General features: G+C 39.1%; 1 protein-coding gene across 2 annotated transcripts; it reads right to left on the reverse strand.

Moving 5' to 3' along the window:
• Positions 1–15303: 15303 nt before the first annotated feature.
• Positions 15304–60632, reverse strand: atad1b (ATPase family AAA domain containing 1b). Of its 2 annotated transcripts, none has more exons than XM_043712394.1 (10): positions 60540–60632; positions 58182–58369; positions 50181–50279; positions 45750–45870; positions 42256–42456; positions 30521–30627; positions 28846–28935; positions 25051–25101; positions 22173–22306; positions 15304–18472 (listed from the first exon to the last, which is right to left on the reverse strand). In XM_043712394.1, the coding sequence occupies exons 2-10, from the start codon at positions 58353–58355 to the stop codon at positions 18352–18354; spliced, it is 1098 nt and encodes a 365-aa protein (XP_043568329.1). In that variant the 5' UTR covers positions 58356–58369; positions 60540–60632; the 3' UTR covers positions 15304–18351. The 2 variants fall into 2 exon arrangements, with proteins under 2 accessions (XP_043568329.1, XP_043568328.1); XM_043712393.1 differs by lacking the exon at positions 60540–60632 and adding an exon at positions 60065–60153.
• Between the last annotated feature and the right edge of the window lie 1611 nt (positions 60633–62243).

Consider the following 62243-nt stretch of genomic DNA (forward strand, 5'->3'; position numbering starts at 1 on the left):
TCACACCACACAAGGAAGCACAGTGCTAACACTGGTGGCACAACCCTCATGTTGTCCTTCAGGACCCATCAGACACTTTGACAAATAGTTTATAAATGAATTCACCCAGGTATCTCATAGTACTAGAATAGTCAAACCACTACTGACACAAGTTGGTACCAATGCATCTGCCACACATTATTAAGGAACAATTGACAGTATGACATTGGTACAAGCAATACTATTCCTAATCTTGCCCAATACCCTTAGTCATTACAATACTTCCCAGAGTCTGCAGTAGCTTTAGCTGGGTTCGCGGAGTTGCTCTGTTTCTCTCCCACTCTGGACGGTCAGGCGGTCTTGCCTTTGCCATATCAATTGCTTCTTCTTTGTCTCCAGAAGGTACAAGAGATCAACCTGCAGTGAGCCTGATTTTGATATCTTTTTGGATGGTTTTCTGGAATTTTCTATAGTCTGGCCTTAATAATTTGAAACACTGTCAATCATTTGGATGGCTCGCTAATGTTTGTTTCTTTGTGTAGCAGGGCCTGGGTATCTTTCTGTCTCGTTTTTGATTGAAAATATGCATTCCTCCTTTGTTTGGTTGAACTGTTGACGAAACATGTCCTGTTATGCTATGCTAATGTTATTAACACCTGGCTGCTGTGTTTACACTATGTGTAGTTTCTGGGTCTGCAATGTGCAGAACTTTACTTGGCCAATGTGTCCCATACCCAGCATGCCTTGCTATTTGGCCAAGTTGGCAATCTAATTGTGTTTTAACAGCCATGAGGCTGCTACACTCATGAATCTTGTGTTTATCTGGGCACAAATGCTATGGTTGAGAAAGAAATACATTAACAAGTTTTCCGCACACAGTAACGGTGAGGAGTGAGGAGTCCAAATTGATTTCCAAGTGAATTGCTGGTACGGGGGATTGTGTAACTGTTTATCACAGAGAAAAGCTGCCACATGAAGCTTCAGCTCTCAAATGAGTCCATGCAGGCTGTGGCCACAGCAGTGCAAACTTTAGGTGCAGAACTCGCTGCAACCTTAAATAAGGTGTCAAATACCTTTCAGATTTCTCATTTCCAACTTCCACCTTATTTTGCTTTGATGTGCAAATGCATCTGTCACCTCACAGGGTAAACCTTCACCATCTGGGCTGCAGCAGATTGTAACATGGCACTGGCCCAGTAGAAAGTTGATATGAAAGGGAACATGGAGGTTGGAAGACTTGGAGGCAACTCAAAATGTTTCAAGTTTGCAACAATTGCCACCACCCCACCCCCACCCCATGTAATGCCCAACATTGTACCTTGTTTCCGATGTTTGAGTCTACTATAGCATACAACATGCACGCTCACAGACACAGACACACATACACACACATGCATATGCACAGCAAAGATGTGCACAACATATACACAACACAGATACTTACAATATACGCACACACCAACTGGAAAGAATTTTTAAAATTTGTTTGCAGAATGTGGGTGTCATATGCTGGCCAGCATTTATTGATCATCCCTACTTGCCCTTGAGAATGTGGGGGTGAGCTGCTTTCTTGAATTGCTGCAGTCCATTTGCTGCAGGTAGACCCACAATGCCCTGAGGGAGGGAGTTCCAGGATTTTGACCCAGCAACAGTGAACACTGTGTGATACATTTCCAGGTCAGGATGATGAGTGGTTGGAGGGGAGCTTAAAAGTGCTGGTGTTCCCATGTATCTGTTGTACTTGTCCTTCTGGATGAAAGTGGTCATGGATTTGGAAGGTCCTGGCTAAGAAATAATTAAGAGCAGGAATATGCCATTTAGCTTTTTTGAGCCTGCTCCAATAGGATACAACAAAATGAGGTTGATCTGATTGCGCTCTCAACACCACTTTCCCACCAACCCCAAATACCTGACTCCATTGTTTGCCTCTGGCTTAAAACTATTTAATGAGCCTGCTCAAAGGAAAAAGAGTTCCAAAACTCTGAGAGAGAAAGGTCACCTCGTATCCACTTATGTATTTTCAAACTGTTCCTGTTGAAACACCCTTTCAACATTCACTTGATTAAATCCCCACAAGATCTTGTATGTTTCCATTAGATCACCTTGCATTCTTCCAAACTTCAATTAATTGAGATCTAGCTTGTGCAACTTTTTCTCAGGAGATAACTTCCCCAACCCAAGTGCCAACCAATTGTACCTTCTCTGAACAGCCTCTAACGTATCTACATCCCTTTTCTTAAGTGAGACCAATTGTACACAATACTTTAGCTATGACTCACCAACACCCTGTATACTGTAACAAAATATCCCTGCATTTACATTCCATTCTGTAGTGTGTAGCTCCTTCCTGCATATGCACCTGCCATTGTGTAACTTCTTCATGAATAAGTATTCCTGTTTCCTGCCTTCCTGTAATATCTTTCCTGCTTACGTACATCTTGCTGTGAAGTTCACTCAGGTATATCTCCCTCCTGTGTAAGTGCTGATCTCACCACAGTCATCATTACTACCAATGAATGGTCATGACCTTCATCATCTGATGCATTGTCAATCACATTCAAAACAATTACCATCCGGATCTTGTCAAAGTTTTGGAAAAGCTATATCTGCACAAGAAGTCTCTGCCCAGTATCTGGCATAGAGAGCTGAGGCAGCAGCTGCAACAAGTGAGGTTTTAGTCAGATGGAATAGAGATGTTTAAACATCTGCTTAAACTGCTGCTCAAACTCGCTGGCCTTTCCTGGTCAGTTTCGGCTGCCCTGGGAAATCCCTGCTGCTCAAGTTAAATTTATAGTGAAGCAATAAACAATTTAAATAATGCTCAGTAACTACTCCCAAGGATATTAATTGCACCAATAATTATCTGCTTTCATTCAATTATCGAATTTCTGACATTGCCAGCTTGGTTTCTTACTGACATCCAACTGAGCCTCTGTTAAACGCAGGACGGGGTGCGCATTGGAGGAATAATCCAAAAATCACTTATTTTCAACTCCAACTATTCCCAACCTTCCACTCCACCATTAATCCTTGAAGTTTTAATTCCATTCCAGTTCTGTCACACTAATGGAATCCAGTAGGAATGCCATTAGTTGGAGATACAGTGCAATGCTTCTAATGAATCAAGTCTCAAGCTAGTCCAAATATCTGGCTTCAAATAACTTTTCTGTAACCTCCCAATATATTTGAAGAGGTTGGCGTCTGTCACTGATCTCACCTGAGTAACCGAGCAGGAAAGGATAAACCAATGCAATAGCTCCCATAAGGACAATAAAACATTGACTGATTTAGAACATCATTAAAGAAAATTATTTTTGCCCTTTTTATATTGGCAGGGAACATTTTGCAAAAAAATGTGTACTCACCTAACTAACTTCCCCTTTAATTAAACCACAAGGGAGTGTTAAGATGATAGCTTAAGAGGATTTGTGTGTTGTTTAATCTTGCTGAGAGGGAAGCAACTCCTTTCCACACATAACTTTACTTCCAGCCAGCTTCACACACCTCTCTTGGTGCCTTTCCAAAAATTTACCAACTCGCCTTTTCTCATTTCTGTGCCAATATTCACAGATGATGGCTGTTCTCCAATGCTGCTCACTACCTCTGTGTTTCCCTTTGTAGCTCAGTTAGTTGAATAACCACTTCAGACATAAAATGTAATAATGGTTTTAAAGATTAAATTCGCAGTCCCTTAAATCAGGGAGGATGCTTGCCATAGATAGAGAGACAAAAAAGGAGAGAGGATGTATGAGACAGGAGGCAAGTCAGCACAAGGTTAAAGAGGTAGAAAGGGAAGGAAATAGACAAAAGGAGAAACAGCTTTGAGAGAGGAAAAGAAGCTCAGTTATGCATCCGTCTATTGAATTGTTTGTAGTCAGTGAAGGGTTGCGTGCTTTCTTGAGCTTTCTTCTTGCTCTTGGGTCTTTGTCCTTTATCATCCACCCTGCTTCAAAGACACCTCCATCTCGCTCCATGAGGGCACTTTCTTCTTAGCTGCTAAGGTCAAAATCGATCTTCTTCAGATGATGTGTGGATTTTTCCCACGAGATATTCAGCCAGTCAGAAGTTGGAGTGTGAACTTTGGAAGCAAAGTATTCAGCATTCTGTGCAGCCCAGTTGCTGCATAGTAAGACAAGGGTACTCCAGCCAAAACTGGGCTTCGCATCCAATATCCTCAGCATCATGGCTACAAGTCAGCCATAGGAGGCAGTTGGTCACTTCTGTCATCCAGGTAGACACATGTACAAGCCAACAATGATAGAAGTAGATAAGGTCCTATGCATGAGCTTCTCAGCTGTGAAGATAGAGTTTTTAGGGCAAAAGGGATTAAAGAGTATGGGGAGACAGCAGGAACTTGTTACTGAGTTAGATGATCAGCGATCATATTGAATGGTGCAACAGGCTCAAATGGCTGAATAGCCTACTCCTGCTCCTACTTTGTGTTTCTATGAAGCTGCTCAGGTGAGTTTTCATTATGCATTAATTGGGGACAAACATAGAAGTCACAGTGTATACAGCCAGGTGTCCTACTGCCACCCCTCTATGGTGTGAAACCTGATTGGTGTATCATTGCCATCTGAGAAAGCACAAGATACACTAGCAGTGCTACCTAAGGTAGATACTATACAACACTTGGATAGATTGCTGCACAACAGACATCAAAACAGATGATGGTGTCCTAGGCAAAGAAAAAAGTATAACAATCAGCTACAAAAATTGATCAAAAGGCAAATTGAACATTAGCCTGTATAACAGGAGGGCTAGAAAATAAATGAGATGAAGTCTAATGGAATTATACAAAGTCCCAGTTAAACCACACATGGAGTATCATGTTTAATTGTAGGCACCTCAGTTCAGAAAAAAAATATAATATCTTTCAAAGGGGCATAGATTCTCCAGAATGCGACCAGGGTTAGATAATAATGAGTTGAGATTACATAAATTAGACTTGTGATTCCTGAAATAAAGAAGGGTAAGAGGTGATTTGATTGCAGATTATTAGAATTTTGAAAGGAAATTAATAGTACTGCTAGTACAGTATTCTGCTGGTGGGGAGTCTAAGGGAAGAGGAAACAAATCTTCATGCAAAAAGCGGTAAAGGTGTGGACTGTTTCCCACTAAAACCAGTAATTGCTAGCTCAATTGATCATTTTAAAGCTAAGACTGATAGATTTTCGTTAACCAAGTGTAGAAATGGATATGGAATGAAGGTGAGGGGGCGATGAGATTATGGTACAGGTCAGGTATGATCTCATTGAATGGCAGAACTGACTTCCTCCTGTTCCTACATTCGTTAGTGCATCAATATTTGAAATTTATGCTTTACCACCCATGGATGTGTAAAGTACCAAAAATTATCCCTTAGATGGTAGCCAAGGACAATTTTTACCCTCAATTCAGTTTGTTCCATGGCATGAATCCAGCATTACACCACAGATATAGTTTGGCAGGAAGCCAGTCAGTCTGGAACATTCCCTCATTTCTTTTCAATTCTAAGTTTATCCAGTTCTGCAACGGATACTGTTTAATGTTGCTTCACAATTTACCTTTCATGTTGATGTGTTAGGCTTGCCATTTTTTTTGTATATTTATGGGGCTATATTTAGTTAACTAATTTGTATAAGAAACTTGACATGTTGTCTACATCTTGTAATAAATATTATCAAATCTTGAATGCATTACAACCTGAAAAATATGTAGATCCAGTGCCAATTGAACATAGTTAAAATATAGCCCTGGCTGCATTTTCCTATTAATTTGACATATTTACCAAAGAGCAATTAGGGATGGGAACAAATGCTGGCATTGCCAGTGACGCCTACAGCCCTTTTAGAATAAATAAAAGCAGCAAATTCAAAGAGAACACAATTAAGAATAACTTAATTGCTGCAATCTCTAACATAAAGAGCATCAATGTCTTTTTTTTTTAACCCTCATAGAATCATTTAGGATAGAAGGTCATCATTTGGCTCTTTGTGTCCATGTCAGACACAATTAACAGACTGATCAATTAGTTAATCGTGCTCCTTTGGTCATTTTGCCTCTTCTTTTCAAATTAGTTTCAATGGGCTTGAAGGTAGGCATTCATTGTTTCATCTTGCCCATGCATGGCTGGTGCTTTTTTTTGTGTCTGGAAAATTGCTGAAAACGTGAGCTGGAAATGTCACTGACAGACCCGAATGGACAGGGCAAAGAAGGGTGTATCTCCTTAACTAATCAAATTGAAGGAATGTGAAATGAACAGTGAGGCAAGTATAAACTAGGGTGTGGAAATTCAATGTTAAATCAGGTATAGAAAGTGAAAGTAAAGAGGGAAATAAAAACTGGATTAGGAAGAAAAAAGGCGACACAGTTTCATTTTTAAAAAAAATTTCACATTTGACACCATTAAAATGAAGACCTGAAGGAAAGAAACCTATGCTTGTAATAGTAAATTTTCAATGGCACAGAGGTTATTTAGTGGTAGTTAACTGATCACATTGTTAAAGGTGTATCTCAGCACCATGATTGGTAATGACTTTGTATGATCTGGGCAAGTTGTATATTCTAGAAAGCATTGGTGTAATCCAAGTATTTGTAGATTTCATTTCTAACTTACATTGTTTGCGCGGTGTACAGTTCTGGTCATTCGCTACCTGCTTGCTTGGTGTTTTTTAATTCTCTTTTTCTTTGGAAAAAAAAAGATCTGTGTTGAAATGGTAAGACAGTTAGTTGTTGGTTGAGGTCATTTACAGTTGACTTCCATGCGTTAGTTGTGTTGGAGATGGTGTTACATGAAATTTTAGTAATTCAACGCAAAAATCTTGCTGAGTTGCTTGATAGTTGTAACTATTGATTTGCTAGTACACACCATATGTCTGGTAGACTGTTTGAGCGTAGACAGTGCACCAATGGTGTGCTATGGATCATTGTGTTGCTGGAAAAGCGCAGGTCAGGCAGCATCCAAGGAGCAGGAGAATCGACGTTTCAGGCATAAGCCCTTCTTCCTGAAGAAGGGCTTATGTGCGAAACGTCGATTCTCCTGCTCCTTGGATGCTGCCTGATCTGCTGCGCTTTTCCAGCAACACATTTTTCAGCTCTGATCTCCAGCATCTGCAGTCCTCACTTTCTCCCTGCTATGGATCATTCCCCACTTAGTACACATCTCTTGAAATGGTTTACCAGTGTACTGTGGTCCATTATCTTTGAACTGGGATACCAAATAAAGTTGAAAAGCACTCACTATGTCAACAACCATCATAGACGTTGTATTGCTAAGTCATTGAATAATGAGAAGTAGAGAAGTAATCCATCACAAGGATGTAGTCTTCCTAGTGCATTGTAAACAGATTTGTTGCTATTTTCATTTAAGGAGTGGTGGAACATTTGTGTAGAAAGACCACATATAGAGACCCACCTCCACTGCTAGGCTTGGTATGTTTGGCATACCTCAATATGTTCATGAGTTATTGAATATCCTGTTATATCTCTGGCCAGTATATAGATTAACAGCCTTCTTGTCTGTTCAGTGCCCATGTGTCCCTGTTATAAGAGGGACAGTAATACTTTTGACATTAGAACTTGTTTGCCTTTGAAGTAATTTGTCATGATTTAGCCTCTGTATTGCCAAAATGAACAAATCTGCTCAGGTACGTCTTTAACACTGCCAGCCCATCCCTCGATAAAGATCATTTTAAACTGTTGCAGCTGACTGCAGCTGTTCATACTGGCTTTAGCCAAAGTGTAACAGATCAACCTTAAGAATATCTTCAATTTCATATTGAACAGTATCAAAATGTGCAAGAGAAGCATCTTGGTCTCTGTGTGGTTTAGGTAATCTGCTCAGCGTGTCAGGTGTAATCATTCTAGTTACCTGGCTCATATCTCCCTTCAAAGTCATACACCCTTTGACCTTAACAAGTAAATGTTACAAATGTGGCAATGCACTCTTAGTGGTTTGCAGTAGATCACTTCTAATGTCTTATAATCTGTCACACTGGTAATTTTCTTACCAAATAAGTACGTGTGAAGCCACTGATACCAAATACCGGAACTGATGTCTCACACTGTACCTTAGAATAGTTGGTTTGTGCAGATAAGTGTATTCAAATCAAAAGCAATTGATTTTTTTCTTGCGAAAGACAAGTGCCTAGGCCAGATTATGATGCATCCATTTAGAGAATTGTGAATTTCTTGGAGTCATAGAGTTGCAGTAAACAAATCTGTGCTGAAAGAAACCAGTAATCAGAATTGAATAGGTAAAAGACGTTGTACTGTCACATGTAAAGGGTATCCTTCTTGAGAAACACTCTGTGGAAATACTTATGCACGAAATTGGGAATATATGACAAGAAATTGAAAAGTCAAGGCAACATCACATATCCTCAATTGTTTAATATAATATTAAAGAACACCATCTTCCTCCAGTACAAACATCATCACAGTCCGATTAGCATTGTAAGTGGTTAAAGTAGTACGGACAGCATAACTCCTGCTTACCTCGATTTTGACCGAAGAATACGCTACTGGCTTCGAGTTGCAATTGGTTAGGCCACTGTTGGAATATTGCGTGCAATTCTGGTCTCCTTCCTATCGGAAAGATGTTGTGAAACTTGAAAGGGTTCAGAAAAGATTAACAAGGATGTTGCCAAGGTTGGAGGATTTGAGCTGTAGGGAGAGGCTGAACAGGCTGAGGCTGTTTTCCCTGGAGCGTCGGAGGCTGAGGGGTGACCTTATAGAGGTTTACAAAATTATGAGGGGCATGGATAAGGTAAATAGGCAAAGTCTTTTCCCTGGGGTTGGGGAGTCCAGAACTAGAGGGCATATGGTTAGGGTGAGAGGGGAAAGATATAAGAGAGGCCTAAGGGGCAACCTTTTCACACAGAGGGTGATACATGTATGGAATGAGCTGCCAAAGTGGTGGAGGCTGGTACAATTGCAACATTTAAGAGGCATTTGGATGGGTATATGAATAGGAAGGGTTTGGAGGGATATGGGCCGGGTGCTGGCAGGTGGGGCTAGATTGGGCTGGGGTATCTGGTCGGCATGGACGGGCTGGACCAAAGGGTCTGTTTCCATGCTGTACATCTCTATGACTATATGACTTGTCCAACTTGTCTATGCTGACCAGATAACCTTAACTAATCTAGTCCCATTTTCAAGCATTTGGCTGATATCCCTCTAAACCCTTCTGATGCCTTTTGAATGCTGTAATTGTACCAGCCTCCACCACTTCTGGCAGCTCATTCTATACACATGCCACCCTCTACATGAAGAATTTACCCCTCAGACTCCTTTTAAATCTTTTCCTTCTCACACTAAACCTATGCTTTCTGGTTTTGGATTCTCCTATCTTGGGAAAAAAAAAACCTTGTCTATGCACCCTATCCATGCCCCTCATCTTTTTATAAACCTCTACAAGGTCACCCCTCAGCCTCCAATGCTCCAGGAAAAAATGTCCCAATCTATTCAGCCTCTCCCTATAGCTCAACCCTGGCAACATCCTTGCAAATCTTTTCTAAAACAAAATGCTTCTGCAAAAATGCTCCCAGTGTTAATATAATGGGAGCGTTAAACTTCAAGCAATACAATCTGGTAGAACATAGAGTGAATTACATTTCCAGAGTAATTGGAATACTGGAACAAACACAAAGTGCGTTGTGTGTCCCAGAAGTTAAAATGTTCAAGTCAGAGACTCTCATCATATCTCAGGAATCAGTGCCAGTTGATTTATGCTGATGAACAGCCTCCTTAGACTGAGGACTCTTCTACAAAGGGAACACACAAATCAGGAGTACAAGTTGGACATTCAATCTCTTAAATCTGCTCTGCTATTTAATAAAGGTCATGGCTGATCTGATTGTAATGCCAAATCTACATTCCCACCAAACCCTGCTAAACTCTGTTTGAACTGGGCGACCCCTAGTTGTAGATTCTCCTATAAGGAAACATGCTCTTCATATCTACACTGTAAAGGCCTCTCAGAAGTTTATATATTTTAATCAAGAATCCAGATTCAAGCCCAACCTTTCCTCAAAGCAATCCATCCTTTCCAGGTATTAATCTAGTAAACATTTCAACTGCCTTCAATGCATTTACATCCTTCCTTAAAAAAGGTAACTGTGCACAGTACTCCAATATCCAGTATAATTAAACCACAACTTCCCTACTTTTGACTTCAATTGTCCCTTGTGATAAAAGATAAAATTCTATTAGCTTTCCTGCTAGCTGTATCTACATACTAACCTCTAGCAATTCACATAGGAGGACACCCAAATCTCTCTATACATCTCAGAAACTCTACAATATCTTGTTTAGATAATATGCTTCCTTTTTATTCTTCCTTTCAAAATGGACAATTTCACATTTTCCCACATTGTGCTCCATTTGCCATGTATCTATTGATGTTTCCAGTGGTCTCACTTGTCTACCTTTTATCCCTATAACCATACCTAGCCACCATTTTGATTATTGAACTTCTGCTCTTGATCCAAATTGTTTATCAGTGACCAAACAGCTGATTCTGAGTATCGTCTGCCATACCCATTTTTCAAATATCTCTTTTTACTACGTCCTTGTGTCCTCTTCACAATTTATTTTCCAACTATCCTTCTATCATCAGCGAATTTGGCAACCATACCTTCTATTCCTTCATTTAGGTCATTAATAGAAACTGTAAATGATTGAGGTCCCAGCACCAATCACAGTGGCATACTACTCACTACATCTTGCCAACCTGAAAAAGACCCATTTATTCCTCTCTCCGCTTCCTATTAGCCAGTCAACCTTCTATCCTTTAAAACGTTAGCTACCACACCATGAGCTTTAATTTTCTGTAATAGCCTTTGATGGGGACACCTAACAAATGCCTGCAGAAAATCTAAGTACGGCACATGCATCAGCTCCTCTTTATCCATAGCATACCAGGTCCTCAGTTCTCTGAATGATCGACAAGCAACAACTACATCATTGAAACCTTTTGATAGTCAGACAGCAATCGTGGATCACGCAACTGAAAGAGTGTGAGAACATGCATTTCAAGCAACTATTTGTTATTGCAATACCCATGTGCAATTGCAGTGTGATTCGGGTAAATTTCATAACATCTTTTACTCTAAAGCATCTGACCTGGGGCAAGGTTGCTTTACATGCATAATACTGTCATCATTGTGTGATTGATCGGGTATTTGTCAAGGAAGTGGGGGGGGGGAGAGAACAGAGAAGCAGCAGAACTTCTTCAGCTACTGAAACTTCTTACAGGCTGATTAAACACTCAAACTCTTGCTAACAACTCATAGTAATGCTAACTGTTTAGAGTTAAAAATCACAACACCAGGTTAAAGTCCAATAGATTTATGTGGAAGCACTAGCTTTCAAAGCGCTGCTTCTTCATTGGGTGATTGTGAAGCAGGACCATAAGACACAGAATTTATAGCAAAAGATTACAGCGTAATGCAGCTGAAATATACTAAACAAACTTAAATTAAGTCTTTCATCTTTTAGAATGGGTTTACTAGTTTCGGTTTGTTAATATGCAAATCCCAGAACTCCTTTTAAGTCACATTCTCAAGATAACTTCAGGCTTTCTAACAAAAGATGTCATCTCAGCTCAAACAATGCATTAAAGGTATGAAGTTTAAGTCAGTCTTTGTCCCAACCTTGAGTCAGACTGGTTCTTTGTCTGAGCTGAGATGACACCTTTTGTTAGAAAACCTTATCTTGAGAATGTAACTGAAAAGGAATTCTGGGATTTACATATTAATGAACCAAAACTAGCAAACCCATTCTAAAAGATGAAAGACTTAATCGAAGTTTAATATATCTCAGCCACATGGCAGTGTAAACCTTTGCTATAAATTCTGTCTCTTACGGTCCTGTTCCACAATCACTTGAAGAAGAAGCAGTGCTTTGAAAGCTAGTGCTTCCAAATAAACCTGTTGGACTATGATTTAGAGATGCCGGTGTTGGACTGGGGTGTACAAAGTTAAAAATCAAACACCAGGTTATAGTCCAGCAGGTTTAATTGGAAGCACTAGCTTTTGGAGCGACCCCTGATGAAGGAGCGCTCTGAAAGCTTGTGCTTCCAAGTAATCCTGTTGGACTATAACCTGCCGTTCAGTGAATTTTAACTTTGTGCACCCCAGTCCAACACCGGCTCCTCCAAATCATAACTATTTAGATGTATTGCCAAACCTACAATTCTTTTTAAATATGGGTATAGCAGAGGATGCTCAGAATCAGCTATTTGGACACAAATAAACAGTTTGGATCAAGAGTAGAAGTTCAAGAATCAAAAAGGTGGTTAAGTATGGTTACAGGGAAAAAAGGTAGACTAGTGAGGCCATTGGAAACATCCCAGCAACAACTGAAGGAGAAATGAAAGGTAAAAACAGAAGAAATATCAGATAAGCGTATAATGATTGAGATTTTGATGAGGGAGCTCAAAAAAAAGTGAGAAAGGACGCAATATGATGCCAACAATCACATTAAGGCTACTGTGACAATAAACTAATAAATTATTATTAGTGACCAGGTACAGACAAGCTTTCAAAAAGGTCAGTCACCATCGGAAATCTGAAACCTACAGCTGTGACAGTGAGATATTTTCTTTCCTAAGCTGTTGTCTGCAATGCAATGTAATTGGAAGGCAACCTCAAAAGCTGCATTATCCAGCTGACGCAGTGTTAACATGTACTACTTAATTGACATAGCATTGACCAACAATTATGGAATTTTCTGGCTATTTTCATTGGCCCTCCATTGAAAACTAAGTAATGAAGGTTTCCCATCCAAACAATTTAATATGCAACTGTCATGAAATATTTTACTTAAGGAAATTCAAATATATGTATTTGATCAGTTTCAAGGCCACACCAATAACTCTGGGCATCAGCTAGTTATTTTTAATAGCCCAAATTAGACAATTAAAAAAAAAGGGCCCCAAAGACACTCAAATTGCAGAGAATGTTGGAGAAACAGGTCTAGCATCTGTGGAGAGAGAAACAGAGTTAATGTTTTCTGCCCACTATGATTTATTCAGAATCGAATACACAGGCCAGCCTGCAGGACAATGGATCAGGAAAGCTAAAACAAATTCACTTGTGGGTTTTTTAAAAAAAATGTTCTCCAGAAGTTAAGAGATCAAATCCCCACCTCAATTACAGCAATGTAGACATTGCACAAGTTTCAATCGGTGTTCAGCTTCAATTTCATTACCTGAAATTCCTTTGAAATGTTCCAAAAAAAGGTTTTATTTATTGTCCAGGACCCACATGCCTGTAAATTTTTATAATTCAAAGCAATCATCTTCAAATGTGGTCATTCAAATGAATTTTGATCCTCACTGAAAACTAGCCAACTTCAAACACCTTCTGCCCACATAAAATAACCATAGCCATTTTTGATCACTGCAGAGTATCATCCCTTCACCAATTCTCATCACCTTATCCATAACCTTAAACCACTGTCATCATTTCGTCCACTCCCTTATAACCTCAGCTGCATCATCACACTCACCTCCTGCCATCAACTTGCCTAATGCCAAAGCTTCATCACTTCTTGGATTACAAAACTGAAGGAAGGATTCACCTTCCAAAATGCTACAGAAATCCAGATCCTATTAGCCACCACACACCCGAGAGTTTTGAACCTTAGTACTGCAACTGTATCCAGTACACATGGAATATTGTTGGACCCCAAATGCCCTTCAACATTGTCCTTTTAGAGTGGTGCAAGCCCAGTTCATTTTTCTCCCATGATCGCAATGCTCTCAAAGCCCTCCCCCCAATGCTTCTAAACCGTAAACCTTGGATCACCCAAAGATATTGTTTCCCATTGTTGCCTGGCAGTGGCAATCTCTTGGTATCCACATACTACCTATTCCATGTTCACTCATGGGTTGCCAGAGTCACAGGCTGGGCCAGCATTTATCATTGCACATCCCTAGGTGCCCTTGGAGGTGGTTGTGCATTGCTTCTTGAACAGTTGCAGTCTGTGTAGTGTGTAGACCCACAATGTCACTACGGAGAGAATTCCTGGATTTTGACCCAGCGCGCTGAAGAAACATTAACATATTCCCAAGTTAGGTTGGTGAGTGATTTGGTGGGGAACTTGATGATAGTGTTGTTTCCATACACCCCCTGTCTTCGTTCTTCTAAATGGTAATAGTCTTATGTTTGGAAGATGCCATTATTAGAGTCTTGAAGTTTTGGAGTGCATCTTGTAGGTTGCTGCTACTGAGCATCAATGATGGAGGGAGTGGATACTCAAGCTTCTTGAGTGTTCTTGGAGCTGCACTCAATGGAGGAAGTGTGAAATATTCCATTATACTCGTCTATTGTACCTTATAGATGATGGACAATCGTTGAAGCGAGGAGAGGAGTTATTAGCTACAATCACCCCACGCTTGGTCTTACCTTTGCAGCTATTGTACTCATATGGCTAGTCTAGCTCATCTTCTGGTCAGTAGTAACCTTAAGATGTTGATAGTGGGGGGAAGCAGTGATGGCAACATTAATGAATGTCAAGAGGCAGTGGTCAGATCTTCTCTTACAGAGATGGTCATTACCTGGCATGTTTGCAGAAAATGTTATTTGGCACTTTTCAACCGAGATCTGGATATTATCCAAGTCTTCCTGTTTTTGTACATGGACTGCTTCAGTATCTGAGCAGTCGCAAATGGTGCTGAATATTGAAAATTGCACGATAAATGTACCCCCTTCTAATGGGAGAAAGATCACTAATGAGGCAGCTGAAGTCTGTTCAGCCTAGGAGTCTACCCTGAGGAACAAGGGCTCCTGTAATGTAGTGGCAGTGTGATCCAAAAGGCCCAGATTCCAGTTCCACCAGCACCAGAGGTATGTCATAATCCGTCTGCACAGGTTGGTTGATCAACTCCTGCAGAGATATCGGACCACCAATAATCTTCATGTACCAGGTGCAACTGCAACCAGCAGAACGTGTGCTCTGATTCTTGTTGTCTCCAGTTTTGTTACTTGCCTGGATGGCACTCTTGGTCAAATGAGGTCTTAACGTGTTCAAATCCACAATTTTGTTTTGAACTTGGATGATTTCATCAAGCAGAATGTATGCCTGGTTCCTCACTGGTTTTGTTGAATCTTGCCTGGTATCCTACAGTTTAAAAAGGCAAGATATAAAATATGGAATTTGTGAGTTAATGAACCTATAAGCAGCATAAGATATTGAAATATACATAGAAACAAAACTGATAGTGAATGCGTTGTATCAGTGGGAGAACCACAGGCAAATAAATGGACAAAATGAAAGAAGTGAAAGGCATATTACAAAAGCAGACAGAATGAGTTAGAGTAGCAAATAAGGAGACAATTGCAATAGGCAACTTGTTTTATTTTTCTCAAAGAATAGCAGCAGATAAATTGTGTAATACACAAGGTTACACAACATTCTTATCGTGCGCACTCTTGCACTGTGAAAAATGCCACGATTATCTGCTAGTAGGTGGAACACTTTAAAGCAATTTCTATTATAGGAGCAAATGCATAAAATGATCACAAAATCAAGGTATATTTTCAATTTCTGCAGTGCAGTATTTATATATTCAGGAATTTCAAAAGGAAACAGGATAATTTCCAATTGTATAGTTTTCCTTTCAGTACAATATAACCTATTCTTCCCCAAATAGCTGGTCAGTTTCATTCTTTTGATGATTTAAATAGAAGCTCCCATTTAATAATTTTCTATCAGTGAACATTCCTAAACATTAATAACTGGTATGTTTAGCAATGCTAAGGATTGTTAGTTTGCAGGAGTAATTTATAAACATGCACTGACTGCAATTTGTAGTCAATTTGTAGCAATTTACAATACCTCATCCTTTTACTTTTTCCATATATTTTTGTTTTTGTTAACAGCCCAGTAACAGTTTCAATAAGCAGATTAAGCCTCCCATAAACTACAAACCGTATCTTTATTTTCCTCTTTATATGAATCAGTGTAACTCAGGTTCAACAATTGTCCAGAATTGTGATAAAATGATGTGGAATATTGATCATATTCACCTGTCACCTCACTGCAAGTAGTACTACAATACTATACTACTGTATACAGATTAAGACTCCATTCCAGATGCATTTACAGATAGCATACTGTTGGAACCAGCAAGATATCAGACAGTATAATCCAATTTTTGGTTACTGAATTTACAATCCAAAGACAGCAACTACAGTTTTAACAACTTCTGCTAGCACGTTATTCGAAATACAGCCTATAATGGATGAATGTATTTTAAAATTGAGTCCCTTTTGGAGATAAAGAAAATAAAACAAACAGCTAGGAAGACTCTGGATTATAATAACATTTCCTATAAAGAACAAAGCTTTCACTTTACCTTAAAATTGCAAGAAAAAAGATTAACAGTTTAGGTACATGAGACAATCAATGGAATACAGTTTTTTGAAAAGCTATTTGAGGGAAGTAACACAATGAATTTGCATAATCTTACAAAGAGTTACAGGAGGGAAAAGAATATGGGCTGTGTTTTGAGCACCTACGCAGAGGTATGAATCACCTCCAAAAATATATGTACAGGATATCAACATTTTACAAGATAATGTAGGCCAGGTCACTACAGCTGGCCACCTGCATTCACAGATTAACCAGCACAAAGAACATTTCATACAGATTTACTGGATATATAGTTCACTGCTGCCACTTTTAATTAGGATTTATCCTATCTATTAAAATCAGAAGACAGAAATTTCTACTTTTAGGTCAAACACTGGTTGAGGTGCATCTCAGCACTAATTGAAACTTATACCCAGCTACATCTATTCTACATATTTTCAATCTGTATATACACAAACTCATTATTCCTTCTAGAGACTGGACAGAAACCTATAATAAGCCACATTTGAAATGACTAGCAATTTAATAATGATAATAAATTACAGAATAGAAAAAAAACTTAATTTTAAACCAAAAAATATAACCAATGTCTTTGCCTTCAAGATTGAAACTTGAAAATGTTGAGGTCATTGAAACTGAAGATGAATCAAGGCGAGAATGTGTGAAACTATGCAACCATTTACCATTACTGGGAACTAGTCTCAAATAATAGTACAGCAACTGTTTTGTTTTTTTAAAACATTTGTGGTAAAAATACCCCACCAAATAAAATTTGAATTAAACACATTCTATTGAATTTGGCCAATTTACAGTGGACTAAAGCAACAGAGAATGATTTGGGGCAAGCTCTTCAAAAAGACACTACCATAAATATTTTTGCCAGATCTTCTGCTATATGCAATTGGATTCTTCTCAAACATTTATTAATAACATTATCTGTCCCTACAGTCATTTATGGCAATGGAGTCTCGGTTCTAATGACCAGAGGTAGTGACTAATATGAAAAAGATTTGACAAACATCTCTAATTATTCTGTTAATTGTAACTATGTACTCCCTTTGTTATTAATCAGTCAAATGGCAAACTTAATCCTTCATTTTGTTTTGAAAAGATCCATCAGATATTCCTTACTTATTTCTCTTGCAATGAAAAAAATTGCAACTTTGAATATCTTTTCATAAATACATATAACAATATTGTCTATTTGTGCTCCTGTAGAGATATTTCAGTTTTGATGTGCAAGGGCACATATTATTATATACAAAGTTTTTAAAGAAAAGTTGTTATCAACAAAGCTAGTCAGGTATCTTATTATTTCAGAAGCAACTCTATTACATCAAATAATAATGAACAGAAAGCATACAAAATGTGACAGGCATTAGACATTTATTTACACTGAACCCATAAAATAAAAAAAATTTATTTAAAAAGCATAACCACCCTAGTTTATAATTAAATTTAAAAAAACATGGCTATGGCTCAACCAAAATGTCAGAAACTACTTTGAGTAGTTCCTTTATATTACTTATTCAGTTTTTAGAGCTCTTAAGTGCTTTTAGATTCATTATTAAATGATGCAGATTGCAGTGCAGTCAGTCAGCATAGTACTTTTGTTTTGTCTTACAAAGCCATATGAGCTTTTGCTGAAGTATTCATATCATTGAAGTAGTTTACTTCCAATATTAAATCTTAAACAATGATACTAATGCATTCACAATTTGAAACCAATATACAGAAATTTCTAATATATGTATCTGCACAAGCCTCAGTCAAATTACACAAATATTTCAGTACAAATTTTTTTCTGTGAATATGGACCCAAAAGAACTACACTTGATGGGTGATACTAAATTCACAGAATTACAATTAGAAAAACCCTTCCCCACATCCACCAACCCTCTTATCTATCCCCCAAATTTAGCATAGAAATTTGCCATCATTCAGCCAAGTCATCCAGTAAAAATGCAGCTTAATTTGTCCTTCTTGGTAACTAGGCAGGCAAGTATATCCTCAATCTGTACTGACATCGTCTTGAAACTCGCTCAAATCATTGACTCCTTTAGATTTTCGCATCTTCAGTATTGCTCTTTTGAGGTCCTGCTGTTTGATGGGTCGAAGCCTGTCCCTATTACTATTAAATCAGACACAAGTTGAGAATTAACAGTTGTGACAAAGTTATTAAATAAAGAAATATTTGCATGTACACAGAAATTAACCAGAATACATTATGAGCAAGACTTTTATAAGAAATGGGATGACATCTACATTACTGAAACGTGTGTTTACTGGGCCAAAATTCTGTGTGTTCCTTATTGGCCTTTTATTTCAGGAAGGAGGTCTTCCTGCAAAACTAACTTGATGTGATATTTGTTGCTGAAAATTTCTACTAGTGGATCAAGAATGTTCTCAAACTGGATGCAAACCAGACAATTCTAGCCACCTGAGGTGGGCAATAGGACTGGGGGCCCATCCTATTCTGAGTTTCAACAGGCAAAATGAAAAGAGAAATAGTACTTCCACTCTGAGGGTAATATTGCACCCGTTGCAGTTTATTTAAGATGTACTCATAAATCTAGTGGAGGAGCCAATGATATTTCTCTACTTAAGTATTTCTTTAAGTCTTCAGAACAACTTTCAAATTACAGATTTACATCCTACACATTATGTCTGGCAGAATACAGTAATGCTAAATTAAAGCATACAACAATAAGACAAAAATTGGTAACAAAACTTTTACTGAGAAATAAAGTGGGGGGGTGGGGGAAGAGAGAGAGAGAGAGAGGTGAAGAAAGAGAACACACATTTGAGACATAGCCCTCAGCGAGTGAAATTGTGCACTCTCTCTTTTTCTATGGAAAAGAAATAAAACAGAGACATTCAAACAAGACCAGGTCCAACTGATGGGCCACTTAATTGGGGATTGCTGCAGTTCTCAAAAGCGAACATGACAACATTGCCAAAAACAAAAAGTCTTCTCTCTTTGACTGAACTTTGATCCACAGACTTTGTACCTTTTTTTAAAACCCAATGTATTCCTAAAAAGAAGTTTGTCTCATCCATCTGTCAATGCTGTGTATGAAGAAATGTGTGTGCCTGGATTTAAAGGGGATATGGTCGAAGTTTGTATCATAATTAATAATCTGTTTTGCCACATGTTAGGGAATAAGTTTGCAAAATAAGCTAGTTTTGAATTTCAATGTTCATTGATGTCACCTGTTTTGAGTTCCTTTTACCTTAGGTAGTGGTCATAATCAAGTATTAATAGCCTAAGAAAGTAAACTAGTCATATCTCATAATTGTGATAACTTTTGGAATAGTGAAGCTCAATCTCCCATGACAGAGGAGGAAAGGTAGTAAGAGAGAGAAAAACAGTAAAAGTAATAAGAAAAACTGAAAAGAAAAGGAAATAAAATAGAAAGGAAGATAATTACGAAAGGTTGCAAAACTTCAATGTTACTCAAGTGCTGAAGGTGTTCATTCTTAATGTCACCCTTTTTAGAAATTCTTTCAGGATGAGCACAGTACTAAGCCAGGATTTACTGCCCATTGCAGTTGCTCTCAAAAAGATGGTGGTGAGCGACCTTCTTGAAATGAACCCTTTAAGTGCTTTTAGGGAGGGATGGGATGCAAGATGTAAGTCTTTAATTTGTAATTGATGATAAGGCATAATGAGATAGAGAAATTCTGATAAGAAGGAAGTTCCAGGATTTTGACCCAGTCACAGTGAAGGAACAATAATCATAGAGTAGAATCACAGAATTCCTAAAGTGTGGAAACAGGCCCATCAGCCCAACAAGCCCACACCAACCCTACGGAGTAACCCATCCAGACCCATTCCCTGAACCTATCACCCTACATTTACTCTTGACTAATACACCTAACCTACACATCCCTGAACACTATGGGCAATTTAGTATGGCCAATTCACCTAACCTGCTCATCTTGGATTGGAGGAGGAAACCCACGCAGACACAGGGATACTGTGCAAACTCCACACAGAGTCACCACAGGCTGGAATCAAACCCGGATCCCTGGCACTGAGATGCAGCAATGCTAACCACTGAGCCACCATGCCAATTAAATATAATTCAGGATGACGTGTAATTTGAAGGGAATTTTTCAAGTGGTGTTTCTGTTGATTTGCTTATTGTGCTTCTCGGTGGTGCATGCTTTGCGTTTGGAAGATGCTATCGAAGTAGTATGATACATGGCACACACTGTTGCCAATGTGATTGGTGGTAAAGGAACTGACATTCAATTGGGTTCATTTGCTCTGGATGGTGTCATACTCTTAACAGATCGGCGCTCACACAGGTAAATGTAGAATATTCCATCATACTGTGACTTCTGTATTGAAGATAGCAGAAAAGTTGCGGGGAGTCAGGTGATGATTACTTGCCACAGAACACACCAACTCTGACGTGGTTCTTGTACTTGCTGTATTTATTTGGCTGATCCAGTTTAGTTTCTGGTCAATGGCAACCTCCAGGTTGTTGATCATGATGGATTCAGCAGTGACAATGCCATTGAGTGTCACTGGAGATAATCAGGTTCTCTCTTGTTAGAAATTGCTATTACCTTGCAATTGCGATATGCAAATATACTTGATACCTGACATTCTTGATTGCTGTTAAAATATTGCTGCACATGGACATGGACTGCTTCAGTTGGAGGAATTGCAAATGCTGCTGAACTTGGTAGGATTCTTTGTGGAGACTGCAGATCTGATTTTATGATGCAGGGAAAAATCACTGATAAAGAAGCTGAAGATTGGGCAAAGGGTGTACGCACGCACGCTTAGGACACTATCTTAAGCAACTTCCCAACTTCTGCAGTGATGGTGGGCCTCCAACAACCACCATCAGCTTCTTTTGTGCTAGGTATGACTCCAACCAATGTAAAGTTATCACCCTCTATCCCACTTACTACTGTTTTGCTGGGATTGCTTGATGTCACATTCTGCTAAACATATTGGGTAACAATTGGCTTTGCACATTTTGTGTGCAGGACATACATGGGCCATTTTCTACATTGTCGGCTAGATGCCAGTTTTGTAGCAACACTGGAAGAGACGGATTGTGGGGGCAGCGAGTTCTAGACCACACAGTTCTCACCATCTCCTCCAGATGCAAATCTAAATCCTATGACCCTTAAGACTCAGCCAGCTTTTATAGTAGTATTTCTCCCAAGCCCTTCAAGTGTTAAACAGTGATAGATTCTGTACCCTTGCCACCATCAGGGCTTCTTCCTAGTAGTATACAACATGAATCAGCATCATTGCATCAGCCTTGGGGACATAGATTTACAATAGAGGGTAATCAGCAGGTTGAAAATCATTTTTACAAGGTGACTAATTACAACTTCTTAAACAAAAGGAGCCAACAAAAAAAAAAACCTGCCGTTGAAAGAACCTAGGACTCAATGTCAATTTTAAATTTTGGTAAAAACTATTAACAATTTACTGAAATTGCCAGTACAAGAGCTTCAAAGCACATTAGCTCCTCAAAAGTTTAAATGTTAATTAAAAATATTTTAAAACAATAAACAGTGTAAAGATTCACAGCCTGAAGAACTAGTTTTATTATTTTGTACAATCTGCCGATTGTATCATGGTTACACTCATAGCCCTGGTGCTGAAGGCACGTCTGACAGGATTTGTACATTAGGTTACTCGCAATTATTTTGGAACTAATTTTTCATCACCTTACGTACACTATTCGACATTTATCATACAGCTGGCGAATTAAATCCTTCAGCTGTCGGACTGTAAATAAAATCCATTACTACGCTAAAATAAAACTACACGTTTAAAAGATCTAATTTACACAAACCTTTCCTCATCGGAGCCATGTACATAATCCCGGACACAAAACATGGCAGCATCTCGACAGAGTTCTTTCAGGTCACTCCCTGAAAAGCCTTCAGTTTCCCTGGCAACTTCATTCAAGTCCAAATTTCGGTCCACCTGTATCCAAACAGCAAACGTTTACTGTAGATTGGGTCGAAATTTCATTTCTGAAATTACTGGCTTAGGATAATAATTGATGCATTTTTAAATGAAAGATTGGGCCAGTGTAGTTGCAGACACAATTAAATATTGCAGTGTTATGCAGGGACTGAATGCCTCTGTGAGGCATCATTTCAAAGCAATCCTTCAACCAAACAGAACATGTTAAGAAGACTCCAGATAGACACATGCTGCATTTTCAGAGAGAAAAATAAGAATTAAACTTGCACAACTGCCACAAAGGGATAAATAGTCAATTGACAAGATACGAAAAAAAATTCAGGAGTGCGAGCATGAATATGATCTAAACCTTGAAAATAAAGTGAAACACCCTACTGCGTGCCAAAATAATAGCAAAAACAGGTTTGTGGTAAATAGAACCATCGCTGAATAAAGTTAAACAGCATGCAAACACAAACTGAATGAGATGGCCTTAAGCCACTAGGAATCCACAAAAGGACCCAGAGGACTGCAAGGTCTGAGAGGCGATTCAAAGCTGAAGCAAACCAAATGATTTGTGGATTTCATGATAAGCATTAGAATTTAAAAGTGAATGCATTAAGGAGGCAGGGAATCAACACAGACTGAAGAGGCTAGAAATGAACTGCATGCTGCTTTTACTGTACAATGGGAATATGGTCATGGAGAGACTGAGACTAATGGATGGAAATGGAAAACCATCAAGAAGGATTTTTGAGAATTATGAAATGGTAGTCATAGAATATTAGAGTATAGAAAGAGGCCCGTTGTGAATAATAAGTAACTTACGTGGAATGATGATTAAGTGGTCAAGTAATTCATTAAATGCAATGTAGATGTGTTAGAGAAAATACATCAAACCACAGCAATACTGGCTTCTCAACTTTAACTAAGACAAATAATATGCTGCATTTGAACCAAGTTTAGAAATCCTACAGCCTATACTAGAGCAAGCAACCTAGGACACAAATGACAGATAATGAGCACCATCCAACACAAGCAGTGCGATTATTGATTCCACAAACTTTTGTAGGTCATTTGAGGAATATACAAAATTTGTCAGTTCAGAAATCTGCTATTCAATCAAACTACTTGTCTGGAAACTTTGACAGCAGATTTGGGCAACTCTTTGCATCATTATTTGGAACAATATTTGGAAAAATAAAACAATTTTTCTCACTGCAATAGGCCACAATTAAGTATTTTGGCTAAGGTCTTTTGCAGTTCACACACTGAGGTAAAGGTGTGCTGAAGTTATTCCATTTTTCCAAAAGCAAAATCCAAAGATGCTTGCTCCCAAGCATTCCGGATAGGTGAGGTTTTAGCATATCAGCAATGTGCACCCATGTTACTGAAGTCAAACTATCCAGTGGCTTACATTTCCATCAGATGCTGGTCATAAGAATTTCAATTTGCTGTCTTTTATTGTTGATATGCAGTGTGGCATCATTGGAATTTACTGTCCTTTTCCCATTACTCAAGAAGATGGTTTTGAATCAAATGCAGTGTAGGTATTCCAATAATGTTGTTAAGTGGAGAGTTCCATGATTTTCATGCAATTACAATGAAATAAGAGCAATATATTTTCAAGTTGGGAAAGGGTATGACTTGGAGAGCAGCGGGTGCTATTCTCAAGTGCCTGAAACCCTTGAAATTCTAGGTGCTATAGACAATGTTGATTAAAATTTGAGCTGCTGCAGTGAATATTGTAGATGGTACACATAAGTATGAATGGTTAGTGGTGGAAGAGCAGCCATTTAAGAAGACGGTTCCAGGCAAATATGCTCAGGTTCTAAAAACCCCTTGATACCTGTCCTCCTCCAATTCTTATCTCTTGAACCTACCAGGTCTGAATTGCTCTATTACTAATAGCCATACTTTCATCTGCCTCAGTCCTAGTCACTGGCACCCCCTTCCTAAATCTTCACTCCACTCCCTGTATTGCTTTCCTCCTTTAAGATACTGCTTAAAATGCATTTATGTCATATAGCATCTGGTGATCTGCCTTAATAGCCTTCTACGATTTGGGGATCCATTTTCTTTTATAATACATCGAATAGATACCCGAGGAAATTTCATTGCATTCAAGCCACTACATAAGTCTTGTTGAGGAATGTGAATGCAGACTTCTGCTTGAGCAGTTTCCCAATTTTAGATCAAGTTCCCAGATGGTCGCAAGGACTGTGCAGGATCAACTGGTCTTAGTGTGGAAAATCCTGCACCCAAATCAATGCCAAATGGCCTGATCATTTTAAAAATAGATAACAGCTTATTTTGGTTATATGATACAATTGTGCCATTTCCTAAGAGGGCTTTAAGAGTTATCCACATTGCTGTGAATTTAGAGTCACTTATAGGCTGGAATAGGTAATGACAGATATCCTAAGCTAAAGGAAATTAAAAACTAGATCGGTTTTGCTATAATCCAGTATTTTAGGATTCAAACTACCACCTTTAGATCATTAGTCCAAGCCACAAGTTTACTTGTTCAGCAGCACTGACGTAATGCTTCTATGGTTTATTTTCTAAAAAAAATGGCTGAAGATGATAATAAGGAAACAATACATTTCTAAACCAATGTCAGGAGTAGCCTTCGAAGGAGATATTGATCAACGAGATACATACATGATCAAGAGATTAACACAACCCAAGTCTGGAAATTGTTTGTCAATCGAATTGAAACATCAAGTCAACTTTATTTCCTTCTACTATAAGCTACATACCTCTTCATTTCGTAGAATTAAATTTAGGATTGATTTCCGTTGACTGGTATTCTATAAAACAAAAACAAAAACAAAAACAAAATTTGGTGTTTCCTCAATATTGGAAAACAGCACAGTAACATTAAAAAAAAATTCTTGTCGACTGTTACCCAAGGACAGAGAAAGGCAATTTTGTTAAACATAGCTTAGATAATCTTGTTCGTTGGTTATATTCCTTTCAATTACCTTGCTTTTATACTTTATGATGAATTAAAAAATATAATCTGCTATTTTCATGGCCTTGTCTACTTACGTGACACCTTTGATGATTGATGCTTTTGCACGACAAGGTCCCTTGCTTATTTGGTAATATTGTTACTACTTACAGCATTCTGTAGTTACCATCAAAATGTATTCCTTTACAGTTTTCTGCATTGACCAATTATCAACTCGTCCTGCATGCCTACTCTCGCATCTCATCACAAACTATCAAAAGCCCCCATCTTATTCCACCCCGTATTTGGTGTCAAAAGCAAATTCTACTGCTAATTATCATAAGTGAGAATGCTTTTGGAAATAGCCTTCCCTGACAGTGGAGGGATACAGAGGGATGGCTGAATTTAAACACAGATGAGTATACTTTCGTTTAATCAAAATCCTGAAGCTCTGAAGCAAAAGTCCTCTTTTTAAAAATTGTTCCTGCAAACCTTTACTTTGGAAATACATCTATCTGTAACTGAACACCCCAAAAACGATCTGAAATATAATTCACAGTCATAGCTTCAATATTTCTTTTCGATTATATCTTTCAATAAAATGGGCATGATGAAAGTGGATTAGCAAAGCAGTGTTTCAGAGTAAGTGGTTCATTTACTAGGAAGTATCAATGAAATCCAAACATCAGAAACATTCAGATTGGACAAGGCATCATGGCTTAACACAATAGTCATGAGTTCATTATTTCTCAAAGCATAACCCATAATAATCGTATAGCAGCTATGCTGCATGTTGATAAATCCCTAACTTGGTCAAGCACCAAGACTCTTTCTAACTACAAGTTGCCACTTTCTCTTACGCTTTCATTTCTAACTAACTCCAACTGCTTCAAAATGACAAGGGTAATTTTCTCTCCAATACTCAAAGTAAAAGCTGTGAACACAATGTTGCACACGTACCCATATTTCCTGTACTTTAAAATTAGGTGGTAGTTCGAGGGATACAGAATTTCCTGCCTTGTCCCCCATATACCAAAGGGAAAGTTTCAACATAAAGTATCTAAGTGCCCATCTGTCCCACAGGAATGATAACAATCATTAAGAACTCAACACCCCTTCTCAATGTCTCCATGTTAAGGTTCTGTTTGCACATTGGACCTAAATTCCACAATTGTTTTCAATTTATACCATTTTTCTGCTATACAACATCCAGACTCTCAATTATTTACTCAACAAGTCATTTTGACCATTATCAATACATATTGTCTCCAATATACCAACATTCACTATGTCATAGAGTCATAGAGATGTACAGCATGGAAACATACCCTTTGGTCCTACCCGTCCATGTCAACCAGATATCCCAACCCAATCTAGTCCAACCTGCCAGCATCTAGTCCATATCCCTCCAAACCCTTCCTATTCACATACCCATCCAAATGCCTCTTAAATGTTGCAATTGTACCAGCCTCCACCACTTCCTCTGGCAGCTCATTCCATACATGTATCACCCTCTGTATGAAAAGGTTGCCCTTTAGGTCTCTTTTATATCTTTCCCCTCTCACCCTAAACCTATGCCCTCTAGTTCTGGACTCCCCCACCCCAGGGAAAAGACTTTGCCTATTTACCCTATCCATGCCCTCATAATTTTGTAAACTTCTCTAAGGTCACCCATCAGCCTCCAATACTCCAGGGAAAACAGCCCCAGCCTGTTCAGCCTCTCCTAATAGCTCAAATCCTTGAACCCTGGCAACATCCTTGTAAATCTTGTCAGAACCCTTTCAAATTTCACATCTTTCTGATAGGAAGGAGACCAGAATTGCACGCAATATTCCAACAGTGGCCTAACCAATGTCAAGTACAGCCACAACATGACCTCCCAACTCCTGTACTCAATACTCTGACCAATAAAGGAAAGCATAGCAAATGCCTTCTTCACTATCCTATCTACCTGTGACTCCACTTTCAAGGAGCTATGAACCTGCACTCCAAGGTCTCTTTGTTCAGCAACACTCCCTAGGATCTTACCATTGAGTGTATAAGTCCTGCTAAGATTTGCTTTCCCAAAATGCAGCACCTCGCAGTTATCTGAATTAAACTCCATCTGCCACTTCTCAGCCCATTGGCCCATCTGGTCCAGGTCCTGTTGTAATCTGAGGTAACCCTATTCGCTGTCCACTACACCTCCAATTTTGGTGTCATCAGAAAACTTACTAATTGTACCTCTTATGCTCGCATCCAAATCATTTATGTAAATAACAAAAAGTAGAGGGCCCAGCACCGATCCTTGTGGCACCTGAGAGAATTTGATTCATGACATCCATAGCCAGTTTTACAAATGTGGGTTTTTAATCTATGACAAACTGGACTGAAAACATCTACATACAAAACATCCCACCAAGCAAAACATGCTGACCCTTTTGGAAATATCTAAAGTTTAAGGAAGTGTGACCATGCAATCTAAGTTTATGCCATGGTAAACCAGATCAGCCTCAAGACTGGTTCTCACATCAATGGTAGTTCAATTTAATTATAAACCAGCTGTGACCAAGAAAAACAAAAGCATAATCTATCTGGACTGTATTTAGAAACTGTCTTCCAATAGTACCATTCGTCTCCCCAGATACATGTATTCCTTTATTAAGAACAAGGTTCTCAGCAAAAGTTCATAGGACTTTTCATTTATTGAACACAAAGAACAGAAAGCTGTGAAAAATTATTTTTAGCATCCTCAAGTTCTAACATAGTGTTTAATCTTCTGTTAACTCCCAGTTTACCTACACACCAGCCAAGGCCAGGGAGCAAATATCCCCCAAATCCATTCAAGGGTTCCTGTGATTTTGGAGTTTTTTCTCTCATTTTCATTAACCCATTTATTAGGCAATGCAGCTTGAGCAGTAACAATATTTTAGTTGTGTTAACATATGGGTATTTGGAATCTAACAGTGAGCAGAATTAGAAAAAAAATCATTAATACCATCAATATTTATCAACTATCCATTAAGGGTACAACACACAAGGAAAATTTTAATTTCTTAGACAGCACACATAAGATAAAGGGCATAAGTTAGCAACAATTTTTTTTTCCCCCACATAACTGACACATTTCTATACACCACCCCAAACTCAAGTACCACAGATTGGCGAGGTCACAGCTAATGCAATTCTTTCACATATACATAAAGGCGAATGATTTTAATCAGCTAATTACTACCCATTTTTAATTGTATCTCAGACTAAAATACAACAATTGACACTGTGTCCATTACGACAGCATCCACTAATTTTTATGCCCATATAGTGGCACCTGAACTGAAAACCTGTTGCCCCCTTGCAGCCTCCTTCTCCCCAGTATCCCCTAGCCTCTCATGCAGCCTCTTTCTCACCTGCTGGACCTGGAAATGTCTTCCTTCCAACGCAGTAAAACGCTTCCCTGGGCCTGGTAGAAAGCCATCCAAACAACAACCCTCGTCACCTCAGCCTTGGCAAAAGGCTATTCTTTTAAGTTTGTGCAAACACTTCTGAAATGTGAATTTACCTTGTGGCCATAATGAAATATGAAACATTAATTCAACAACATTAAATCTATATCTGTACTCACAGGCTGTCCTATGTGAAACCTTGTTGGCATCCTTCGCATAATGGCAGAGTCAAGATCTTGTGGTCTGTTAGTGGCACCCATCACGATTACCTAATAAAATAGGTGTTAGGCGCAGATACAACATGGATTTTTAAATAAAAACAGCATAGGTCTAATGGTTACTAAATATAGCATTCACTATTTATTTCTCTAAACTACTAGACTACAATAGAAATACAGCTCCAGCAGGTAAATTATTCAGTTTGTTAGGATGGTGTCAGCTTACTAAGCATCTAAAATAATCATTTTATTGTTGTTGAGAATAACAACAAAGAAGGGAAATTTATTTAGACACACATTATTACTCTTAAAATAATTGCAAGTGTATTGTTTTTCTGTGAATTCAAGAGCAGAAGTATGCTGCATTAGTGACTAGTTTAAATAACTGTAGTTGGAATATCAAGCATTTATTTTGAAAATTCATCCAGTCATCATATCTATATCAGTCAAATGATACGAAAATCCAATGAGTGTGTCCCTCATGGCTTAGCAAGTTAACCCAATAAGTAGTTCAGTCAAACAACCTAGAAAATCCATGTACTCTGGGTACTCGCAAACATCATACAATTGTGGCGGCGAGGTGAAGTCAGGATAAAGCTTCTCCATGACCATTTAAATGAGCCAGTCATGTCCTTGGTAGTGGTGAGCCAATGCTTCAGGTGAAAAGAGATTTTTTCAATGTCAAAAAAAAAAATTTTTCAAACTCTCACACCAAATAATGAGGAGTAAAATGTGGAAATTAGAATGCTTATACAATAAAAGCTACTTTCAAAATGGTAGCTAACAATGGAGCATCAATAAAAAGCACTGATCGCTAGTAAATTATTGATCAGCAGATAACAGAAGCATTTGGGCAATTATACACATGTATTAAATAAAAAGGAAACATTTTCATTCATTATGTTAAGTTTACAATCCATGATATCGCATAGGATGTGGCAACAGTTTGTTTTATTGTCAAATAATGCCAAACCATAATATTAATGGAAATCTATTTCCAATAAGAAAGCTTTAACAAATTACATCTATCATTATGCTCCAGGATATAAAATATCACTATGGTACATGGATTATTACTATAATACGCTGTACACATGAGATTGCTAAGTCACTTCAGGAAATGGAAAATGTTACTCAAAAGAGGAGGAAAGGGAGATAGCCAAAAACATTATTAGACATATGTTTAGAATAAACAAGAATCAGTAAACATCTTGGTAGTATAGTTGGAAAAGATGTAGCAGAGCAATAGGAGGATTTGTAAACAAGGAATCTTCAGTTCAATGCATTGAAGAATGGGGAACCAGTGAAAGGAGGTAAGGACAGGAGTTTTGACAGTAAGACTTGATGCAAAGAGAGTTGCCAATTAGGAATGGGCATACAGAAAGGAGTACAGGAAACAGGCAAGTAAGCGGAGTGTGTGGTGCTGGAAAAGCAGAGGTCAGCCAGCATCCAAAGAGCAGGAGAATTGACATTTCGGGCAAGAGCCCTTCATCGGGAATCATTCCTGCCTGACCTGCTGTGCTTTTCCAGCACCACACTCTCTTCTGATCTCCAGTCCTCAAGTCCTACAAATCAAGCATGTAGATGACAAAAATATGCAAATTACTAAAACATCAAACTAAAATACTGCAGTCACCTGACAGTTAAAGTCTGTATCAAGGCCATCCCAGAGGCTCATAAATTGAGCTTTCATCATTGCTGTAGCTTCATGATCAGAGCTGGACCGATTTCGTAGAAAAGAATCTAAGGGAGAAATACAAAATGTTCTCATCAATAAATATTTACTCAAAATTTAATGCCATCCCTAGAGCAGATGAATGCAGGGCTAAGGAGCTGGATTCATATTTTTGGATCATCGGAAGCTGTTTTGGGGTAGAAGTGACCTGTATAAGGACAAATTGCACCTAAATTGGAAGGGGACTAATATACTGGCAAGGAGATTTGCTAGAGTTGCTCAGAAGGATTTAAACTAGTAAGGTGGGGGGTGGGACCCAGGGAGATAGTGAGGAAAGATTTCAATCTGAGACTGGTACAGTTGAGAACAAAGGAGAGTCAAACACTCCGGACAGGCAGGCACAAAGCAGAGAACAAGGTAGGACTGATAAATTAAACTGCATTTATTTCAATGCAAGAGGCCTAACAGGAAAGGCAGATGAACTCAGGGCATGGGTAGGAACATGGGACTGGGATATCATAGCAATTACAGAAATGTGGCTCAGGGATGGACATGACTGGCAGCTTAATGTTCCAGGATACAAATGCTATAGGAAGGATAGAAAGGGAGGTAAGAGAGGAGGGGGAGTGGCATTTTGATACAGGATAGCATTACAGCTGCACTGAGGTAGGATATTCCCAGAAATACATCCAGGGACGTTATTTGGGTCAAACTGAGAAATAAGAAAGGGATGATCACCTTATTGGGATTGTATTATGACCCCCAATAGTCAGACGGAAATTGAGAAACAAATTTGTAAGGAGACCTCAATTATCTGTAAGAATAATAGGGTGGTTATGATTAGATTAGATTACTTACAGTGTGGAAACAGGCCCTTCGGCCCAACAAGTGCTAATCACTGTGCCATCATGCCACCCATTTTAGGGGATTTTAACTTTCCAAACATACGATGGGACTGCCACAGTGTTAAGGGTTTAGATGGAGTTTGTTAAGCGTGCACAAGAACATTTTCTGATTCAGTATGGGGATATACCTACTAGAGAAGGTGCAAAACATGACCTACTCTTGGGAAATAAGACAGGACAGATGGCTGAGGTGTCAGTGGGGAACACTTTGGGGCCAGCGACCATAATTCTATTAGTTTTTAAATAGTGATGGAAAAGGACAGACCAGATCTAAATTGGAGAAAGGCCAATTTGACAGTATTAGGCAAGAACTTTCAAAAACTGATTGGGCGCAGATGTTCACAGGTACAGGGACGGCTGTAAAATGAGAAGCCTTCAGAAATGAGATAACATGAGTCTAGAGAAAGTATATTCCTGTTAGAGTAAAAGGAAGAGCTGGTAGGTACAGTGAATGCGGGATGACGAAAGAAATTGAGGGTTTGGTTAAGAAAAAGAAGGAATCATATGTCAGGTATAGATAGGATAGATCGAGTGAATCCTCAGAAGACTATAATGTCAGAAAGAGTATACTTAAGAGGGAAATCAGGAGGGCAAAAAATGGGACATGAGATAGCTTTGGCAAATAAAGTGAAGGAGAATCCAAAGGGTTTTAACAAATACATTAAGGACAAAAGGGTAACTAGGGAGAGAATAGGGCCCCTCAAAGATCAGCAAGGCAGCCTTTGCATGGAGCCACAGGAGATGGGGGAAGATACTAAACAAGTACTTTGCATTAGCATTTACTGTGAAAAAGGACATGGAAGATATAGAATGTAGGGAAATAGATGGTGACACCTTGAAAAATGTCCATATTACAGAGGAGGAAACGCATAAAAGTGGATAAATTCCCAGGACCTGATCAGGTCCACTCTAGAACTCTGTGGGAAGCTAGGGAAGTGATCGCTGGGCCTCTTACGGAGATATTTATATCATCAATAGTCACAGGTGAGGTGCCTGGAGACTGGCTAACATGGTGCCACTGTTTAAGAAAGGTGGTAAGGACAAGCCAGGGAACTATAGACCGGTGAGCATGATGTCGGTGGTGGGCAAGTTATTGGAGGGAATCCTGAGGGACAGGATTTACATGTATTTGGAAAGGCAAGGACTGATTAGGGATAGTCAACACGGCTTTATGAGTGGGAAGTCATGTCTCACAAACTTGATTGAGTTTTTTGAAGTAACAAAGAGGATTGATGAGGGCAGAGTGGTTGACATGATCTCTACGGACTTCAGTAAGGCATTTCACAAGGTTCCCCATGGGAGACTGGTTAGCAAGGTTAGATCTCATGGAATACAGGGAGTACTAGCCATTTGGATATAGAACTGGCTCAAAGGTAGAAGACAGAGGGTGGTGGTAGAGGGTTGTTTTTCAGACTGGAGGCCTGTGACCAGTGGAGTGCAACAAGGATCGGTGCTGGGTCCACTACTTTTCATCATTTATATAAATGATTTGTATGTGAGCATAAAAGGTATGATTAGTAAGTTTGCAGATGACACCAAAATTGGAGGTGTAGTGGACAGCGAATAGGGTTACCTCAGATTAAAACAGGATCTGGACCAGATGGGCCAATGGCCTGAGAAGTGGCAGATGGAGTTTAATTCAGATAAATGCGAGGTGCTGCATTTTGGGAAAGCAAATCTTAGCAGGACTTATACATGTAATGGTTAGGTCCTAGGGGGTGTTGCTGAACAAAGAGACCTTGGAGTGCAGGTTCATAGCTCCTTGAAAGTGGAGACGCAGGTAGATAGGATAATGAAGGCGGCGTTTGGTATGTATTACTTTATTGGTCAAAGTATTGAGTACAGGAGTTGGGAGGTCATGTTGCGGCTGTACAAGTCATTGGTTAGGCCACTGCTGGAATACTGCATGCAATTCTGGTCTCCTTCCTAATGGAAAGGTGTTGTGAAACTTGAAAGGGTCCAGAATAGATTAACAAGGATCTTGCCAGGGTTGGAGGATTTGAGCTATAGGGAGAGGTTGAAGAGGCTAGGGCTGTTTTCCCTGGAGTGTCAGAGGCTGATGGGTGACCTTATAGAGATTTATAAAATCATGAGGGGCATGATTAGGATAAATAGACAAAGTTTTTTCCCTGGGGTGGGGGAGGCCAGAACTAGGGGGCATTGGTTTAGGGTGAGAGGGGAAAGATGTAAAAGAGACCTAAGAGGCAACTTTTTTTTATGCACAGGGTATTATGTGTAGGGAATGAGTTGCCAGAGGAAGTGGTGGAGGCTAGTACAATTGCAACATTTAAAAGGCATCTGGATGGGTATATGAATAGGAAGGGATTGGAGGGATATGGGCCGGGTGCTGGCAGGTGGGACTAGATTGGGTTGGGATATCTGGTCAGCATGGACAAGTTGGATCGAAGAATCGGTTTCTGTGCTGTACATGTCTGTGACTCTATACCTTTGTCCACTTTTTAAACATTGAAGATTGGACGAGAACAGCATAACCAATTTCTCATATGGGAGCATCAATTCTTCATCAAGGTGAGAAGAAATGACCAAAACTAAAGGAACATATAAGCATAAGAATGCTTAAAGCAAGCACATCATGCTCATGCCAGCTTTCTGCAAAAGCAACACAGCTTATCCCACATTCATGTCTTTTCCCACACAGTACTAATTTCTTAATGCATCAGATAACAAATCAGCAGATTGGACATTCAACTCCTACCTCACTTAAGTGCATGCGAGGGCTCTTATTGTGCTGTGATGTCATCCCTGCCTTTCCCACCTGCCCAAGATGTGTCAAAACATGTCTGACAGGCTAATTAACAAAATCTCTCTCTGCAGAAAATCATCTAATTTTCTTTGAACCTGCCTTCACAACATTTTCATTTTGGATTCTTGCCAGTTGTTACCAAAAGCGGTGCTTCTACATTCCCCACAATTGCATCAATCATTTTACATACCTTGCTATGGTCTTTCAGATGTCTTGCATTTAACCTATAACTAAAATCAATCAGCTGCAAACAGGAAACAAAGAGCAGATAGAGACTATCTGGCCAATTATTCCTGCTCTGCTATTCAGTATGATCATAACTGATCCTCAATCTCAACACCATATTCCCATTCTCTGTGAACCCTGATAACCATAGTCTCTAGTAATTTTTTCTTAAATATATTTAACGACTTGGCCTCAACACTATTCTGTAGTAGAGAATTCCACAGGTTTACAATCTTCAGAGAAGAAATTTCACTTCATCTCAGTTTGAAATGGCCTATCATATTTTCTCAGACCTTGAACATTTGTATTGGACCTCCCAACCAAAGTGATTAGTACCTTGTTATCCAGTCTGGCCAGCTGTGTCAGATTTTTAGATGCTTCATTAATACATGTTCTCGTTTTTCCAAACTCTAGTTATTATAGACCCAGGATTAGAGTGGTGCTGAAAAAGCTCAGCAGGTCAGGCAGCAACCGAAGATCAGGAAAATCGACATTTCAGGCAAAAGCCCTTCATCAGGCCTTTGCCTGAAACGTCAATTTTCCTGCTCTTTTGATGCTCCCTGACATGCTGTGCTTTTCCAGCACCACTCTAATCTTGACTCTGATCTCCAGCATCGGCAGTAGTCACTTTCGCCTTATTATAGACCCAGTCAATTCAATTTTTCTGCATTTAACAAATCTTCGCTGCACTCCTATGACTAGTATGTCTTATCATATAAGGAGACCAAAACTGCACTGTAGTCTCACTCATGCTCTGTACAGCTGCAGTCAGATTTCCTTGCTTCCTTCTAAAACCCTCTTACAATAAAAGCCAACATAGTACAGGGAAACCTAGATTATCCAAAATTTGGATTATCTGAACAAAGTCTCATGGTCTCAATGCTTAGGTAAACTGTATTATCCGAACATTCAGTCATCCAAACAAAATACTCCCTGCTCGTGTCACTTGGATAATCGAGGATGTCCTGTATTTGCTTTCCTAACAGCTTGTGGTAGTTTTAGTAACTGGTGCACAAGGATACTCAGATTCCTTTATATATTAATATTTCCAAATCTATCACCATTTAAATGATTCTCTTCCATGCTATTTTTCTATCAACATGTAAACAACTTCACATTTCTCCACAGTACGCCACATCCGCCATGTAATTTTCTACTCAATCAACTTAGCTAAATCATCCTGGAATGTCTTGACATCTTTCTCATCAGATATAATCCTACATAATTGTGTCATCAGCAAACTTAAAGATATTACATTTAATTCCTTTACCCAAATCATTGATACATATGGTGAATAGCTGGGGACCAAGCACTGATACCTGTTATCTAACTTGTCTATTTGCTATCTGTTAATCACCTATCAATTCATGCCAGTATATTATTCCAAATCCACATACTTTGATTTCACAATAACCTTTTAATGGAGCTTTTTCAAAAATTCAAATACACCACATCCACCAATTATCCTCTATCTAATCAAATAATGACATCAGCAAAAAAAACTTCACTAGGCTTATCAAACAGAATGCCTTTTTGATAAATCCATGCTGACTTTGTCTAATCCTGTTGGCATTTAAGTGACCTGGTAACACATCCTTTATAACCAACTCCAGCAATTTTTCTGCTAGTGATGTTAGGCTAACTTGTCTGCAATTCTCAGTTATTTCCCTCCTTCCTTTTTTTAAAGTAGTGAGGTTATACTTGCCATATCTCAATCTGCCAGAACTCTTTGGGACCTACATAATTTTGGAGTACATCAACCAACCCATCCAGATTTTTCCACAGTCACCTCCTTTAGTACCTTGCAATTAGATAACCAGGTCTTGGAGATTTATCAGCTTTCAGTACCATTACTTTTTCAACAGTTTTTCACTAGTCTTATTCAATTTCTTCTTCCCAACAGACCCTTGCTTCCCTAACATTTGTGAGAAGTTATTTGTGTCTTCTTCTGTGAAGGTAGAACTAAAGTATTTGTTTGATTATTTTGTCATTTCATTGCTCATCAATATTAATTCTTTTGTTTCAGACAACAAGGAAGCTGCATTTATTTGGACTAATATGTTTTAATTTACATACTTGTAGCAGCTCTTACTGTTATCTTTTATGTTCCCTGCAAGTTTACTTTCATACCTCTTAAATCAACCTCTGGGATCTCCTTTACTGAATTCTAAACTGCTCCCAGCCCAAGTTTGCTTTTTTTTATATAGCAACTTTAAATAACTTCTCTTTGATGTAGTATGATCCCAACTTAATTTCTTTGTTATGACTGGCCCAGTTTTTCTGCAAGTCTACTTTCACCCAAAAAGGAATGTGTAACTGTTACAATGCAGGCACTTACTCTTTAAATTTTACCAGTTTTATGGACCAGGTCCAGCCACTCAAAACATTTTTAAACGGGTAGCCCAGACCGTAACTTTGCTATTTGTATCAGGTAAGTATATAATGGATATTCCCAGAGTGAATTAGCTGGTTAGACTGCCAAGTTTTAAACAAACAATTTATTTACAAAATTACAGAACGAAACACCACAAACCGAAACCTGAATACCCGAATAACCTGAACCCAACAGGCTATCCTAATTTATTGATGCTGTTCCAAAATACTTGCAACAATCCCAATTAACAAACCCCTTAGCACAAAGACTTACAGGTTACGAAGTCAGAAAGGCACAGGAAAGGGGAGAGCGTCCAGTTCCAACTGTGACCCTGACTCAACTAACCCCGAACTGAACGGACCTGGATAGCTAGAGAGCTAGCTCCACCCCCTTGATTATACCAGTTTTTTTTTAAAAAAGGCTTGAAAGCTTTCAGCCTGAAGCATTATCTGTTAGGTAGAAACAAAAGGGCCCCAATGAACCTTTCAAACTATGTTGGAACCATGGGTCGTTCAGAACCTCTCTGGAAAAAATCAAGGACAATATAACCTTGTAAAAGCTTTGTGACACAGTTGCCTGTCTACCATCATGCCTTTTAATGGAGTTATTCAGTCCATCACACCCAACTCATCCCCTATGTTTTTGCAGTTTCTTTCCACTCTATTCTACAGCCTAGTTTCAGACTGTGCTACTTCAACTTTGATTCTAAGCCTTACCACTGCTGTTAGGACATCTGTAGACAATTCACATTTTCCACCATTTCTTGATTCTTAGCGCCATCCAAACTCATTGCACACAGTGATATTCTGTGCCAATTGCCTTCCTCCTCCGTGGATTTCAACTTACACAAATAATGCCAAGCCACATTCTTTTTCTTTCTCGTCTGTTCTCCTGAAATATTGAATGCCCTTGGATGTTGACTCTTGGTTAACCTGCAGGCATATCTCTGTAATTGTTTTCACATCACATACCTTTTTGCACTGTTAATCAGCAAATTAATAGTGAATGCCCTGTACATGTAGTGTTTCCAGATTTTTTGACATTATTGCTCAATTCTTTGGACTGAAGCAGTGTTTGTTTCTTGTACTCACTTCTCTGCCTTTCACTTTAGCTTTCTACTCTACTTTTTTATTTCCATCTTCCTCTCGCTTATTCTTACTCTCTGACTTAGGTTCCTGTCTTGCCACTCTAGTTTTAGCCTGCATATAATCGTCTGATAAGCATCAGGCATACTTTTCAGTGAGTAATGCATCTTGAATCACCTTATTTGTGAAACCCAAATTCAAAAACAAATGTAAGAATATGGACTTCAGTTCAGAAAATACTCATTCTGCTTCCACAAATTGTTTGGGAAGGAGCTCAAACTGAAGTAATAACATTATGTTAAACTGTTGTCACCTACATGGATGATGCAAGATTGACAAGCTAAATATAACTAGTCTTGAACATGAAGCAGGGCTCAAACATCACGATCTTCTGCAGTGCACTTTTCTGCAGCAATCACAGAATAATGGGAGTGTGTGTCATGCAATTATTTTTGCCTTACTGAGACCCTTCATTTGAGACCCACTGAAGAACAAATCTGTTACATAAAAAGGAAAAAGAACTAAATGTCACCTGCCTGCAAACAATATCTATGCCTCAATGATCACAAGATGACATTTGATTCAAATTACCAAATGATCACACACCAAATTCTAGTCGGCTCGATGGATTTGAGCCAAACTATCTAGTGATCATTATCTTGTTCTGTCAGTACAAGTGTTGGGTGAGACAAAGTTGTTGCATTATTCATTCCAGGATTAATTCATAACTCCTTGTGTAAGTTGCCAAAAACAATGTTAAGTTGCAAGGATAGCACTGAACATCTGGTGTTCGAAAAAAGTACTTATAATTTCTAAAACAGATGGCATAAATAAGTAGTGAGACATTGAAATATGTACTAAACAGCAATATCTAGAAAATACAGGCACAGATTATCAATACTAACAAAACAAACCTGACCAGTGGGTAGCAATCCTCAAACTGAAATTGTTATTGCTAATTCTATTACATCAGCAACAAAAAATCAAACTATTATAAGTCACAGCAATGAAGCATTCATTTACCAATATACCAAATGCAATATGCAAAACCCATTCAGTAGCCTGATAATGCATATAAAAAATAAACTTTAAAAAGGTAGGAACCAGCAATTTGGCTCCTCCCACCTGCTCCACCTTTCAATAAGGTCATGGCTCAAAAGAAGGTGCACCATCAGTGTAAAAGAGACTTCATCAAAGTGGGACAAAAACTGAGTTAGTGAACTGGGAATTTGGTTTAAAATGGAATTTGGGAGACAGGTTTGCTTTAAAGTGTAAAGAGCAGGGAATTGAGTGTAATTCATTTATAAAGTAAGTAAGTACTATAGTGATGGCAGGGTGAGTGACCTGTTCCCACTGGATACCAAGTTGATCCACAATGAATGCATCTGTAGTGTTCGTGGCTCAAGGAACTTCAGTTTTGAGTTGAGGAACTGGAATCCAAATTGCACCACATCAGGGAAAGACAAAGTTATCCAGATACTTTACACCTATCAGACTAGGTAATTCAAATTTGATCCCTATTCAGAGACAGGAGGGAGTGACTAAGGTAAGGCAGTTATGGGGGGCCCAGCTGCTTGCACTTGAAAGATTTTCAGTCCATGCAAGTATCTCAACATTTGTAAGACATTTCAAGCTGTGTGGACAAGAGTGGGGATTGCAATGAGGATTAGTGAACTGACCACAGCACCATGGCACAAGGAACTACCCAAGTGGAAGGAGGAAACAGAAATGTATTAATGGTAAGGGACAGTACAATTCAGGGGATAGATACTATTCTCTACAGCCATGAGCAGGAATCCTTGCCCAGTGCAGGGGTTAAGGATGTCTCAAGACTAGAGGAAAACATGGAGTCAGAGGGTGGAGATCCAGTTGTCATCATCCATGCTGATATCAATGATATTGATGGGACTAGAAAGAGGATTCTGGTGAAAGAATTTGAATAGTTACGAGTTATCCTATGAGGTTCTGCCTTTCAATTTAATAATTTCTGGATTACTACCAGAGCCATGAAAAAACTCGATTAGGGTAAATGAAGTCAAGGTGCCAAATGCATGGCACAAAAATAGATGCTGGTGGAATGCATTTGAGTTCATAGGGGACTGGCATCAGTACTGGGGTAGAAAAGGTAGAAAGGAAGCATGTCCAATGGGACATGCTTCACTTGAACTGTGTTGGGACCAGTGTCCTGGCAAACCAAACAGGGGTTGTAAAGAGGGCTTTAAACTAATTAGATAGGGGAAGGGTTTACGATAGGGAAATGTGGTTTATAAAGCAAAAGGATTTGGCAGAATTATAGGACAGCTATTTGGATAACAGGAGGTTACCAGAGTGGGACAGGAAGGGTAAGAGTGTACAAATATAGAAAAAAAACTACAGTAAATAGAGTCAGAAGGGGAAACAAAAATAGTAAAGATAGTAAGCAGGAGTAACCTATAGGCTCCCTAACAGTAGGTGTTCTGTAGGATAGAGAATAAATCAGGAGATAAAATAGGCATGTATAAAGAGGAGTACATTAATCATGGGTGACTTTGTTCTTCTTATAGATTGGGAAAGTCAGGTGATCAGAAGAAGCCAGATAAAGAATTCAGAGTGTATTCAGGACAGCCTCTGAGAACAAAAAGTTGCAGATCCAACCAGAGATCAGTTTATTTTGGATCTGGGTGATGTCTAATGGGATTCATTTAATAAATGATCTCAAAGTAAAAGATCCCCCAGAAAAGAGTGATTATAATACAGTACAATTTAGCATTCAGTTTGAGAGTTAGAAACTTAGATCAGTAACAGCTGTGATAAACTTAGATAAGGGAAGTTACATAAAAAAAAGGTTAGAACTCGCTGGAGTGGAATGGAAACGGAGTTTAGCAGCAAAGACAGACGTGGAATAATAACAGATGTTTCAAGAGATAGCTTGTGGCTCACAACAAAGGTGCTTATCAGTGAGAAAGTAGGATTTTAGTAAGGGAATAAGCCAACCACAACTAACTAGGGATCTTAAGGCTACCATCAAGTTCAAAAGAAAGAAAACATAAAATGTGACAAAGATTAGTGGTAAACCAGATGGCTGGGAATGCTTTCAAAAGCAAAAGGAGAGCAAAATAAGAAGGAGAAAACAAGCATTGAGGATAAAATGCAAGTAACATCAACTCGGACAGCAAGAGCTTCTTTAAGTATATAAAGAGGAACAGAGAGGCAAAGTAAACATTGGCCCCTTAGAGCAGGAGGCTGGCAAAATAATAATGGTGAACCAGGAAACGGCAGAGGAGTTGAATAAATATTCTGCATCAGTCTTCATAGTAGAACGCACAAATCACATTCCAAAAATAGTAAAATCAAGGGGCAGATTTGGAGGCAAAATAGTGACCACGAGAGAAAAAGCATCAGGAAAACTAAATGGAAATAAAGACTGACTTTTACCCTAGACCTGAGGGAATACTGGTCAAACCAGAACCCTGAATTCAGTGACATGAAGAAGATTGGAAGATTTAGAGACATTGATTTCTTGCAAGACATTCTGCATAAACTAGAAGCAATAGTTAATGCTGCACTTGTGGCTCAAAGAAAAGGGGCTGGTGAAAACTTTGAAATAAATGCAACTGAAAGCATTGTAATGAACTGCAAAGAATTTATAGCATAGAAAGAGGCCATTCAGCCCATTAGATCTACAGTGACATTTATGTTCGAGTCCCATCCCAACCACCATAACTTTTCCCATAATTTTCCTTCTCCTTTTACCATACACTCATCTAGCTTTCTGGAATTGCTCAGTCACAGTCAAGCTTTCATACAAATTAGTCATCGTAAGAAAAAGTGAAAAACCAAGGGGAAGACAGAGACTGCTTACTCAACATCAAAGTTACTAACGTCAAATAGTATAGGATTGCAAGATGGATATGATTACAGTTGCAAAGCTCTGGGTCAGAGTCAGTTAGAGAATGGTGTTAATAATTCCAACTTCATTTGCACCATTATTATTTTTGCCTGATGCCATTACTCTTCAATTGCTCAATGTTTCCTCTTCCCTTCAACGAAATACAGCATATATTTGCCAATCCTGTCCTATTCAAAGGGAATGCAATCAGACACTGTTTATAATACAACAGAGGCGACATTCAGACTTATGGGATCAGGCAGCCAGTAGGGATGCAAAATTCAAGGACAACTTAAGTTTACAGGATCTTATAGAATAATAACAAAAGCAGACCTGAAGATGACTGAAAACTGAGCAACAGTGTAAATTGTGAGGGAAAATGAAAGAGGTAGCTAAATATGTATATATCGTACAAAGCTATATTAGCATTATAGACTCTGAACAAATACTTATAACCTAAATCGTAGATACTTACCAATTTCATCAATAAAGACAATAGCAGGTTGCAGTTTGACAGCCAATGAGAAAACAGCTGCAGCCAGTTTTTGGGATTCCCCATACCATTTATCTGTCAGGGTGGAAGGCTGTAGATTAATGAACCGACAACCTGCTTCTTTGGCAGTAGCCTTGGCAATAAGTGTTTTTCCACAGCCTGGAGGTCCAAATAGGAGCACACCTGTATGTGAAACACAACGGCATTTTTGAAAATTGCTTAAACAACATCATACCATGAAGAATCCAAGAAAAATCTATTTCTATTTTGTACCAACAGTCAATTTTTTAAGCTCAGTTTCGACGTGTGCATATATAATAAAAAGAATACCCAGCTGGTCACTGGAATCATGCAGTTTTCAGAAGAAAAACTTTGGACCAAACCATGAACAATATGTCAAGATATTCTTGACTGTCTAACCATATTGCTGCAGTATTACTAGACTTACGTTTTCCAAAAGGCAATTGGTAAGGTGTTGCAAAGTTTATTGGGTGAAAATAAAAAAAAATTATGGTGTAGTAGGCAGCATATTGGTGTGGATGTAAGATTGGCTAGCTAACAGGAAACAGTAGATAAATGGGTTAGCTTCTGGCTGGCAAGATACAATAAGCAGTTTGTGACAGGAAGCAGTGCTGGGGCATCCATGTTTTACAATTTATTTAGATTACCTGAATGGAGGGACCAAAGATATGCTGATATCTTTGTGTCATTAGCAAATTTAGGTAGGATATTAAGTTGGGAAGAGGTCGCAAAGAAGTTACGAAAGGATGGAGACAGGTAGGCAGACGCCACAAACAGCTTACGATGTGAGAAACTGTCCATTATTGTAGGAAGAATAAAAAGAAGCATATCATTTAAATGATGACAGACTGCAGAGGGTTTTGGGTGTCATGAATCACAAATGATTAGTAAGCAGGAACAAGTAATTAAGAAACTAACAATGTTACTAGTTATCATGTAGGTAATTTAGTACAAAAGTAGAGAGGATACGCTTTAGTTACACAGGACATTGGTGAAACCGCATCTGGAATACTATACGTATTATTTAAGGAAGGATGTAGTGCATTTAAAGCAGATCAGAGAAAATTTACTATACTAATATTTGGAAATGGGCAGATTTTTGATGAGGAAAGATTTATTAAGCTAGGCATCCATTCACTGGAATTTAGAAGAACAAGAGATGACTCAATTAAAGCATACAAAATTCTAAGTGGTCATAACAGTGAGAATTTGGAAAGGATGTTTCCCCTTGAGAGTTTAGACCTCAGAATCACGATTTAAAAATAAGAGGCCACTTATTTGAAACAAAGGTGAGATTTTTTTTGTGTTTTGTCGAAGAGGATCCTCAACAGGCAGTAAGCACAGTCGTTGAATATTTTTAAGACAAAGGTAGATTAATTCTTGATAAGCAAGGGGGTGAAAGGTTAGCGGGTAGATGAAATGTGAATTAAAGTAACAGTCATATCAGCTACAATTTTACTGTACAGTGGAGCAGGCTTGAGGAGCAAATTGGCCCTTCTGCACCTCATTCATATGTTCAATTGCCATTGGCAGAAGAGACATCCAAATTTTGATCACTCTTTACAAGAGTCAAAAGATCTGGCTTGAATTTTAAGACAATGGACCTTAGTATTAGATTAGTCAACCAGTAGAAATAGTTTCTCGCAATCTGCTGTCTCTAGTTTCCCTTAATACTGTGAAAACTTGGATCAAATCACCTCTTAAGTTTCTAAATTCCAGGGAACGTGACCTTACCATTGTCTTACCATTGCTTGATTCTAGAATGCTAGGAATCATTTGAGTGAATTTATACTAAAAATCCATCCAAGGTTAATATTTCTTTGTGATGGAATATCCATTGATGTCACCATAATGGATTTCCAATAAGCGTTTGATAAAAGTTTCTAAAAAAGACTGTTAGTTGAAACTAATTGAATTAAAGACTGTCCACAAGACTCAGTGAGAAGTATGATGAAATACTCTGCCTCTGCCTGGATGAGAGCAGCTCCAACATCATTCAGGAAGCTCAACACCACCCAACACATCAGCCTGCTTGATTAGCACCCACCTAACAACTTCAACATTCACTTTCTTGGCAACTGATGCACACTTGTGGGTGGCACAGTGGTTAGCACTATTGCCCCACAGTGCCACGGACATGGGTTCAACTCTAGCCTCTGGCAACCTTGTGCAGTTTGCACGTTCTCACACGTGTGCTTCCTTCGTGTGCTCCAGTTTCCTCCCATAATCCAAAAAGACGTGCAGCTTAGGTGAATTGCCCATGCTAAAATGCCCACAGTGTAGGTTATTAGTCAGGGGTAAATATAGGATAGGGGGATGGATTACTCTTCAGAGGGTCAGTGTGGATTTGTTGGGCTGAAGGGCCAGTTTCCACACTGTAGGGATTCTAATTCTAACTTAGAACAATGTACACCATCTACGAGGTGCACTGCAACTACTCATTAAGGCTCCTTCAACATATTTTTCAAATCTGAGATCGCTACCACTTTGACGGACAAGGGCACCAGATACACGGGCACACCACCAAGTTCCCTCCAAGTCATGAACCATGATGATTTGGAATTATATGACTACTCCTTCACTGTTACATGGTCAAAATCCTGGAATTTCCTTCCTAACAGCACTGAGTGCACCCAAACTACACAGACTGCAGCTTCTCAGAAGACAGCCCACCACCATCTTTGGGCAGCACGGCGGCACAGTGGTTGGCACTGCTGCCTCACAGCGCCAGAGACCCGGGTTCCATTCCCGCCTCAGGCGATTGACTGTGTGGAGTTTGCACATTCTCCCCGTGTCTGCGTGAGTTTCCTCCGGGTGCTCCGGTTTCCTCCCACAACCCAAAAATGTCCAGGTTAGGTGAATTGGCCATGCTAAAATTGCCTGTAGTGTTAGGTGCGGGGTAAGTGTAGGGGAATGGGTAATGGTGGGTGCGCTTTGGCGGGTCGGTGTGGACATGTTGGGCAGAAGGGCCTGTTTCCACACTGTATGTAATCTAATCTAATCTAACCTAACAATTAGGAATGCGCAATAAATGCTGGCAATGTCACAACATCCACATCCCATGAATGAATTTAATCTGATAGCAGAATGCTAGTTATGCCTTGTCTGCCCACAATAATTCCTATGTTCCATCGAGTCCAAATCAAATTCTGTTTTCTTCTCCAAGCAAACCTATCAAAAAGCAAAATTCGTAATAATTAGCTAGCTCAGCACCTGAGGGACCATCTTCCCATGCCAATTTAACAATGAAAGCGTGATATTAGAAGAAAACACCTCAACTGCAAGGCACTGAATGGCCAGGGTTACAGATGGCCCGTGTAGGAGATGGCATGATGATCAGCCATTTGTTCACAATACAACTTGAAATTCTGCAACTGCATAGCATTTCGAGTACAAATACAAAGGTGGCCTCTATGCTCACCCCAGTTTATTGTCATGCTGGTAGTCCCATATACCTTTTGGAGGCTGCAGCAGTCTTGAACCTTCAAATAGGTGCCTTTTCTGAATGGGTAATAACACGGTGTCCTTGAGCTCTGAAATGACTTCATCCAAGCCAGCAACGTCATCCCAAGTAACCTACTCAAAGCAGATGAAAACATAACTGAATGATTGAATTTGCTGAAATTGCTTTAATCTATCACATGACGAATGAAATAATGTTCAAATCAGTTTAAAAAGGCATAGTCTAATTTCAGAGTGAATGGGTCAAAATCGTGGAACTCCCATTCTAATAGCACTGAGAACATACCAACATATGGCCTGAAATGGTTCAAGCAAGCTGCTAATCGGCACATTCTCAAGGGTAATTAGGGTTGGACGGTAAATTCTGGCCTCTACATTGACACCCACATCCCTTAAAAATAAAACCTGCAGTTTCGCACATGTGACTTCTCAAAGAGGAAACATACAGCAGTTGTTCCTCTAACAGAATTACCCTGTGATTCCACATGTTTTGAGGGCTTTGCAGCATTATCAACTCAGGGATATTATTATCTAAAGGGAGATGAGATTTTTTTTTTTAAGTGCAAGATTAAGATGACAGAGTTCAACTTAATGGTTGGCACTAAGGTAATATGCGGCTCCTAAATGTAAATGGTATAAAGTGATCTTTGTGCACGAGTAATGTCATTTCGTGTAATTTCTGCAGTCCAACTGTATTGAAAAATCATAATCTTTATGACATTGTATGTTACATTTGTGCTGCACTATTTATTTTATATTCTAAAAATAAAACATTTGCCTGGCACTAAACCCACATGGCGTGTATTTTTTTGATGAACTGTTTATAGAAGGAAGCTCAACAAGCATATGATTGGTGGCATAGGAAAACACAAATCAGGTGCAGAAATAGGCCATTCAGCACCTCAAGCCTGTTCTGTTCTGTAAAATCATGGTTAATCTGTTTTGAGTTTCAAACTCCACATTCCCATCTATCCTGATAATTGATGATTCTTCACTTAACAAGAACCTATTTATCTCTACCTTAAAAATAATTAACGATCCCGCCTCTATCAGCCTCCAATATAGTGCAGAGAATTCCAAAGTCACACAACCCTCAAAAGAAAATCATGTGAAAAAGGCAATTCCTTTTTTTTTTAAAAAATAAGTCTGCCCTCATTCTGGACTCACTCACAGGAGGAACTGCCCTCTTTCGTGACCACCTTGTAAGATCTTATATGTTTCAATCAAATCACCCTTACTGTTCTAATGGAAACAAGCTCAGTCTGTGCAATCTTTTTTCACAAGATAACCTATTCATTCCAGGTATCAGTCTCGGAAAGCCGCTCGGAGGCATCCCCAATTCATACACAATTTTAGACCAAAACTGCATGCAGTATAAGAAGTGGTGTCAGCAATGCCCTGTCCAACAGATGCATAACTTCCTTACTTCTACATTCAATTTTTCATAATAATGAATAACATTCCATTAGCCTTTTTAATGACTTCCTGTACTGAATGCTTGCATTAGGGCACCTTTAGCACACTGCACTTCAGAATTCTGTCATTCTGTTTAAGTCACAGTCTATCTTTTTATGCTTCCTGCTAGTGAAAAACGTCATATTTTATTCCATTTGCCAGAGTTTTGCCCACTCAATCTACATCAAAATGCATTCTCAAGTTTTCCTCAACATATCTGCATACCTATCTTTCTGTCCTCCGCAAATGTACTCACTTACCATTTCTTCAGTCCATCTAAATTGCAAAAAAAAAGCTTAAGCTCCAACACAGATCCCAGCGGACTCCACTGAGAACATCCTGTCAATCATACCTACTTATGCACATGGATTTCTGTCAGCCAATCTTCCATTCATAATAGTATGTTAATCCTACAGGAGCTTCTACATTGCACAATAAATTATATGGCACCTTGTCAAATGGGTTCTGGAAATCTGTACATCTTCAAGGTTCCCTTCATCCACAGCATGTTACTCCTTCATAGAACTACAATAAATTGGTTAAATTTGCAAGGTGACCTCCACACAAAATTCAACTTAAATTATGGCTAATGGTACCTTGTGCAGCTTTGGTTCTCAGTGGAATGTTAAATTCATGACACAAGGAAGGAAGATGTAAGACTGATGTACTGCAAATTGAACTGAGCCTCTGAATTGAAAAATAAATATGTAGCTAGATCTATTAAATTGAGCTTTAGAAAATTCTCAGCTATGTTTGACGAAACTGAAGTAAAATAATCTGGAGTGCCAAATAGATGGTAAATAAAATTGGTGTTAACTGCTGGATGAATGATCAAAAGTATGTCTCAGATTTTGATTTCAAAATTTCTTTAATGATAGACAAGTTTCATTCCCAGGGTCCTTTGCTCGGTATTTACAAGCAGAAACTGTGATGAGACAAAGTAATCAAATTTACTACTGAGATCAATTTTTATTTCTGTACATAAACAAGAATGCAGTTTTAAAGGACAAATTGAAAAGCACAATACAGCACATATAAAATTTAAAATAAACTTGACTGGAAATAATCAGCAAGTCAGGAGGACGGTTAAACAACCAACATTTCAGACCCATGATTTTTCATCAGAACATTAAAGACCATGTATTAATGAGAATTACTTTTATGCTTTTGATAAATGAAAATAATTTAGCTATTTTCTAACTTTCCATTTAAAAGCCATATGCACATATTCTAAACTTTGAAGTACAACACTGTTTAAGCCACAAATATTGCTTTCCAGTTTATCTTTCCATTTTTGTCTTTTCTGCTTCTTAAGGTAGAAATTGAAGCAGGTAGCCGATGTGGAACATTTATAAGCAAATAGGTTGGGATTTGATTTTGTGACTTTTCTCCCAATTATGATTTGATCAAGCCTTGGTTCAAAAGTTGGCCAAATTAAAAGTAACAGACTTTTCTAACCTATAACACATTTGACACTTGCACTGAAGTTATTCATATTTTTAAATAATATTTCCAAACTCTGGTTTTATTTCATTGAAAAATAAGACAACAGCTTGAAATACACATTGCAATCTGGGTTTTCTTTAAAAGCTGTTTTTGGTGGGGGGGGCGGGGAGTATTAATTTGAAGTTTCACTTTTCATTATAGGTCAGTTTGTGTGGAATACTCTGTCAAGTTTAATACACACATACTTTGTTTAAGATCACTACTTGCTTCAAAGAAAGAAAATGTATGATCTGTTTGCTTACAGTAGGATTAAATTACCCTATATTTAAAAGGAGTTGGTGTGAAATTAAAAATGGTGCCTTTTGTTAGCCATGGTTAAGAAAGAATCTGCTACAGCAACCTATAAAGCTCCCTACTGCCCTGCAAATTTCCCTTCAGCTGCTCATCCAATTCTATTTCATGTCCATGATTGAAACTGCCTTCACACATTCTGAAACAGCACATTCCAAATCCTAAAGACTCACTACACTAAAACTTTCTTCACCGTGTTACCTTTAGCTTTTTGACTAATCACTTAAGATCTGCAGATTCTGGTTCTCAACTCTTCTACCAATGGGAACATTTACTGTATTTAAATCCATCATCTTATGGAGAACCTCAATCAAGTCTCCTCTCAACCTTTTCTCCAAGAAGAGATTTCTGTGATTTATATAATTCAGTGAAGTCTCTCACCCTAGAACCATTCTCCTGAATCTCTTCAAAACACTTTTTAAAAGCCATTGCTTTCCAATGTAATGTTCATTTGACACAATACTCCAGCTATGGCCAAATTGTTACGCAAGATAAATTTAAAGCTCAGATGTTGAAGCTACAACATGAGATGTTTTGTTACCAGCGCAGGCATAAAAACCTAATGTTCTAACTCATTCACCTAAGGACAATTTTTTAAAGAGAAAGTTCCGAATCCTAGCTATGCTGTTAACAGGTTAAAACTACTCTATCCATATGGACAGAGGAAATTTAAAAAGGTATTGGCTGCCTAAGGCTTCTTTTCTTCAACTTTTGATGGTCAGTACTACAAACAGCAGTCAGGTAACCCTGGTTGAATAAAATATAACGTACAATTTAGAAGGACACAAGAGATATTATTGAAGAATGTCATTTGCTTCCAAATTGGAATTGTATTTAAAATTCAGGGAAAAAGCTCAGTGACACTCTACTGAACAGAAGACAGAAGTTAGGTCCACAACTGCCATAACGGCAGCCTTCCAAAGATGGTCAACTCATTTTATGTGGAGCAAGACAAGGATCAAGTCATCCTTTGACAGTAACAATAAGTAAACTTAAATTGCCAGCTAAAAGGAAAATGGACTTTTGTATTAGCCAAGCTGCCTTGAATAAAATTTCCAATACATGCCAATTACAATGGTGCATAGCAAATATAAGGATTAGTAATTCTACCCTATCCACATTTTACTTTTCAAGACAGCAAGAACACCACATACAATTAAAACATGTCTTACTTGCATACTCAGGGGGTCCACTAGATGGGCTGCAATGTTCATCTCATATTCGGAAAGCTTGACATTTTTTACGCCAATCTGCTTCATTAGTCTTTCTGCCTGCAAGTTAATTAATAATTAATCTAAAATACAAACAGAACATAAGGATAGTCCCACAGCTTCACTTCGATCCTAATTCACTCTCTTGCATTCCAAACACATTCAATATCACAAACTGTATTTTAATATTACTTTCAACAGAAACATTATTACATTTACTTCTAAATGTATATCACAATTAAATCTTTGTCATCCAGCAAATTAGGGAAATGGGTGGAGACAGTTAATCAAAAAAGTCTGTTAATGGGAAGTTACATTACTCCATGCACGAGACAAGGTGCTGCTTTGTTTTTCAGAGTTTGAAGGGAGAGGGGAAACAGCTGGGCAGTCAAGGACCCCAGTACAGCACGGCATCACAGTGAAATGTGAACAACTAAAAACAAGCTGACAGCACAAACTTCAACACTTTTTTTTAAAAGAAATCAAGCTGTCAGTTTTATTGGCAGTTACTTCGAGTGATATATCTTTGTTCAGGTAAGATAACTAAAAATGTCATAATTTCAACATAAAGCCAAAAACAACTTCTGCAGATTTACAACCTGCCATCATTATTAGTTTTTTATTGAAAGAATGCATTATCTGAACAGTTAAAATAACCAGTTTTTAAAAAAGAAAATTCCAGCTGTCAAAGTTTACAGTAACTAGAGAATTCTGCTTGAGTGTGTGCCAGATAATACAGTTTACTTTTTCATTAAATTTATTTATAATTTGAAAATTTTTATTTAACAAATATTAATTTCAAAGGAAATAACTGCACAGCAAGTTTCATGGATTATACACATCATTTATTAGTCAGTTAATACAGCTTTAATTTTTAAGCTATATTTCATTTAAGCTGTCTCAAAGTGCTCAGGACAAAGTACAAAGTAACAACTTCTGCAACATCTCAAAGGTAAGAACCCTAAATATGCTTTTTTAAAATACAAACCTTTTAACAATGTTATCTTTTTCAAAGAAAAGGAAGCATTCGGATTTAATGTTTATCTAAATATTCACATTCTCCTTCTTACACAGTAAACACAATCACCCTAGAGAATAGATTTAGCATTACAGTCGATAAATTAATATTCTCACTTTGATACTAAATGTGGATTGAGTACAGAGGGGATTTTAGGAAATATACATATCATGAACAAATGAAAAAGAAAGTATGAGGGTAAAGAGAACAAGAGGAGCAAGAGGGTATACCTCCTTCATTAATATTAAATCAAGCAATAACAAATAAATTGCACTAAATGACATTTCACATAATCTTAAGTTGTTTTTCCAAAACAATCGAACTATTCTCACTTAAACGAGAAAGACAGAATCTGAATTTTTGGTATGCCACTCTACTTAACAAAACTATTTACCAGAACAGGATTAAATAACTAGCAGGTTGGGGAAAGGATGCTGAGCTTCTCAGATCAGGTAATACAGAGCTTTAAGCACAATTACATTTCTAAATTACAATTAAATCATCCATTCAAATTTGTCATTCTGCACTCGAGAAAGCAAATCTTAATGCTCCTAATATACAAGCATGGATAAAATGTTTTAAAGAATTACAACACAATCTATATCTTACGAAATCTCTGATCTTTCACATGAGACATTACCAAAGAAAACAATATCATGTTACACTTTTAATAAATTGAATTCAAGATTTTCAACAATCATATTGACAATCCTCAGCTGTAGTCTGCACACTTTTCCAACTGTACAGATATGAAGCTATCTAAGCCTAATGGTAACACAAAGGAAACAGTTAAGACCGATTGCCAGTATTAAAGGTGCGAACCTAAGAGAAACTTGAAACGTAACTTAGGGTGAACCTTAAGCAAGCATAACTAGGCACAGAAAATAACATACCGTCAAATATACCATTGAGCAGGATAAGACATAAAAGGCAAAATATTGTGGATGCTAAAAATCTGAAACAAACTAGAAAATGTTGAGATAACTCAGGAGGTCTGGGAGCATCTGTGGAGAAAGAAAGTTAATGATTGAGTCCAGTATGACTTTTCTTCAGAATGGTTCTGAATAGTTCCGAAGAGGAGTCAAGTTAAGACTTTTTTATTCACCGTAGGATGTGGGCATCACTGACTGGCCAGCATTTATTGCCCATCCCTGGTGTCCCTTGAGAAGGTGGCCACGAGCTGCCCTCTTGTACCACTGCAGTCCACATGATTTGAGATGATAACACGGTTTCTCTCTCCAAAGATGTTGCCATGCCTGCTGAGCTGGATAACATAGTTCATGATTGTGAAGAACAAGCCTGTAAAAGAAGCTATGAGAGAAAGTGAGGGCTGCAGATGCTGGAGATCAGAGCTGAAAATGTGTTGCTGGAAAAGCACAGCAGGTCAGGCAGCATCCAAGGAACAGGAGAATCGACGTTTCGGGCATAAGCCCCCTTCTTCAGGAATGAGGAAAGAAGCTAGTTATTTGAAAAAAGTCAACACATAGAACAATTTACTCAGGAGGATTGCTGGAGCCAGTACTCCAAGAATATTTGAATATTTTAACAAGAAGACAGTAGGCATTGTATTCTAGAAGAGTACGACCAAGTGAGGCAAAAATTTTCTTCACCTGAACATATTCTGCAAACCTTCTGGGAAAATATAAATTAAGCTGGGATATATATTTGAAATGGTCACAATCCAAGAGTGATGTCACCTGCTCTGAAGTCTCCAGTGAAAATTAGTATGTGTGTCCTCCAATTTATGCTCACAATCCAAATTATCAGCCTGGAGCAAGATTATCCAACCTTTTAAAAACTGAGACCATGTTTCTAGATGATGTTAGTCCAATATTTCTGTTCTGTAAGCTTTTTCTCCATAAACTTAGAACCAGAACTAATTTAAATTTCCATGTGTGTCCCCCACTCCTTCAGATTACAAAAACAAAATCAATATTGCATGGTATTCATTACATGGACTAACTCTAACAGCCAGCTCCTGGACAACGTTAATGGAAGCTATGAGGAGGAGTGATTACATGCAGCAAACTCATCAACCTTGAAAAGTCAAGTCTCAGGTGATGGGCTCCTTAAATCGTGGACAGAATGTGGTTTGGAGAGCACAGAGCCCCAACTAATGAAAAGGAAAAAATGATTAATTAGAAATGCTTAGCTGTGAACAGCAGTGCTCACATGATTTAAAATGTAACTGGAGAAGGAATACAATACAAAATACAACATTCTAACATAGAAATACAGGAAAAGTCACCACATCATTAAAAGCACAATTCTGCATTTTAAAAATTAGAAATTCCATGGGATTCAAAGAACTAACAGAACTACAAATCTGAACTAACTGTAAAATATTAATAAAACATCTGGGTAAAGCAACAGAGAACAAAACTGTTCCGGTGAAGTCACAGATAGTCAGCCTATTCTAAGTTAAAAATCACAACACCAGGTTATAGTCCAACAGGTTTAATTGGAAGCACTAGCTTTCGGAGCGCCGCTCCTTCATCAGGTGGTTGTGGAGGACATAATTGCAAGACACAGAATTTATAGCTATAAATTCTGCTATCAATTCTGTGTCTTACAATTGTGTCCTCCACAACCACCGGATGAAGGAGCGTCACTCCGAAAGCTCGTGCTTCCAATTAAACCTGTTAGACTATAACCTGGTGTTGTGCGATTTTTAAGTTTGTACACCCAAGTCCAACACTGGCATCTCCAAATCAAGCCTATTCTAAAGTTTGAGTCACAATGCAAACTAACCATGTGCTAATAAGTAATGTCAAACTGTTATTACTATTATTTCATCAGATTTTCTTTTGCTTTATAAGTTGGTATTACTCCAGGTTCTGTGCAATACTGTGATTTCAAGTTCCAATCTAGAAATTTGGGCTGAAACTAGGCTGACCTTCCAGTCTAGTATGGTGGGGTGGGTGGGGTAGTGCTGCATTTTTAACAGAACATTCAATGGATGAGATAGGGAATCAAGACCTTATCTGCCCTCTCAGGTAGGTATTAAAGACTCTCGAGCTTATTTGAAGATTTGGTGAGTACTTTTCAGGAATGTCCGAGCCAATATTAACCTTTGACCAACATCAAGTCCAGATTTCCAGACCATTTATCTAGCTCTTTATGGGAGCTTATTCTGCCATTTCAGAAGTGATTATACATGAAAGTACTTGATTAGTTGTCAAGCACTGTCGACAGCTTTTCAAAACCAGAGCAAGTACGTAAAATGCAAGTTATTTCTTCAACACTCCGAAGGCAGATTGAAGACCGTCACTCAATCCATTCTATGGATAAGATGATAGATCAATGTGCTGACTGCTGCAATACACATTTATGAAAAATAACATAGCAGCAGAGAATTCTCCCAATGTCTTGCCTAACATACATGTCCCAATTAACCCCACGAAAACAAGTAATTAACTATCATTTATTTCATTGCTGCTTTTGGAATTACATGCCTGGCAAAATTTTGCCAACATCTTAGGTACTATATTTTAAAGTAATTTAATTGTATTTGACACATTTGGAGATTGTAGTACTTCGTACTCCATAAATTGATTATTCATTTCAGCCAATTCTTCTAAGAGCAAAGAGGAAAATGAAAATTAAAAAGCTGTGCATATGATCATAGCAAACGATAACAAAATTTGCATCTACATATAGGTCTCTATATTACTGTGACAGTGCAGACTAATTTCTCAACAATGGAGGACTCCTTGAAGTTGATTCTCCTTTAAACTTTACACAAATATGCATACTCCAAGACTGCACAAAAATGAGACAAAGCACCATTTTAGATTGCTTTGGATATTGGTCAACAGATAAAAGCTGGCAAAACACCAGTATAACTCTTTTTTTGAAATTATGTCACTTAACATCCCAAAGATATCTGTGACAGTGGGGCTCTCCATTATTGGCAATACCTGGTTGACTCTAACTGACAGGTACAGAGTGGACAAAAAAATGACACCCAACAAATTACTACAACTTTCAAGAAGAATGCAGGCATCAAAACCACCATTCCTTCACTGTCTTGGGTTAAAATCCTGGAACTCTCCCATTAACAGCAATTGTCCTAGGGACTGTGCAGTCCAATGTTACAGCTCACTAGTGTGTCTTGAAAACCAATGAGGGGTGAAAGCAATAGAATCATAGAGGTGTACAACATGGAAACAGACCCTTCGGTCCAACTCATCCGTGCCAACCAGAGATCCTAAGTTAATCAAGTCCCATTTGCCAGCACCTGGTCCATATCCCTCCAAACCTTTCCTATTCATCCAGGTGTCTTTTAAATATTGTAATTGTACCAGCCCTCACCGCTTCCTCTGACAGCTCATTCCATATACGCACCACTCTCTGCATGAAAAAGCTGACCCTTAGATCCTGTTTAAATCTTTCCCTTCTCACCCTAAACCTATGCCCTATAGTTCTGGACTGCCCCACCCCAGGGAAAAGACCGTGTCTATTTACCCTATCCATGCCCCTCATGAAGTAAATACTGGTACTACCAGCAATGTCCACAAATTGTGCACGTAAACATTTGTGCCTCATTTGTACTCTTGGTGAATTAATCATGTGGAATCAGTTTTTTTTCCAGTTAAGAGTGTTGTTCTTATTTGTCAGAGTTTCATTCAGTGAAGTCAACTAGTTGCCTAACTACTCAAATGAATCAATAAAATTCTATGTTCTGGATTTAAGTTTACTCAATGAGCTGGAAGGATCGTTTTCAGATGTTTTGTCACCATACTAGGTAACATTAGTGAGCCTCTGATGAAGCACTGGTGTTATGTCGCACTTTCTAATTGTGTGTTTAGGTTTCCTTAGGTTGGTGATGTCATTTCCTGAGGTGGTAATGTTCAGCAACATTTGTGACTCCTCAGACACTGAAAGAGTCTATGTCCAAATGCAATACGATCCCTGGACAACATCCAGGCTCAGGACAAAAATTCTTAAGAAACATTTGTGCCACACAAATGCCAGGCAGTGATCATCACTAATAAAACCTAACCTAACCTCCATCACTTGGCATTCAATAGTGTCAGCATCACCATCACTCCACATCCTCCACCATCAACATTCTGGGGGTTATCATTGACCAGAAAATGAACTGGACTAGCCACATAAATACAATGACTACAAGCATAGGTCAAAGACTATAATGCTAATGAGAGTCATTAACCTCCTAACTTCCAAAAGATTGTCCACCGTCTACAAGGCACAAGTCAGGAGCGTGATTGAATACTCTCCATATGTCTGCATCAGAGCAACTCCAGAAACATTCAAGAAACTTTACACAATCCAGGACAAAGCAAACCACTTGATTAGCACCACATCCATAAGTATCCACTCCCTCCATCACTAGACACTCAGTAGCGGCAGTGTGAGCTATCTACAGGATGCACTGCAAAAATTCGCCAAGGCTCTTTTAGACAGCATCTTCTATCCCAAGAGCAGTTCCACCTAGAAGGACTGGCAGCAGATACACTGAAATACCACCACCTGCAGGTTCCCCTCCAAGCCTTAGGGGGCATGATGGCCTAGTAGTATTATTGCTGGACTATTAATGCAGAGCAGGTAAAGTTCTAGCGACTCAGGCTTGAATCCCTGGAATTAAGAGTCTCATGTCCACCATGAATCATTGTCAATTGTTGGAAGAACCCATCTGGTTCACGGATGTCCTTTAGGGAAGTAAACGGCCATCCTTACATGGTCCAGCATATATGTGACTCCAGATCAATATGGTTGACTCCTAACTGCCCTTCGGGTAAGGTCATGCTGCATTTGGACATGGACTGTTTCAGTCACAAATATTGCTGAACATCGTGCAATTGTTGGTGAACATTGGAGGGAAGGCCACTGATAAAGCAGCTGAAGATGACTGGGCCTAGAACACTACCCAAAGGAACTCCTCCGATCACTTCTTAAGGTGATTAATAGCCATAGAGGAACGATCCATGTCGACGTCTGTTATCAATCTAGATTGGCCAGTCAAAATTTATAAGCTGCTTAATGGTTCCTGGTTTTGTGGAAACCGTTGACGGTCGCACCCCATTCATGGTATTCTTCATCTTGGACATAAGCTTGATTAATGAGCATACGGTCATAATTGATTCTTGATGAAGGGCTTATGCCTGAAACGTTGATTCTCCTGCTCCTCAGATGCTGTCTGACCTGCTGTGCTTTTCCAGCAGCACACTGCCACTCTGATCTCGAGCACCTGCAGTCCTCACTTTCTCCATATTGCCACATAGGGTTTATTGATGCATGTATTGCCTTTGGATTGAAATCCTCGAACTCCCTTCCTAAAGCATTGTGAGTCTATCCACAGCACATGGACAGTGGCCGATCAAGGCAACTCACCACCACCTCAAGGGCAACAAATGCGGAGCCCAGCCAGCAATGCCCACGAACCACAGATTAATAGGAAAAGCTATTTATAGCAATCCCCTAATTCTTCAGCGACATTATAGCCAAATCGTGCTGCCGAAACACACGTTACCCCAGAACTACCTATATGCAGCAATACGATCAATACAATGTACAATAAATAAAATACAATATATCAGGACCCAAAGAAACAACAAACAGTATGATTAAGTATCATGCAGTGGGCAAATCCTTGCTGTTACATCCTTTTGGTTACATTATGGTGCGATTACCCATTTTAAATTAGCCTACTTGTTGAATTTGTTGTATGTCATTCATGGCATTAGGTCACAACTATGCTGCTATTTTTAATGTAAAAACATAATCCATTTATCTTCGATACAAGGATTCTAAATAGACAAGTATCCAAATTATCTTATTAGAAAATACTAAATCTCTCAGCTGACTGTAATGGCACATGTTCCTGTCTCTAAGCATAAAATATGAAAAGAGGAAAGGCTAAAACATTCCAAAATATCAATGTTTAGTTCGTGTAATAAATTATAAAGTGAGAAACCAACCTGCTTCTGCGCTTCCAGTTTTTGTTTTCTTGTTGGATCAATGGCATCTACCATCCATTTGATAGTGTAGTATGTTACTGCACCAAATATTGTCAGACGAAAAATTAAACCAACTATTTCGTTGCGTGACAGAGGGCGAGTTAAAGAATCTGTTGGGATTTCTTTTAAAACCATTTTTACTGTTAGACCTAAAGGCAACAAAAAAAAAGGCTTAGTTAGTCCCCATGTTATTTCCTGGTTGCAGAACCCACAGGTACTGCAATACTGCAAGCTCAACTTCATTTCATTTACATAAAGGTTCATGAAATAGTGGTTAGTGCTTCACTGGCTCAATTTTGTAGCTGGTATAAACCATCTGTGCCCCACAAAGGAACCAAAGTAAAAGTGTTAACTCTGAAGAATTTCACACAAACATGTTTTATTTCCTTTTGATTGCAAAGTAAAAATCAAAAATTTCATGGCAAGCATGTAGTGAGTGATTTTCCCCAGCTTCTCCGATGATTAGAGTTTGGTGCATTTAATCATATAGTAGTTACATAATCAGCCAAATTTACAATTGTTTGCAATACTCTGTTCAACTAGTTCCATTTGTATTCTAACAGAAAACTATCGATATTTGCATTATGCTGTAATGGTAATCATTTCTTCTAACACAGCACTATGTCAATACAAAATCTTCACAAATGAAAGCTTCCCTTTTGCAAAGGTACAAAACTTGACATTGATTCAATAATTTCTCTGCCTTGCTAAGCTTGTTGTTTTCCCTAGGTAAGTGGAAGCAATGCCTCCACAGCATCAGCCTCAGCCAGAGGACTGAGGGTCAATGAAGAAGTCACATTTGTCAGAGTTTAATCAGAATGTGTAGCATAGCTATGAAGTTCATTTTTGTTCAAATTATTCCTGATAATGTTTAAGCTAGCCAATCACCACTTGAAACTGATAAATTTTGATAAGTCATGCAAGCATTAGCAATGCTATCATGTTTTGCTTCTGTAACAAAAGTGACCAGTTTCATAGTAGAAATTCTTTCAGGACATTGTGTCACAGAATAGAATAGAATAGAATAGAATAGAATCTCTAGTGTGGAAACAGGCCCTTCGGCCCAAAAAAACCACAAAGACTCCCCCGGAGACTAACCCACCCAGACCCATTCCCCTACCCTACTACGCTACATTTACCCCTGACCAATGCACCTAACCTACACACCCCTGAACGCTACAGGCAATTTAGCATGTCCAATTCACCTAATCTGCACATTTTTGGATTGTGGGAGGAAATTGGAGTACGTGGAGGAAACCCATGCAGACAGAGAATATGCAAACTCCACACAGACAGTTGCCCGAGGCTGAAGTCAACCCGGTCCCTGGTGCTGTGAGGCAGCAGTACTAACCTCTGTGCCACTCCGCATCACAAAATGCACAGCACGATTGCTTCGACACAGACTACTTGTTGCAAAGGTGCAAATGAAGAACATTATTGCACTGACAGTCAACTTTTTATTGATGGTCTCTAGAAATTAAGACATTGATTTCGGAAGTAAATGGGATTCCTTCTCCTGAGCTAACAAGTCAATTTTCAAGAGCAGAAGAAGCAGCCTACATCATCATAATTTTAGTTACAATCTGAGTGCGCCAATTTTGGTGCAATATCTGGTGAATATTAGGAACGCATTATGTTAGTTACGGGGCAAATTTAACCGTACAATATTGTAGGCATTCTGAACATGCTGCGTCGTGATGAAATCATTACAATTGCTGGCTTTCATTATAAGCTTGACATTTGAGGAAACCGAATCTATCTCCATAGACGGAACTTTCGATTTCGCTTTTATTATTAGCGGTTACTTAGTATTCTCCGGAAACTGATTTCGAGAAGATTTATACCCTGGGTGAGAGTTTGCATCAGGAGTTAACTGCTCAACATCGTTTCCTGGTTAAAAACCCGTTGCCTTGAAACGGCCCCCTCTGTTTCACCAGTTGGTCCCCACTGTCTGTACTGACGTTTACATCCTCTCCATCCCTCAGCGAACACAGTAAACGAAAGTGAACTTCACGGCTATACCGCACACCCTGCGAGGTTAAATTCCGACTGGCGTGACTCCTTCAGTGACCCCCAGTGTTCCGGGCCGAGGCGGAGGGACGTGGTGGCATTGAGCGGGCCCGGCTTCCCCCCCCTCTCCGCCACTCGGGGAAGACAGCGAGCGCGGCGGAGAAACGGCCACCGGCCCGAAACCCGCCCCGTCCCCGTCCCCGTCCCCGTCCACAGCCACAGCCACAGTCACAAGCCCAACGAATTAGCGAGGCAGCTCTTTTCTGCACAAATCCGAAGGAAAGACATACGGAAGGTACAGAAACTCACCCACGTCCGTGCGGCAGGACAAATGTGCTCTGAAGCCCACTTCCGCTTCCGTGTCCGTCCCAACACTGCATCAGGAACAATGAACCAATGAACAATAGTTCCGCGAAACCGGCTTCAACTCAATAAGCAGCTTCATCCACCTGTTGTCTCTTTTTGGGTTCTTCCTTACTGTTTATTCCTTACCCGCCCTATCTTCTACACTAAAAAAAAGTTTCCTAGCTAAGTAAGAGCAAATTACTGCAGATGCTGGAATCTTCACTGAAAACAACAAGATGCTGGAAATCACAGCCTGTCAGACAGCATCCATAGAGAGAGAGAGAGCTAATGTTTTGAGTCCAGATGACTCTTTATCAGAGCTGTCTAGTTACCATCAATTCTGAGGAAGAGTCACTGAATGGAAACATTACTTCTGATTTCTCTCCACAGATGCTGCCAGACTTGTTCAACTTTTCCAGCAGTTTTTGTTTTTGTTTCAACTCAGCTATCACATGCACATACACCTTAATATACAGGTGGGGATTTTCATATGATCATTGACACCTACTCTGCCCTGTACTCATCAAATTAACTTTAAAATCGAGAATAATGGCAGTGCTTTACAGCATGGTTTGAATGTACACTATGATTTTGGGTCAAGACACTAGATGAGGAGAAGGGAAAATTACAAAATGCTTTTAGACTTAGATTTCAACGAATACTATTTATGATACATTAAATACTGCAATTCGTGGTAATAGGCCGCGAGTGCTAGGCCGTGTACTCGGCAGCGTCTTCCACCAGGATCAGCTGGGCCAAATGTTCCGGACTACTGGTCGGTCCGTGGCAGGTGGACTCTCTGCCGGAGGAGTTACGGGGGTTCAGCTGGAGTACCACCCATCTCCTCTACCTGGGGGTCTACCTCAGCCCGGCTGAGGAATCCTGGCCAGCCAACTGGCAGGAGCTGGAGGCCAAAGTCTGGGCTCGCCTAGGCCGCTGGACAGGACTGCACTGAGGACGAACGATCAGTCCTCAGCAAAGGACTCACCTTTGTCCCCCTCCGTCCATGCATCAATGAATTTAATACATGCCGTGACATCGAACAATTCTTCCGTCGCCTCCGAGCTTACTTTCACAATCAGGACTCCCTACCACCTTCTGAGGACCCCTTCGCCCACCTCCAACACACTGCATCCACCTGGACACCCCGCGCTGGCCTATTACCTGCCATCGACCTCTTCATTTCCAACTGCCGCCGGGACATTAACCGCCTCAACCTGTCGACCCCCCCTCCCCCACTCCAACCTCTCCTCCTTACCGCGCGCAGCCCTCCAATCCCTCTGCTCCAATCCTCTCCTCACCATCAAGCCAGCGGACAAAGGGGGCGCAGTGGTAGTCTGGCGCACTGAAGCCAAACGCCAACTCGAGGACACCTCTTCCTACCGCCCCCTTGACCATGACCCCACCCCCCATCACCAAACCATCATCTCCCAGACCATACAGAACCTCATCACCTCAGGAGATCTCCCACCCACAGCTTCCAACCTCATAGTCCAGGAACCCCGCACTGCCCGGTTCTACCTCCTTCCCAAGATCCACAAGCCTCACCACCCTGGCCGACCCATTGTCTCAGCACGCTCCTGGCCCACTGAACTTATCTCTACCTACCTCGACACTGTCCTATCCCCCCCTAGTCCAGGAACTCCCCACATACATTCGAGACACCAC

The sequence above is a fragment of the Chiloscyllium plagiosum genome, chromosome 22, assembly GCF_004010195.1.
Source record: "Chiloscyllium plagiosum isolate BGI_BamShark_2017 chromosome 22, ASM401019v2, whole genome shotgun sequence".
Taxonomy (NCBI): domain Eukaryota; kingdom Metazoa; phylum Chordata; class Chondrichthyes; order Orectolobiformes; family Hemiscylliidae; genus Chiloscyllium; species Chiloscyllium plagiosum.

Coding starts and splice junctions, on each gene's coding strand:
- atad1b (XM_043712393.1), bottom strand. Junction 42,457..45,749: donor ACTGCTGCAGCCTCCAAAAG/GTATATGGGACT, acceptor TTTCACATACAG/GTGTGCTCCTATTTGGACCT. Junction 28,936..30,520: donor ATACAGACTTTAACTGTCAG/GTGACTGCAGTA, acceptor CTATTTTATTAG/GTAATCGTGATGGGTGCCAC.